Genomic DNA, 72,089 nt, shown 5'->3' with positions numbered 1-72,089 from the left:
TATAATTTTGCCTGATTCCCATATTTTCGTGTGTTATAGCCCACGCCTTCCCAATGGGTAGGGGGCCACGAAGCCGGATTGCCTAAAATTTTTCCGGGCCATCAAATACGACCTAAGGAACCATAGTTACTGCCCCGACATGACCTTTCCTCATTTTTTGCAGTATACGGCCAAAAAACTAGAATTCTGCCCGATTACCATTTTATCGTGTGCTATAGCCCACGCCTTCCAAGTGGTCCCTGGACCCCCAAACCCCAATCTCTTAAAAACATTTATGGCCATAAAATATGACCTAAGGAACCATAGTCACCACCCCGCCATGATCGTTCCTCATATTTTTGCATTTTTCGGCCAAAAAACATGAATTTCGTGTTATTCCCATATTTTCTTGTGCTATAGCCCACGTCTTCCGAGAGGTCACAGGCCCCCGGACCCCGATCGCCTAAAATTTTTCCGAGCCCTCAAATACGACCTAAGAAACCATAGTCACCGCCTCGCCATGATCGTTCCTCAATATTTGCGTTTTTCGGTCAAAAAACTAGAATTCCGTCCCTTTCCCATATTTTTTGTACGCCCACGCCTTCCGAGTGGGCCGGGCCCCCCGCACTGTGATCGCCTAAAATTTTTTTGGGCCATCCAATATGACCTAATTAACCATAGTCACCTCCCCGCCATGATCGTTCCTCATTTTTAACGTTTTTCGGCCAAAAAATTAAAATTCCGCCTCATTCCCATATTTTCGTGTGCTATAGCCCTCGCCTTCTGAGTGGGCCGAGCCCCCTGACTCGGATCGCCTAAAATTTTTCTAGGCCATCAAATATGACCTAAGGAACCATAGTCAATGCCCCGCCATGAACTTTCCTCATTTTTTGCATTTTATGGCTAAAAAACTAGAATTCTGCCCGATTCTCATATTTTGGTGTGTGCCCACGCCTTCCGAGTGGGCCGGGCCCCCCGTACTAGGATCGCCTAAAAATTTTTTGGGCCATAACATACGACCTAAAGAACCATAGTCACCGCCCCTCCATGATCGTTCCTCATTTTTTTGCGTTTTTCGGCCAAAAAATTAGAATTATGCCTGATTCCAATTTTTTCGTGTGCTATAGCCCACGCCTTCCCAGTAGGCAGGGCCCCCCGGAGGCGGATGGCCTAAATTTTTTCCTTGCCATCAAATACGACCTAAGGAACCATAGTCACCGCCCCGTCATGATCGTTCCTCATTTTTTTGCATTTTTCGGCCAAAAAACTAGAATTCCGCCCGATTCCCATATTTTCATGTGCTATAGCCCACGTCTTCCGAGTGGGTCGGGCCCCCCGGACTCGGATAACCTAAAAGTTTTTTGGGCCATCACATATGACCTAAGAAACCATGGTCACTTCCCCGCCGTGATCGCTCCTCATTGTTTGCATTTTTCGGCCAAAAAACTAGAATTCCGCCCGATTCCCCTATTTTCGTGTGCTATAGCCCATGCCTTCCAAGTGGTCCGGGACCCCCGGACTCGGATCGCCTAAAGTTTTTCGGGCCATTAAATACGACCTAAGGAACCATAGTCACCACCCCGCCATGATCGTTCCTCACTTTTTGCATTTTACGGCCAAAAAACTAGAATTTTGCCCGATTCCCATATTTTCATTTGCTATAACCCATGCCTTCCAAGTTGTCCCGGGACACCGGAACCCGATCGCCTAACAAATTTTCGGTCCATAAAATACGACCTAAGGAACCATAGTCACCGCCCCGCCATGATCGTTCCTCATTTTATGCGTTTTTTGGCAAAAATACTAGAATTCCGCCCGATTCCCATATTTTCGCGTGCGCCCACGCCTTCCGAGTGGGCAGGGCCACCCGTACTGGGATCGCCTAAAAAATTTTGGGCCATCAAATACGACTTAAGGAACCATAGTCACCTCCCCGCCATGAACATTCCTAATTTTTTACGATTTTCGGCCGTAAAACTAGAATTCCGCCAGATTTCTATATTTTAGTGTGCAATAGCCCACGCTTTCCGAGTGGACCGGGCCCATTAACTCGGATCGCCTAAAAATTTTTGGGCCATCAAATACGACCTAGGAAACCATAGTCACCGCCCCGCCAGGATCGTTCCTCATTTCTTGCATTTTTCGAAAAAAAAACTAGAATTCCGCCTGATTCCCATATTTTCGTGTGCTACCCACCCTTCCAAGTGGTCCCGGGACCCTCCGACCCCGATCCCCTAATATTTTTCTGGGCCATCGAATACGGGCTAAGGAACCATAGTCACCATCCCGCCATTATCATTCCTCATTTTTTGCATTTTTTGTCAAAACAATAAGAATTCCGCTTAATTCCCATATTTTCGTGTGCTATATAGCCCACGCCTTCCCAATGGTTAGGGCCCCACAGAGCCGGATTGCCTAAAAATTTTTCGGGCAATCAAATACGACTTAAGGAACTATAGTCACCGCCCCAACATGACCTTTCCCCATTTTTTGTATTTTACGGCCAAAAAACTAGAATTCTGCCCGATTCCCATATTTTCGTGTGCTATAGCCCACGCCTTCCAAATGGTCCCGGGACCCCCGAACCCCGATCTCTTAAAAAACTTTCTGGCCATCAAATACAACCTAAGGAACCATAGTCACCGCCCCGCCATGATCGTTCCTCATTTTTTGCGTTTTTCGGCCAAAAACATTATAATTTTGCTTGATTCCCATATTTTCGTGTGCTGTAGCCCACGCCTTCCCAATGGGTAGGGCCCCACGGAGCCGGATTGCCTAAAATTTTTCTGGGCCATCAAATACGACCTAAGGAACCATAGTCACCGCCCCGACATGACCTTTCCTCATTTTTTGCATTCTACAGCCAAAAAACTAGAATTCTGCCCGATTACCATATTATCGTGTGCTATAGCCCACGCCTTCCAAGTGGTCCCTGGACCCCCGAACCCCAATCTCCTAAAAACATTTATGTCCATAAAATATGACCTAAGGAAGCATAGTCACCACCCCGCCATGATCGTTCCTCATATTTTTGCATTTTTCGGCCAAAAAATATGAATTCCGCGCGATTCCCACATTTTCGTGTACTATAGCCCACGTCTTCCGAGTGGTCACAGGCCCCCCGGACCCCGATCGCCTAAAAATTTTCCGGGCCCTCAAATACGACCTAAGAAACCATAGTCACCGCCCTGCCATGATCGTTCCTTAATATTTGCGTTTTTCCACCAAATAACTTGAATTTCGCCTGATTCCCATATTTTCGTGTGTGCCCACGCCTTCGAGGTGGACCGGGCCCCCCCGCACTGTGATCGCCTAAAATTTTTTTGGGCCATCCAATATTACCTAATTAACCATAGTCACCTCCCCGCCATGATCGTTCCTCATTTTTTATGTTTTTGGCCAAAAATTAGAATTGTGCCCGATTCCTATATTTTCGTGTGCTATATAGCCCACGCCTTCCGAGTGGTCCCCGGGCTTCCGGACCCCAATCGCCTAAAAAAAATTCGGTCCATCAAATACGACCTAAGGAACCATAGTCACCGCCCCGCCATGATCGATATTCATTTTTTGCGTTTTTCGGCCAAAAAACTAGAATTTCGCCCGATTCCCATATTTTCGTGTGCGCCCACGCCTTCCGAGTGGGCCAGGCCACCCGGACTAGGATCGCCTAAAAATATTTTGGGCCATCAAATATAACCTAAGGAACTATAGTCACTGCCCCGCCATGATCGTTCCTCATTTTTAACATTTTTCGGCCAAAAAATTAGAATTCCGACTCATTCCCATATTTCCGTGTGCTATAGCCCTCGCCTTCTGAGTGGGCCGGGCCCCCTGACTCGGATCGCCTAAAAATTTTCTAGGCCATCAAATATGACCTAAGGAACCATAGTCACCGCCCCGCCATGATCTTTCCTCATTTTTTGCATTTTCGGCCAAAAAACTATAATTTCGCACGATTCTCCTATTTTCGTGTGCGCCCACGCCATCAAAGTGCTCCCGGGACCCTCGGATCCCGATAGCCTAAAATTTTGCCTGGCTATCAAATACGACCTAAGGGACCATAGTCACTGCCCCGCCATGACCTTTCCTCATTTTTTGCATTTTATGGCCAAAAAACTAGAATTCTGCCTGATTCCCATATTTTCGGGTGCTATAGCCCACGCCTTCCAAGTGGTCCCGGGACCCCTGGACCCTAATAGCCTAAAAATTTTCAAGGCAATCAAATACGACCGAAGGAACCATAGTCACTGCCCCACCATGACCGCTTCTCATTTTTTGTATTTTTCGGCGAAAAAACTAGAATTCCGCACGATTCGCATATTTTCGTGTGCTATATAGCCCACGCCTTCCAAGTGGTCCCGGGACCCCCAGACCCCGATAGCCTAAATTTTTTCTAGGCCATCAAATATGACCTAAGGAACTATAGTCATCGCTCCGCCATGACCTTTTCTCATTTTTTGACTTTTATGGCCAAAAACTAGAATTCCGCCCGATTCTCATATTTTCGTGTGCGCCCACGCCTTCCGAGTGGGCCGGGCCCCCCGGACTGGAATCGCCTAAAATTTATTCGGGCCATGAAATACAACCTAAGGAACCATAGTCACTGCCCCGCCATGATCGTTATTCATTTTTTACGTTTTTCGGCCAAAAAACTAGAATTCTCTGAGATTGCCATATTTTCGTGTGCTACAGCTCATGCCTTACGAGTGATCCCGGACCCCCGGACCCTGATCGCCTAAATTTTTTTGGGCCATCAAATATGAACTAAGGTACCATAGTCACTGCCCCTCCATGATCGTTCCTCATTTTTTGCGTTTTGCGGCCAAAAAACTAGAATTCCGCCCGATTCCCATATTTTCGTGTGCGCCTAAGCCTTCCGAGTGGGCCGGGCCCACCGGACTGGGATCGCCCAAATTTTTTTTGGGCCATCAAATAAGATCTAAGGAACCATAGTCGCCTCCCCGTCATGATCGTTCTTGTTGTTTTCCGTTTTTCGGCCATAAAACTAGAATTTCGCCCGTTTCCCATATTTTCATGTGCTATAGCCCACGTCTTCCGAGTGGGCTAGGGCCCCTAGACTCAGATCGCCTAAAAAAATTTCCAGGCCATCAAATACGACCTATAGAACCATAGTCACCGCCCCTCCATGACCATTTCTCAGTTTTTCTGCGTTTTACGGCCAAAAAACTAGATTTTCGCATGATTCCCATATTTTCGTGTGCTATAGACCACGTCTTCCGAGTGGTCCCTGGCCCCCCGGACCCCGATCGCCTAAAATTTTTCTGGGCCATCAAATACGACCTAAGGAACCATAGTCCCCGACATGATCGTTCCTCATATTTTTTCGTTTTTCGGCCAAAAAACTAGAATTCCGCCCGATTTCCATATTTTCGTGTGCTATAGCCCATGCCTTCCAAGTAGTCCTGGGACCCCTAGACTCGGATCGCATAATATTTTACCGGGCCATTAAATACAACATAAGGAACCATAGTCACTGCCCCGCCATGATCGTTCCTCACTTTTTGCATTTTACGGCCAAAAAACTAGAATTCCGCCTGATTCCCTTATTTTCTTGTGCTATAGCCCACGCCTACCGAGTGGGCCGGGCCCCCTGACTCGGATCGCCTAAATTTTTTTTGGGCCATCAAATACGACCTAGGGAACAATAGTCACCGCCCCGCCATGATCGTTCCTCATTTTTTATATTTTTCAGCCAAAAAACTATAATCCGCTTGATTCCCATATTTACGGACCATTAAATACAACCTAAGGAACCATAGTCACTGCCTCTCCATGATCGTTCCTCACATTTTGCATTTTATGGCCAAAAAACTAGAATTCCGCCTGATTCCCATATTTTCGTGTGCGCCCATGCCTTCCAAGTAGTCCCGGGACCCCTGGACTCGGATCGCATAATATTTTACCGGGCCATTAAATACGACCTAAGGAACCATAGTCACTGCCCCGCCATGATCGTTCCTCACTTTTTGCATTTTACGGCCAAAAAACTAGAATTCCGCCTGATTCCCTTATTTTCGTGTGCTATAGCCCACGCCTACCGAGTAGGCCGGGCCCCCTGACTCGGATCGCCTAAATTTTTTTCGGGCCATCAAATACGACCTAGGGAACAATAGTCACTGCCCCGCCATGATCGTTCCTCATTTTTTATATTTTTCAGCCAAAAAACTATAATCCGCTTGATTCCCATATTTACGGTCCATTAAATACAACCTAAGGAACCATAGTCACCGCCCCTCCATGATCGTTCCTCACATTTTGCATTTTACGGCCAAAAAACTAGAATTCCGCCTGATTCCCATATTTTTGTGTGCGCCCATGCCTTCCAAGTAGTCCCGGGACCCCTGGACTCGGATCGCATAATATTTTACCGGGCCATTAAATACGACCTAAGGAACCATAGTCACTGCCCCGCCAATATCGTTCCTCACTTTTTGCATTTTACGGCCAAAAAACTAGAATTCCGCCTGATTCCCTTATTTTCGTGTGCTATAGCCCACGCCTACCGAGTGTGCCGGGCCCCTGACTCGGATCGCCTAAATTTTTTTTGGGCCATCAAATACGACCTAGGGAACAATAGTCACCGCCCCGCCATGATCGTTCCTCATTTTTTATATTTTTCAGCCAAAAAACTATAATCCGCTTGATTCCCATATTTACGGTCCATTAAATACGACCTAAGGAACTATAGTCACCGCCCCTCCATGATCGTTCCTCACATTTTGCATTTTACGGCCAAAAAACTAGAATTCTGCCTGATTCCCATATTTTCGTGTGCTATAGCCCATGCTTTCCAAGTGTTCCCGGGACCCCCGGAACCTGATCGCCTAAAATTTTTCGGGCCATAAAATATGACCCAAAGAACCTTAGTCACCGCCCCGCCATGATCATTCCTGAATTTTAGCAGTTTTCGGCGAAAAAACTAGAATTCCACCCGATTCCCATATTTTTGAGTGCTAGCACATGCCTTCCAACTGGTCCCGGGACCCCCGGACCCCGATCGCCTATAATTTTTCTAGGCCATCAAATACGACCTAAGGAACTATAGTCAACGCTCCGCCATGACCTTTCCTCATTTTTTGCATTTATAGCCAAAAAACTAGAATTTCGCCCGATTTAAATATTTTTGTGTGCGCCCACGCCTTACGAGTAGGTCGGGCCCCACGGACTGGGATCGCCTAAAATTTATTCGGGCCATTAAATATGACCTAAGGAACCATAGTCACCGCCCCGCCATTATCGTTCCTCACTTTTTGCATTTTACGGCCAAAAAACTAGAATTCCACCTGATTCCCATATTTTCGTGAGCTATAGCCCACGCCTTCCGAGTGGGCCGGGCCCCCTGTCTCAGATCGCCTAAATTTTTTTTGGGCCATCAACTAAGACCTAGGGAACAATAGTCACCGCTCCGCCATGATCGTTCCTTATTTTTTGCATTTTTCGGCCAAAAAACTAGAATTCCGCCTCATTCCAATATTTTCGTGTGCTATAGCCCAAGCCTTCCAAGTGGTCCTGAGACCCCCGGAACCTGATCGCCTAAAATTTTTTCCGGGCCATAAAATATGACCTAAAGAACCATAGTCACCACCCCTCCATGATCGTTCCTCATTTTTTGTGTTTTTCGGCCAAAAAACTAGAATTTCGCCTGATTCCAAAATATTCGTGTGCTATAGCTCACGCCTTCCGAGTGGGTCGGGACCCCGGAGCCGGATCGCCTAAAATTTTCGGGGCCATAAAATATGACCTAAAGAACCATAGTCACCGCCCCGCCATGATCGTTCCTCATTTTTTTATTTTTCGGCCAAAAAACTAGAATTCCACCCGATTCCCATATTTTCGTGTGCTATATCCCACGCCTTCCAAGTGGTCCCCGGACCCCAGACCACGATCGCCTAAAAAATTTTTAGGCCATCAAATACGACCTAAGGAACTATAGTCACCGCCCCGCCATGATCTTTCCTCATTTTTTGCATTTTATGGAAAAAAAACTAGAACGATTTTAATATTTTCGTGTGCGCCCACGCCTTCCGAGTAGGCCGGGCCCCCCGGACTGGGATCACCTAAAATTTATTCGGGCCATCAAATACGACCTAAGCAACAGTAGTCACCGCCCCACCATGATCGTTCCTCACTTTTTGCATTTTACGGCCAAAAAACTAGAATTCCACCTGATTCCCATATTTTCGTGTGCTATATCCCACGCCTACCGAGTGGGCCGGGCCCCCTGACTGGGATCGCCTAAATTTTTTTTGGGCCATCAAATACGACCTAGGGAACAATAGTCACCGCCCCGCCAAGATCATTCCTCATTTTTTTTTTGTTTTTCGGCCAAAACACTAAAATTCCGCTTGATTCCCATATTTTCGTGTGCTATAGCCCATGCCTTCCAAGTGGTCCCGGGATCCCCGGAACCTGATCGCCTAAAATTTTCCGGGCCATAAAATTCAACCTAAAGAACCATAGTCACCGCCCCTCCATGATCGTTCCTCATTGTTTGTGTTTTTCGGCCAAAAAACTAGAATTTCGCCTTATTCCAAAATTTTCGTGTGCTATAGCCCACGCCTTCCGAGTGGGTCGCAACCCCGGAGCCGGATCGCCTAAAATTTTTGGGGCCATAAAATACGATCTAAAGAACCATAGTCACCGCCCCGCCATGATCGTTCCTCATTTTTTGTATTTTTCGGCCAAAAACTAGAATTCCGCCTGATTCCCATATTTTCGTGTGCTATAGCCCACGCCTTCCAACTGGTCCCGGGACGCCCGGACCCCGATCGCCTAATATTTTTCTCGGCAATCAAATACGACTTAAGGACCTATAGTCACCGCCCCCCCATGACCTTTTCTCATTTTTTGCATTTTATGGCCAAAAATCTAGAATTCCGCCCGATTTCAATATTTTCGTGTGCGCCCACGCCTTCCGAGTAGGCCGGTCCCCCCGGACTGGGATCGCCTAAAATTTATTCGGGCCATCAAGTATGACCTAAGGAACCATAGTCACCGCCTCATCGTGATCGTTCCACATTTTGTTTTTTTCGTCCGTAAAACTAGAATTCTGCCCGATTCCTATATATTCCTGTGCTACAGCCCACGCCTTCCGAGTGGTCCCGGGGCCCCCGGACCAAGATCGCCTAAAATTTTTCTAGGCCATCAAATACGACCTAAGGAACTATAGTCACCGCCCCGCCATGACCTTTCTTCATTTTTTGCATTTTATGGCCAAAAAACTAGAATTCCGCCTGATTTAAATATTTTCGTGTGCGCCCACGCCTTCCCAGTAGGCCGGGCCCCACGGACTGGGATCGCCTAAATATTTGGGCCGTCAAATATGACCTAAGGAACCGTAGTCTCCGCCCCGCCATGATCGTTCCTCACTTTTTGAATTTTACGGCCAAAAAACTAGAATTCCACCTAATTCCCATATTTTCATGTGCTATAGCCCACGCCTTTTGAGTGGGCCGGGCCCCCTAACTCGGATCGCCTAAAAATTTTTTGGGCCATCAAATACAACCTAAGGAACAATAGTCACCGCTCCGCCATGATCGTTCCTTTTTGTGCATTTTCCGGCCAAAAAACTAGAATTTCGCCTGATTCCCATATTTGCGTGTGCTATAGCCCACGCCTTCCAAGTGGTCCCGGAACCTGATCGCCTAAAATTTTCCGGGCCATAAAATACGACCTAAATAACCATAGTCACCGCCCCGCCATGATCGTTCCTCATTTTTTCTGTTTTTCGGCCAACAAACTAGAATTTCGCCTGATTCCAATATTTTCGTGTGCTATAGCCAACCCCTTCCGAGTGGGCCAGGACAATGGAGCCGGATCGCCTAAAATTTTTTCCGGGCCATCAAATACGACCTAAGTAACCATACTCACCTCCCTGCCATGACCTTTCCTTATTTTTTCATTGTATGGCCAAAAAACTAAAATTCCGCCTGATTCCCATATTTTCGTGTGCTAAAGCCCACGCCTTCCCTGTGGGTAGGGCCCCCCGGAGCCGGATCGCCTAAAATTTTTCCGGGCCATCAAATACGACCTAAGGAACCATAGTCACCGCCCCGTCATGATCATTCCTCATTTTTTAGGATTTTCGGCCAAAAAACTAGAATTTCGCCTGATTCCCATATTTTCGTGTGCTAGACCATGACTTCCGAGTGGGCCGAGCCCCCCGGACTCGGATTGCCTAAAAGTTTTTCGGGCCATCAAATATGACCTATGGAACTATAGTCACTGCCCCGCCGTGATCAATCCTCATTTTTTGCATTTTTCGGCCAAAAAACTAAAATTTCGCCCGATTCCCATATTTTCGTGTGTGCCCACACCTTCCGAGTGGACCGGGCCCCCCGCACTGTGATCGACTAAAATTTTTTCGGGCCATCAAATTTTACCTAAGGAACCATAGTCACCGCCATGCCATGATCGTTTCTCATATTTATGTTTTTCGGTAAAAAACTAGAATTGCGCTCGATTCCTATATTTTCGGGTGCGTGCGCCCACGCTTTCCGAGTGGGCCGGGCCCCCGTACTGGAATCGCCTAAAAAATTTCGGGCCATCAAATATGACCTAAGGAACCATAGTCACCGCCCCGCCATGATCGTTCCTCATTTTTTACGTTTTTCGGCCAAAAGACTGGAATTCCGCCCGATTCCCATATTTTCGTGTGCTATAGCCCACGCCTTCCGAGTGGGCCGGGCCCCCTGACTCGGATCGCCTAAAATTTTTTTGGGCCATCAAATATGACCTAGGGAACCATAGTCACCGCCCCGCCATGATCGTTCCTCAGTTTTTGCATTTTTCGGCCAAAAAACTAGAATTCCGCCCGATTCCCATATTTTCGTATGCGATAGCCCACGCCTTCAAAGTGGTCCCGGGAGCCCCGGACCCTGATAGCCTAAAATTTTTCCTGGCCATCAAATACGACCTAAGGAACCATAGTTACCACCCCGCCATGACCTTTCTGCTTTTTTTGCATTTTATGGCCAAAAAACTAAAATTCTGCCTGATTCCGATATTTTCTTGTGCTATAGCCCACGCCTTCCAAGTGGTCTCGGGACCCCCGAACCCCGATGAACTAAAATTTTTCGAGCCATAAATTACAACCTAAAGAACCATAGTCACCTCCCCGCCATTATCGTTCCTCATTTTTTGCGTTTTTCGGCTAAAAAAACTAGAATTTCGCTTGATTCCAATATTTTCGTGTGTTATATCCCACGCCTTCCCAGTGGGTAGGGCCTCTCGGAGCCGGATCGCCTAAAATTTTTCCGCGCCATCAAATACGACATAAGTAACCATACTCACCTCCCCGCCATGACCTTTCCTCAGTTTTTGCATTTTATGGCCAAAAACCTAAAATTCCGCCCGATTCCCATATTTTCGTGTGCTATAGCCCACGTCTTCCGAGTGGGCCGGGCCCACTAGACTCGGATCACCTAAAATTCTTCTGATCCATCAAATACGACCTAGAGAACCATATTCACCGCCCTGCCATAATCGTTCCTCATTATTTGCGTTTTTCGGCCAAAAAACTAGAATTCTACTCGATTCCCATATTTTCTTGTGCTATAGCCCACGCCTTCCAAGTGGTTCGGGACCCCGAACTCGGATCGCCTAAATGTTTTCCGGGACATCAAATCCGACCTAGAGAACCATAGTAACCGCCCTGCCATGACCATTCCTCGTTTTTCTGTGTTGTTCGGTCAAAAAACTAGAATTCCGCCCGATTCCCATATTTTTGTGTGCTATAGCCAACGCCTTCCAACTGGTCTCGGGACCGCCTAAAAATTTTCCGGTCCATTAAATACGACCTAAGGAACCATAGTCACCTCCCCGCCATGATCCTTCCTCACTTTTAGCATTTTACAGCCAAAAAAACTAGAATTCCGCCCGATTCCCATATTTTCATGTGCTATAGCCCACGCCTTCCAAGTGGTCCCTGGACACCCGAACCCTGATCTCCTAAAAATATTTCGGGCCACCAAATATGACCTAAGGAACCATAGTCACCACCCCTCCATGATCGTTCCACATTTTTTGCGTTTTTCGGCCAAAAAACTAGAATTCCGCTTGATTCCCATATTTTCGTGTGCTATAGCCCACGCCTTCCGAGTGGGCCTGGCCCCCCGGACTCGGATTGCCTAAAAGTTTTTTGGGCCATCACATATGACCTAAGAAACCATAGTCACCGCCCCGCCATGATCGCTCCTCATTTTTTGCATTTTTCGGCCAAAAAACTAGAATTCTGCCCGATTCCCATATTTTTGTGTGCTATAGCCCACGCCTTCCAAGTGGTCCCGGGACCCCCGAACTCGGATCGCCTAAAATTTTCCGGTCCATTGAATACGACCTAAGGAACCATAGTCACCGCCCCTCCATGATCTTTCCTCATATTTTGCGTTTTTCGGCCAAAAAACTAGGTTTCTGCCCGATTCCCATATTTTCGTGTGCGCCCACGCCTTCCGAGTAGGCCGCCCCCCCGACTGGGATAGCCCAATATTTTTTCGGGCCATCAAATACGACCTAAGGAACCATAATCACCGCCCGGTCACGATCGTTCCTCATTTTTTCCATTTATCGGCCATAGAAGTAGAATTCCACACGATTCCCATATTTTCGTGTGTAACAACCCACGCCTTCCAAGTGGTCCCGGGACCCCCGAACCCCGCTCTCCTAAAAAAATTTCGGGCGATCAAATACAACCTAAGGAACCATAGTCACCACTCCGCTATGATCATTCCTCATTTTTTTATGATTTTCGGCCAAAAAACTAGAATTCCACCCGATTCCCATATTTTCGTGTGCAATAGCCCACGCCTTACGATTGGGTCGGGCCCAAATACAACCTAAGTAACCATACTCACCTCCCTGCCATGACCTTTCCTCATTTTTTCATTGTATGGCCAAAAAACTAAAATTCCGCCTGATTCCCATATTTTCGTGTGCTAAAGCCCACGCCTTCCCAGTGGGTAGGGCTCCCCGGAGCCGGATCGCCTAAAATTTTTCCGAGCCATCAAATACGACCTAAGGAACCATAGTCACCGCCCCGCCATGATCGTTCCTCATTTTTTATGTTTTTCGGCCAAAAGACTTGAATTCCGCCCGATTCCCATATTTTCATGTGCTATAGCCCACTCCTTCCGAGTGGGCCGGGCCCCCTGACTAGGATCGCCTAAAATATTTTTGGGCCATCAAATACGACCTAGGGAACCATAGTCACCGCCCCGCCATGATCGTTCCTCAGTTTTTGCATTTTTCAGCCAAAAAACTAGAATTTCGTCCGATTCCCATATTTTCGTATGCGATAGCCCACGCTTTCAAAGTGGTCCCGGGAGCCCCGGATCCTGATAGCCTAAAATTTTTCCTGGCCATCAAATACGACCTAAGGAACCATAGTTACCGCCCCGCCATGACCTTTCCGCTGTTTTTGCATTTTATGGCCAAAAAACTAAAATTCTGCATGATTCCGATATTTTCTTGTGCTATAGCCCACGCCTTCCAAGTGGTCTCGGGACCCCCGAACCCCGATGACCTAAAATTTTCCGAGCCATAAATTACGACCTAAAGAACCATAGTCACCTCCCCGCCATTATCGTTCCTCATTTTTTGCGTTTTTCGGCTAAAAAACTAGAATTTCGCCGGATTCCAATATTTTTGTGTGTTATAGCCCACGCCTTCCCAGTGGGTAGGGCCTCTCGGAGCTGGATCACCTCAAATTTTTCCGCGCAATCAAATACGACATAAGTAACCATACTCACCTCCCCGCCATGACCTTTCCTCAGTTTTTGCATTTTATGGCCAAAAACCTAAAATTCCGCCCGATTCCCATATTTTCGTGTGCTATAGCCCACGTCTTCCAAGTGGGCCGGACCCACTGGACTCGGATCACCTAAAATTCTTCTGATCCATCAAATACGGCCTAGAGAACCATAGTCACCGCCCTGCCATAATCGTTCCTCATTATTTGCGTTTTTCAGCCAAAAAACTAGAATTCTACCCGATTCCCATATTTTCTTGTGCTATAGCCCACGCCTTCCGAGTGGTTCGGGACCCCGAACTCGGATCGCCTAAATTTTTTTCGGGACATCAAATACGACCTAGAGAACTATAGTCACCGCCCTGCCATGACCATTCCTCGTTTTTCTGTGTTGTTCGGCCAAAAAACTAGAATTCCGCCTAATTCCCATATTTTCGTGTGCTATAGCCCACGCCTTCCAACTGGTCTCAGGACCGCCGGACTCGGATCGCCTAAAATTTTTCCGGTCCATTAAATACGACCTTAGGAACCATAGTCACCTCCCCCCCCATGATCCTTCCTCACTTTTAGCATTTTACAGCCAAAAAAACTAGAATTCCGCCCGATTCCCATATTTTCGTGTGCTATAGCCCACGCCTTCCAAGTGGTCCCTGGACCCCAGAACCCTGATCTCCTAAAAAAATTTCGGGCCACCAAATACGACCTAAGGAACCATAGTCACCGCCCCTCCATGATCGTTCCACATTTTTTGCGTTTTTCGGCCAAAAAACTAGAATTCCGCCCGATTCTCATATTTTTGAGTGCTATAGCCCACGCCTTCCGAGTGGCCCCGTGACCCCCGAACCCCGATCTCCTAAAACGTTTTTGAGCCATCAAATATGACATAAGGAACCATAGTCACCGCCCCGCCATGATCTTTCCACATTTTTTATGTTTTTCGGCCAAAAAACTAGAATTTCCCCCGATTCCCATATTTTTGTGTGCGCCCACGCCTTACGAGTGGGCCGGGGCCCCCGGACTGGGATTGACTAAAAAAAAATTCGGGCCATCAAATACGATCTAAGGAACCATAGTCACCGCCCCACAATGATCGTTCCTCATTTTTTGCGTTTTTTAGCCACAAACCTAGAATTACGCCCGATTCCCATATTTTCGTGTGCACCCGCCCGGCCCCCCGGACTGGGATCGCCTAAAAAATTTTTGGGGCATCAAATACGACCTAAGGAACCATAGTCACCGCCCCGCCATGATCGTTCCTTATTGTTTGAGTTTTTCGGCCAAAAAACTTGAATTCCGCGCGATTCCCATATTTTCGTGTGCTATAGCCCATGCCTTCCGAGTGGTCCCGTGCCCCCTGGACCTCGATCGCCTAAAATTTTTTCGGTCCATCAAATACGACCTAAGGAACCATAGTCACAGCCCCTTCATGATCGTTCCTCATTTTTTTGCATTTTTCGGCCAAGAAACTAGAATTTTGCCCGATTCCCATATTTTCGTGTGCGCCCACGCCTTCCGTGTGGGCCGGGCACCCCGGACTGGGATCACCTAAATAGTTTTTGGGCCATAAAATACGACCTAAGGAACCATAGTCACCGCCCTGCAATGATCGTTCCTCATTGTTTCTGCGTTTTTCGGCCAAAAAATAAGAATTTTGCCAGATTCCCATATTTTCGTGTGCAATAGCCCACGCCTTCCGAGTGGGCCGGGCCCCCTGATGCGGATCGCCTAAAAATATTTTGAGCCATCAAATATGACCTAGGGAACCATAGTTACCGCCCTGCCATGATCGTTGCTCATTTTTTGCAGTTATCGGCCAAAAACTAGAAGTCCGCCCGATTCCCATATTTTCGTGTGCTATAGACCACGCCTTCCCAATGGGTATGGCCCCACGGAGCCGGATTTCCTAAAAATTTTCCAGGACATCAAATACGACCTAAGGAACCATAGTCACCACCTCAACATGACCTTTCCTCTTTTTTTGCATTTTACAGCCAAAAAACTAGAATTCTGCCCGATTCTCATATTTTCGAGTGCTATAGCCCACGCCTTCCAAGTGGTCCCGTGACCCCCGAACCCCAATCTCATAATAAGTTTTCGAGCCATCAAATACGACATAAGGAACCATAGTCACTGCCCCGCCATGATCGTTCTTCATTTGTTATGTTTTTCGGCCAAAAAACTAGAATTCCGCAAGATTCTTATATTTTCGTGTGCGCCCACGCCTTCCGAGTGGGCCGGGGCCCCCGGACTGGGATCACCTAAAAAATTTTCGGGCCATAAAATACGACCTAAGGAACCATAGTCACCGCCCCGCCATGATCGTTCCTCATTTTTTGCGTTTTTCGGCCACAAACCTAGAATTACGCCCGATTCCCATATTTTCGTGTGCGCCCGCCGGGCCTCCCGGACTGGGATCTCCTAAAAGAATTTTGGGCCATCAAATATGACCTAAGGAACAATAGTCACTGCCCCGCCATGATCGTTCCTTATTGTTTGTGTTTTTCGGCCAAAAAACTTGAATTCCGCGCGATTCCCATTTTTTCGTGTGCTATAGCCAGCGCCTTCCGAGTGGTCCCGTGCCCTCCGGACCTCGATCGCCTAAAAATTTTCTGGTCCATAAAATACGACCTAAGGAACCATAGTCACAGCCCCTCCACGATCGTTCCTCATTTTTTTGCATTTTTCGACCAAGAAACTAGAATTCCGCCCGATTCCCATATTTTTGTGTGCGCCCACGCCTTCCGAGTGGGCCGGACCCCCCGGACTGGGATCACCTAAAAAAATTTTGGGCCATCAAATACGACCTAAGGAACCATAGTCACCGCCCCGACATGACCTTTCCTCATTTTTTGCATTTTACGGCCAAAAAACTAGAATTCTGCCTGATTTCCATATTTTCGAGTGGTATAGCCCACGCCTTCCAAGTGGTCCCGTGACCCCCGAACCCCGATCTCCACAACTATTTTCGAGCCATCAAATACGACATAAGGAACCATAGTCACTGCCTCGCCATGATCGTTCCTCATTTTTTATGTTTTTCGGCCAAAATACTAGAATTGCGCCCGATTCCCATATTTTCGTGTGCAATAGCCCACGCCTTCCGAGTGGGCCGGGCCCCCCAGACTCGAATTGCCTAAAGGTTTTTCGGACCATCAAATACGACCTAGAGAACCATAGTCACCGCCCTTCCATGATCGTTCCTCATTCTTTCTACATTTTTTGGCCAAGAAACTAGAATTCCGCTCGATTCCCATATTTTCGTGTGCTATAGACCACGCCTTCCGAGTAGTCCATGGCCATCCGGACCCCGATCGCCTAAAATGTTTTCGGGTCATCAAATAAGACCTAAGGAACCATAGTCACCGCCCTCCATGATCGTTCCTCATGTTTTGCGTGTTTTGGCCAAAAAACTAGAATTCTGCCCGATTCCCATATTTTCGTGTGCTATTGCCCACGCCTTCCGAGTGGGCCGGGCCCCCGGACTTGGATCACCGAAAGGTTTTTCGGGCCATCAAATATGACCTAGAGAACCATAGTCACCGCCCTTCCATGATCGTTCCTCATTGTTTCTGCGTTTTTCGGCCAAAAAATAGAATTCCGCCCGATTCCCATATTTTCGGGTGCAATAGCCCACGCCTTCCGAGTGGGCCGGGCCCCCTGACTCGGATCGCCTAAAAAATTTTCAGGCCATCAAATACGACCTAGGGAACCATAGTCAGCGCCCTGCCAAGATCGTTCCTCATGTTTTGCATTTATCGGCATAAAAACTAGAATTCCGCCCGATTCCCATATTTTCGTGTGCTATAGCCCACGCCTTCCAAGTGGTCTCGGGACCCCCGAACCCCGATCTCCTAAAACTTTTTTGGGCCATCAAATACGACCTAATGAACCATAGTCACCGCCCCGCCAAGATCGTTCCTTATTGTTTGTGTTTTTCGGCCAAACAACTTGAATTTCGCGCGATTCCCATATTTTCGTGTGCTATAGCCCACGCCTTCCTAGTGGTCCCTTGCCCCCGGACCCCGATCGCCTAAAAATTTTCCGGTCCATCAAATACGACCTAAGGAACCATAGTCACCGCCCCTCCATGATCGTTCCTCATTTTTTTGCATTTTTCGGCCAAGAAACTAGAATTCCGCCCGATTCCCATATTTTCGTGTGCGCCCACGCCTTCCGAGTGGGCCGGGCCCCCCTGAATGGGATCACCTAAAAACATTTCGGGCCATCAAATACGACCTAAGGAACCATAGTCACCGCCCTACCATGATATTTCCTCATTGTTTCTTCGTTTTTCAGCCAAAAAATAAGAATTCCGCCCGATTCCCATATTTTCGTGTGCAATAGCACACGCCTTCCGAGTGGGCCGGGCCCTTGACTCGGATCGCCTAAAAAATTTTCGAGCCATCAAATACGACCTAGGGAACAATAGTTACCGCCCTGCCATGATCGTTCCTCATTTTTTGCAGTTATCGGCCAATAAACTAGAATTCCGCCCGTTTCCCATATTTTCATGTGCTATAGCCCACGCCTTCCAAGTGGTCTCGGGACCCCTGAACCCCGATCTCCTAAAATGTTTTCGAGCCATCAAACACGACATAAGGAACCATAGTCACCGCCCCACCATGATCGTTCCTCATTTTTTATGTTTTTCGGTCAAAAAACTAGAATTGCGCCCGATTCCCATATTTTTGTGTGCTATATAGCCCACGCCTTCCGAGTGGTCCCGGGCCCCCAGACCCCGATCGCCTAAAATTTTTCCGGTCCATCAAATACGACCTAAGGAACCATAGTCACCTCCCCGCCATGATCGTTCCCCATTTTTTGCGTTTTTCGGCCACAAACCTAGAATTACGCCCGATTCCCATATTTTCGTGTGCGCCCGCCGGGCCCCCCAGACTGGGATCGCCTAAAAAAATTTTGGGCCATCAAATACGACCTAAGGAACCACATTCACCGCCCCGCCATGATCGTTCCTTATTGTTTGTGTTTTTCGGCCAAAAAACTTGAATTCCGCGCGATTCCCATATTTTCGTGTGCTATAGCCCACGCCTTCCCAGTGGTCCCGTGCCCCCCGGACCTCGACCGCCTAAAATTTTTCCGGTCCATCAAATACGACCTAAGGAACCATAGTCACAGCCCCTCCATGATCGTTCTTCATTTTTTTGCGTTTTTCGGCCAAGAAACTAGAATTCCGCCCGATTACCATATTTTCGTGTGCGCCCACACCTTCCGAGTGGGCCGGACCCCCCGAACTGGGATCACCTAAAAAGTTTTGGGCCATAAAATACGACCTAAGGAACCATAGTCACTGCCCCACCATGATCGTTCCTCATTTTTTCTGCGTTTTTCGGCCAAAAAACAAGAATTCCGCCCGATTCCCATATTTTCATGTGCAATAGCCCATGCCTTCCGAGTGGGCCGGGGCCCCCGGACTCGAATCGCCTAAAGGTTTTTGGGGCCATCAAATACGACCTAGAGAACCATAGTCACCGCCCTTCCATGATCGTTCCTCATTTTTTCTGCATTTTTCTGCCAAAAAACTAGAATTCCGCCCGATTCCCATATTTTCGTGTGCTATAGACCACGCCTTCCGAGTAGTCCATGGCCATCCGGACCCCGATCACCTAAAATGTTTTCGGGTCATCAAATAAGACCTAAGGAACCATAGTCACCGCCCTCCATGATCGTTCCTCATGTTTTGCGTGTTTTGGCCAAAAAACTAGAATTCTGCCCGATTCCCATATTTTCGTGTGCTATTGCCCACGCCTTCCGAGTGGGCCGGGCCCCCGGACTCGGATCGCCTAAAGGTTTTTTGAGCCATCAAATATGACCTAAGGAACCATAGTCACCGCCCCGCCATAATCGTTCCTCAGTTTTTGTGTTTTTCGGCCAAAAAACTAGAATTCCGCCCGATTCCCATATTTCTGTGTGATACTTTCGAGTGGTTCCGGACCCCCCGGACTGGGATCACCTAAAAAGTTTTTGGGCCATAAAATACGACCTAAGGAACCATAGTCACCGCCCCACCATGATCGTTCCTCATTTTTTCTGTGTTTTTCGGCCAAAAAACAAGAATTCCGCCCGATTCCCATATTTTCATGTGCAATAGCCCATGCCTTCCGAGTGGGCCGGGGCCCCCGGACTCGAATCGCCTAAAGGTTTTTGGGGCCATCAAATACGACCTAGAGAACCATAGTCACCGCCCTTCCATGATCGTTCCTCATTTTTTCTGCATTTTTCTGCCAAAAAACTAGAATTCCGCCCGATTCCCATATTTTCGTGTGCTATAGACCACGCCTTCCGAGTAGTCCATGGCCATCCGGACCCCGATCGCCTAAAATGTTTTCAGGTCATCAAATAAGACCTAAGGAACCATAGTCACCGCCCTCTATGATCGTTCCTCATGTTTTGCGTGTTTTGGCCAAAAAACTAGAATTCTGCCCGATTCCTATATTTTCGTGTGCTATTGCCCACGCCTTCCGAGTGGGCCGGGCCCCCGGACTCGGATCGCCTAAAGGTTTTTTGAGCCATCAAATACGACCTAAGGAACCATAGTCACCGCCCCGCCATAATCCTTCCTCAGTTTTTGTGTTTTTCGGCCAAAAAACTAGAATTCCGCCCGATTTCCATATTTCTGTGTGATACTTTCGAGTGGTTCCGGGCCCCCCGGACCCCGATTGCCTAAAATTTCTCCGATCCATGAAATACGACCTAAGGAACCATAGTCACCGTTTTCCATATTTTCACGGCCTTCCGAGAGGGCCGGGGGCCCCCGGACTGGGATCGCCTAAAAAATATTCGGGCCATCAAATACGACATAAGGAACCATAGTCACCGTCCTGCCATGATTGTTCCTTATTTTTTTACGTTTTTCAGCCAAAAAACTAGAATTCTACCCGATTCCCATATTTTCGTGTGCTATAGCCCACGCCTTCCTAATGGGTAGGGCCCTACGGAGCCGGATTGCCTAAAAGTTTTGCAGGCCATCAAATAAGACCTAAGGAACCATAGTCACCGCCCCGACATGACCTTTCCCCAGTTTTTACATTTTACGGCCAAAAAACTAGAATTTTGCCCGATTCCCATATTTTCATATGCTATAGCCCACGCCTTCCGAGTGGTCCAGGTCCCACCGGACCCCCAATCGCCTAAAATTTTTCTGGTCCATCAAATAAGACCTAAGGAACCATAGTCACCGCCCCGCCATGATTGTTCCTCATTTTTTGAGTTTTTCGGTAAAAAAACTAGAATTCCGCCCCATTCCCCTATTTTCGTGTGTGCCCACGCCTTCCGAGTGGGTCGGGCCCCCCGGATTGGGATCGCCTAAATAATTTTCGGGCCATCAAATACAACCTAAGGAACCTTAGTCACCAACCTAGAATTCTGCACGATCCTATATTTTCGTGTTCTATAGCCCGTGCCTTCCGAATGGGCCGGGCCCCTTACTCGGATCGCCTAAAAAATTTTCGGGCCATCAATAACCACCTAGGGAACCATAGTCATAGCACGGCATGATCATTCCTCATTGTTTGCATTTTTCGGGCAAAAAACTAGAATTCCGCCCGATACCAATATTTTCGTGTGCTATAGCCCGCGCCTTCCGAGTGGGCTGGGTCCCCTGACTCGGATCGCCTAAAAAATTTTTGGGCCTTCCAATACGACCTAGGGAACCATAGTCACCGCCCCGCCATGATCATTCTTCAGTTTTTGCATTTTTCGGTCAAAAAACTAGAATTATGACCGATTCCCATATTTTCGTGTGCTATAGCCCACGCCTTCCAAGTGGTCCCGGGATCCCCGGACCCCGATCACCTAAAAGTTTTCTGGGCCATCTAATACGACCTAAGGAACCATAGTCACCGCCCCACCATGATTGTTCCTCATTTTTTACGTTTTTCAGCCAAAAAACTAGAATTCCACCCGATTCCCATATTTTCGTGTGCTATAGCCCACGCCTTCCCAATGGGTAGGGCCCCACGGAGCTAGATTGCCTAAAAGTTTTCCAGGCCATCAAATAAGACCCAAGGAACCATAGTCACCGCCCCGACATGACCTTTCCCCATTTTTTGCATTTTACGGCCAAAAAACTAGAATTGTGCCTGATTCTCATATTTTCGTGTGCTATAGCCCACGCCTTCCAAGTGGTCCCCGGCCCCCCGGACCCCCAATCGCCTAAAATTTTCCGGTCAATCAAATAAGACCTAAGGAACCATAGTCACCGCCATGCCATGATCGTGCCTCATTTTTTGAGTTTTTCAGCCAAAAAACTAGAATTCCGCCCGATTCCCCTATTTTCGTGTGCGCCCACGCCTACCGAGTGGGTCGGGCCCCCCGGACTGGGATCGCCTAAAAAGATTCTGGGCCATCAAATACAACCTAAGGAACCATAGTCACCACCCCGCCATGATAGTTCCTCATTTTTTACGTTTTTCGGATTAAAAACTAGAATTCTACTCGATCCTATATTTTTGTGTTCTATAGCCCACGTCTTCCAAGTGGTCCCGGGACCCCCGGACCCTGATAACCTAAAATTTTTCCGGGCCATCAAATATGACCTAAAGAACCATAGTCACCGCCCCGCCATGACCTTTCCTCATTTTTTGCATTTTTCGGCCAAAATATCTAGAATTCCGCCCGATTCCCATATTTTCGTGTGCTATAGCCCACGCCTTCCGAGTGGGCCGGGGCCCCCCGGACGCGGATCACCTAAAAAACTTTCGGGCCATCATATATGAGCCAAGGAACCATAGTCACAACCCTGCCATGATCGTTCCTCATGTTTTCCATTTTTCGGCCAAAAAACTAGAATTCCGCTCGATTCCCATATTTTCGTGTAATATAGCCCACGCCTTCCGAGTGGTCACTGACCCCCCGGACCCCGATCACCTAAAATTTTTTCGAGCCATCAAATACGACCTAAGGAACCATACTCAGCGCCCCGCCATTATCGTTCCTCATATTTTGCATTTTTCAGCCAAAAAACTAGAATTTCGCCTAATTCCCATATTTTCGTGTGCTATAGCCCACGCCTTCCAAGTGGTCCCAGGACCCCTGGACTCGGATCGCCTAATATTTTTCCGGTCCATTAAATACGACCTAAGGAACCATAGTTACCGCTCCTCCATGATCGTTCCTCACTATTTGCATTTTACGGCCAAAAAACTAGAATTTCGCCCGATTACCATATTTTCGTGTGCTATAGCCCACGCCTTCCGAGTGGTCCCGGGCCCCCGGACCCCCAATCGCCTAAGATTTTTCCGGTCCATCAAATACGACCTAAGAAACCATAGTCACTGCCCCGCCATGATCATTCCTCATTATTTGAGTTTTTCGGCCAAAAAACAAGAATTCCACCCGATTCCCCTATTTTCTTGTGCGCTCATGCCTTCCGAGTAGGACGGTCCCGCCATAATCACTGCCCCGCCATGATAGTTCCTCAAATTGTATGTTTTTGGGATTAAAGACTAGAATTCTGCCCGATCCCATATTTTCGTATTCTATAGCCCGCACCTTCCGAGTGGGTCGGTCCCCCTTACTCGGATCGCCTAAAAAATTTTCGGGCCATCAATAACCACCTAGGGAACCATAGTCATAGCACGACATGATCGTTCCTCATTTTTTGCATTTTTCGGGCAAAAAACTAGAATTCCGCCAGATTCCCATATTTTTGTGTGCTATAGCCTGCGCCTTCCTAGATGGCTGGTCCCCATGACTCGGATCGCCTAAATTATTTTCGGGCCTTCCAATACGACCTAGGGAACCATAGTCACCGCCCCGCCATGATCGTTCCTCATTTTTTACGTTTTTCGGCCAAAAAACTAGAATTACGCCCGATTCCCATATTTTCGGGTGCTACAACCCACGCCTTCCGAGTGGTTCCGGGCTGCCCGGACCCCGATCGCCTAAACTTTTTCCGGTCCATAAAATATAACCTAAGGAACCATAATCACTTCCCCGCCATGATCGTTCCTTATTTTTTGCATTTTTCGGCCAAAAAATCTAGAATTTCGCGTGATTCCATTATTTGCGTGTGTTATATAGCCAATGCCTTTCCAGTGGGTAGGGCCGCCCGGAGCCGGATCGCCTAACAATTTTTCGGGACATCAAATACAACCTAAGTAACCATACTCACCTCCCCGCCATGACCTTTCCTCATGTTTTGCATTTTATGGCCAAAAAACTAAAATTCCGCTCGATTCCCATATTTTCGTGTGCTATAGCCCACGTCTGCCGAGTGGGCCTGGCCCCCTGGAGTCGGATCGCCTAAAAAATATTTTTGCCACCAAATATGACCTAGAGAACCATAGTCACCTCCCCGCCATGACCATTCCTCGTTTTTCTTCGTTTTACGGCCAAAAAACAAGAATTTCGCCTGATTCCCATATTTTCGTGTGCTATAGACCACGCCTACCGAGTGGTCCCTGCCCCCGGACCCCGATCACCTACAAATTTTCTGGGCCATCAAATACTACCTAAAGAACCATACTCAGCGCCCCGCCATGATCGTTCCTCAAATTTTGCATTTTTGGCTAAAAAACTAGAATTCTACCTGATTCCTATATTTTCGTGTGCTATAGCCCACGCCTTCCAAGTGGTCCCGGGACCCCTGGACTCGGATCACCTAAAAAATTTTCGGTACATTAAATACGACCTAATGATCCATAGTCACCGCCCCGCCATGATCGTTCCTCACTTTTTGCATTTTACGACCAAAAAACTAGAATTCCGCCCGATTCCCATATTTTCGTGTGCCCCCGCCTTCCAAGTGGTCCCCGGACCCCCGAACCCCGATCTCCTAAAATTTCTTCGGGCCATAAAATACGACCTAAGGAACCATAGTTACCGCCCGCCATGAGCATTTCTCATTTTTGCATTTTTCGGTCAAAAACCTTGAATTCTGAACGATTCCCATGTTTTCGTATGCTATAGCCCACGCCTTCCAAGTGGTCCCGGGATCCCCGGATCCCGATCGCCTAAAATTTTTCTGGGCCATCAAATACGACCTAAGGAACCATAGTCACCGCCCCGCCATGATCGTTCCTCATTTATTGCTTTTTTTGGCCAAAATATTAGAATTCTGCCCGATTCCCATATTTGTGTATGCTATAGCCCATGCCTTCCGAGTGGGCCGAGCCCCCCGCACTTGGATCGCCTAAAACTTTTTTGGGCCATCCAATACGACCTAAGAAACCATAGTAACTACCCCGCGATGATCGTTCCTCATTTTGTTCATTATTCGGCCAAAAAACTAGAATTCCGCCCGATTCCCATATTTTCGTGTGCTATAGCCCACGCCTTCCAAGTGATCTTGGGACCCCGGACCCCGATCACCTAAAATTTTTCTGGGCCATCAAATACGACCTAAGGAACCATAGTCACCGCCCTGCCATGATAATTCCTCATTTTTTGCGTTTTACGGCCAAAAAATTAGAATTCCGCCCGATTCCCATATTTTCGTGTACTATAGCCCACGCTTTCCAAGTGGTCCCAGTACCCCTGAACCCCGATCTCCAAAAAATATTTTGGGCCATCAAATACGACATAAGGAACCATAGTCACCACCCCGCCATGATCGTTCCTCATTTTTTCCGTTTTTCGGCCAAAAAACTAGAATTCTGAACGATTCCCATATTTTCGTGTGCTACAGCCCGCGCCTTCCCAATGGGTAGGGCCACACGGAGCCGGATTTCCTAAAATTTTTTCGGGCCATCAAATACGACCTAAGGAACCATATTTACCGCCCCGACATGACCTTTCCTCATATTTTGCATTTTACGGCCAAGAAACTAGAATTCTACCCGATTCCCATATTTTCGTGTGCAGCCAACGCCTTCCAAGTGTTCCCGGGACCCCCGAACCCCGAACATTTAAAAATTATTTGGGCCATCAAATATGACATAAGGAACCATAGTCACCACCCCGCCATGATCATTCCTCATTTTTTATGTTTTTCTGCCAAAAAACTAGAATTACGCCCGATTCCCATATTTTCGGGTGCTATATAGCCCACGCCTTCCGAGTGGTCCCGGGCCCCCCGGACCCCGATCGCCTAAAAATTTTCCGTTCCATAAAATACAACCTAAGGAACCATAATCACTACCCCACCATGATCGTTCCTCATTTTTTGCGTTTTTCGGCTAAAAAACTAAAATTTCACCCGATTCCCATATTATCGTGTGCACCCACGCCTTCCGAGTGGGCCGGGCCACCGGACTGGAATCACCTAAAATTTTTGGGCCATCAAATACGACCTAAGGAACCATAGTCACCGCCCCGCCATGATCGTTCCTTATGTTTTACGTCTTTCGGCCAAAAAACTAGAATTCCGCCCGATTCTCATATTTTCGTCTGCTATAGCCCACGCCTTCCGAGTGGGCCGGGCCCCCCGGACTGAGAACGCCTAAAAACTTTTCGGGCTTTCAAATATGACCTATGGAACCATAGTCACTGCCCCACCATGATCGTTCTTCATGTTTTGCATTTTTCGGCCAAAAAATTAAAATTTCGACCGATTCCCATATTTTCGTGTGCTATGGCCCACGCCTTCCGATTGGGCCCAGCCCCCCCCCCCCCCCCCCCCCCGACTCGGATCGCCCAAAAAATTTTTGGGCAATCAAATACAATCTAGGGAACCATACTCACCGCCCCGCCATGATCGTTCGTTATTTTTTTACATTTTTGGGCCAAAAAATAAGAATTTCGCACGATTCCCATATTTTCGTGTGCTATAACCCACGCCTTCCAAGTGGTCCGGGGATCCCCGGATCCCGATCACCTAAAAATTTTCTGGGCCATCAAATACTACCTAAGTAACCATAGTCACCCCCCCTCCACGATCATTCCTCATTTTTTGCGTTTTTCGGCCAAAAAATTATAATTCCGCCTGATTCTCATATATTCGTGTGTTATAGCCCACGCCATCCCAATGGGTAGGGCCCCGCGGACCCCGATCGCTTAAAATTTTTCCGGGCCATCAAATACGACATAAGGAACCATAGTCACCGCCCCGCCATGATCGTTCCTCATTATTTACATTTTTCGGCCATAAAACTAGAAATGCGCCCAATTCCCATATTTTCATGTGCTATAGTCCACGCCTTCCGAGTGGTCCCGGGGCCCCCGAACCCCGATCGTCTAAAATTTTTCTGGTCCATCAAATACGACCTAAGGAACCATAGTCACCGCCCCGCCATGATCGTTCCTCATGTTTTGCCTTTTTCGGCAAAAAACTAGAATTCCGCCCGATTCCCATATTTTCGTATGCTATAGCCCACGCCTTCCGATTGGGCCAGGCCCCCCCCTGACGCGGATCGCCTAAAATTTTTTCGGGCCATCATATACGAGAAAGGGAACCATAGTCACAACCCTGCCATGATCGTTCCTCATTTTTTGCATTTTTCAGCCAAAAAACTAGAATTCCGCCCGATTCCCATATTTTCGTGTGCGCCTACGCCTTCCGAGTGGGCCGGGCCCCCCGGACTGTGATCGCCTAAAATTTTTCCGGGCCATCAAATACGACCTAAGAAACCATAGTCACCACCCCGCCATGATCATTCCTCATTTTTTGCGTTTTTCGGCCAAAAAATTAGAATTCCGCCCGATTCCCATATTTTCGTGTGCTATAGCCCACGCTTTCCAAGTGGTCCCAAGACCCCTGAACCCCGATCTCCTAAATTTTTTTGGGTGATCAAATACGACATAAGGAACCATAGTCACCACCCCGCCATGATCGTTCCTCATTTTTTACGCTTCTCGGCCAAAAAACTAGAATTGCGCCTGATTCCCATATTTCTGTGTGCTACTTTCAAGTGGTTCCGGGACCCCGGACCCCGATCGCCTAAAATTTTTTCGATCCATCAAATACGACCTAAGGAAGCATAGTCAGCGGCCCTCCATGATCGTACCTCATGTTTTGCATTTTTCGGCCAAAAAACTATAATTCCGCCCGTTTTCCATATTTTCGTGTGCGCCCACGCCTTCCTAAAAACTTTTTCGTGCCATCAGAAGCGACCTAAGGAACCATAGTCACCGCCCCGCCATGATTGTTCCTCATTTTTTATGTTTTTCGGCCAAAAAACTAGAATTCCTCCCGATTCCCATATTTTCGTGTGCTATAGCCCACGCCTTCCGATTGGGCCAGGCCCCCCCCGACTCGGATCGCCCAAAATTTTTTCAGGCCACCAAATACAACCTAGGGAACCATACTCACCGCCCCTCCATGATCGTTCCTTGTTTTTTGCAATTTTCGGCCAAAAAATAAGAATTTCGCACGATTCCCATATTTTGGTGTGCTATAACCCACGCCTTCCAAGTGGTCCCGGGATCCCCGGATCCCGATCGCCTAAAATTTTTCTGGGCCATCAAATACTACCTAAGTAACCATAGTCACTGCCCCTCCATGATCATTCCTCATATTTTGCGTTTTTCGGCAAAAAATTTAGAATTCAGCCCGATTCTCATATTTTCGTGTGCTATAGCCCACGCCATCCCAATGGGTAGGGCACCACGGACCCCGATCGCCTAAAATTTTTTCGAGCCATTAAATACGACCTAAAGAACTATAGTCACGTCCCCGCCATGATCGTTCCTCATTATTTACGTTTTTCGGCCAAAAAAATAGAATTGTGCCCAATTACCATATTTTCGTGTGCTATAGCCCACGCCTTCCGAGTGGGCCGGGCCACCCGGACTGTGATCGCTAAAATTTTTCTGGTCCATCAAATACGACCTAAGGAACCATAGTCACCGCCCCACCATGATCGTTCCTCATGTTTTGCATTTTTCGGCAAAAAAACTAGAATTCCGCCCGATTCCCATATTTTCGTGTGCTATAGCCCATGCCTTCCGAGTGGGCCGGGGCCCCCCTGACGCGGATCACCTAAAAAACTTTAGGGCCATCATATACGAGCTAGGGAACCATAGTCACCACCCTGCCATGATTGTTCCTCATTTTTTGCATTTTTCGGCAAAAAAACTAGAATTCCGTTTGATTCCCATATTTTAGTGTGCTATAGCCCACGCCTTCCAAGTGGTCCCGGGATCCCCGGATCCCGTTCGCCTAAAACTTTTCTGGGACATCAAATACTACCTAAGTAACCATAGCCACCGCCCCGCCATGATCGTTCCTCATTATTTATGTTTTTCGGCCAAAAAACTAGAATTGCGCCCAATTCCCATATTTTCGTGTGCTATAGCCCACGCTTTCCGAGTGGTCTCGGGGCCCCCGAACCCCGATCGTCTAACATTTTTTCGGTCCATCAAATACGACCTAAGGAACTATAGTCACTGCCCCGCCATGATCATTCCACATGCTTTGCGTTTTTCGGCGAAAAAACTAGAATTCCGCCTGATTCCTATATTTTCGTCTGCTATAGCCCACGCCTTCCGAGTGGGCCGGGCCCCCCGGACTGAGAACGCCTAAAAACTTTTCGGGCTTTCAAATATGACCTATGGAACCATAGTCACTGCCCCACCATGATCGTTCTTCATGTTTTGCATTTTTCGGCCAAAAAATTAGAATTTCGACTGATTCCCATATTTTCGTGTGCTATGGCCCACGCCTTCCGATTGGGCCCACCCCCCCCCCCCCCCCCCGACTCGGATCGCCCAAAAAATTTTTGGGCAATCAAATACAATCTAGGGAACCATACTCACCGCCCCGCCATGATCGTTCCTTATTTTTTACATTTTTGGGCCAAAAAATAAGAATTTCGCACGATTCCCATATTTTCGTGTGCTATAACCCACGCCTTCCAAGTGGTCCGGGGATCCCCGGATCCCGATCACCTAAAAATTTTCTGGGCCATCAAATACTACCTAAGTAACCATAGTCACCCCCCCTCCACGATCATTCCTCATTTTTTGCGTTTTTCGGCCAAAAAATTATAATTCCGCCTGATTCTCATATATTCGTGTGTTATAGCCCACGCCATCCCAATAGGTAGGGCCCCACGGACCCCGATCACCTAAAATTTTTTCGGGCCATCAAATACGACATAAGAAACCATAGTCACCGCCCCGCCATGATCGTTCCTCATTATTTACGTTTTTCGGCCATAAAACTAGAAATGCGCCCAATTCCCATATTTTCGTGTGCTATAGTCCACGCCTTCCGAGTGGTCCCGGGGCCCCCGAACCCCGATCGTCTAAAATTTTTCCGGTCCATCAAATACGACCTAAGGAACCATAGTCACCGCCCCGCCAGGATCGTTCCTCATGTTTTGCCTTTTTCGGCAAAAAACTAGAATTCCGCCCGATTCCCATATTTTCGTATGCTATAGCCCACGCCTTCCGAGTGGGCCAGGCCCCCCCTGACGCGGATCGCCTAAAATTTTTTCGGGCCATCATATACGAGAAAGGGAACCATAGTCACAACCCTGCCATGATGGTTCCTCATTTTTTGCATTTTTCAGCCAAAAAACTAGAATTCCGCCCGATTCCCATATTTTCGTGTGCGCCTACGCCTTCCGAGTGGGCCGGGCCCCCCGGACTGTGATCGCCTAAAATTTTTCCGGGCCATCAAATACGACCTAAGAAACCATAGTCACCACCCCGCCATGATCATTCCTCATTTTTTGCGTTTTTCGGCCAAAAAATTAGAATTCCGCCCGATTCCCATATTTTCGTGTGCTATAGCCCACGCTTTCCAAGTGGTCCCAGGACCCCTGAACCCCGATCTCCTAAATTTTTTTGGGTCATCAAATACGACATAAGGAACCATAGTCACCACCCCGCCATGATCGTTCCTCATTTTTTACGCTTCTCGGCCAAAAAACTAGAATTGCGCCTGATTCCCATATTTCTGTGTGCTACTTTCAAGTGGTTCCGGGCCCCCGGACCCCGATCGCCTAAAATTTTTCCGATCCATCAAATACGGCCTAAGGAAGCATAGTCAGCGGCCCTTCATGATCATACCTCATGTTTTGCGTTTTTCGGCCAAAAAACTATAATTCCGCCCGTTTTCCATATTTTCGTGTGCGCCCACGCCTTCCTAAAAACTTTTTCGTGCCATCGAAAGCGACCTAAGGAACCATAGTCACCGCCCCGCCATGATTGTTCCTCATTTTTTATGTTTTTCGGCCAAAAAACTAGAATTCCTCCCGATTCCCATATTTTCGTGTGCTATAGCACACGCCTTCCGATTGGGCCAGGCCCCCCCCCGACTCGGATCGCCCAAAATTTTTTCAGGCCACCAAATACAACCTAGGGAACCATACTCACCGCCCCTCCATGATCGTTCCTTATTTTTTGCATTTTTCGGCCAAAAAATAAGAATTTCGCACGATTCCCATATTATGGTATGCTATAACCCACGCCTTCCAAGTGGTCCCGGGATCCCCGGTTCCCGATCGCCTAAAATTTTTCTGGGCCATCAAATACTACCTAAGTAACCATAGTCACTGCCCCTCCATGATCATTCCTCATATTTTGCGTTTTTCGGGAAAAAAATTAGAATTCGGCCCGATTCTCATATTTTCGTGTGCTATAGCCCACGCCATCCCAATGGGTAGGGCCCCACGGACCCCGATCGCCTAAAATTTTTCTGAGCCATTAAATACGACCTAAAGAACTATAGTCACGTCCCCGCCATGATCGTTCCTCATTATTTACGTTTTTCGGCCAACAAAATAGAATTGCGCCCAATTACCATATTTTTGTGTGCTATAGCGCACGCCTTCCGAGTGGGCCGGGCCACCCGGACTGTGATCGCTAAAATTTTTCTGGTCCATCAAATACGACCTAAGGAACCATAGTCACCTCCCCACCATGATCGTTCCTCATGTTTTGCATTTTTCGGCAAAAAAACTAGAATTCCGCCCGATTCCCATATTTTCGTGTGCTATAGCCCACGCCTTCCGAGTGGGCCGGGGCCCCCCTGACGCGGATCGCCTAAAAAACTTTAGGGCCATCATATACAAGCTAGGGAACCATAGTCACCACCCTGCCATGATTGTTCCTCATTTTTTGCATTTTTAGCCAAACAACTAGAATTCCGTTTGATTCCCATATTTTAGTGTGCTATAGCCCACGCCTTCCAAGTGGTCCCGGGATCCCCGGATCCCGTTCGCCTAAAATTTTTCTGGGACATCAAATACTACCTAAGTAACCATAGCCACTGCCCCGCCATGATCATTCCTCATTATTTATGTTTTTCGGCCAAAAAACTAGAATTGCGCCCAATTCCCATATTTTCGTGTGCTATAGCCCACGCTTTCCGAGTGGTCTCCGGGCCCCCGAACCCCGATCGTCTAACATTTTTTCGGTCCATCAAATACGACCTAAGGAACTATAGTCACTGCCCCGCCATGATCATTCCACATGTTTTGCGTTTTTCGGCAAAAAAATTAGAATTCCGCCCGATTCCCATATTTTTGTGTTCAATAGCCTACGCCTTCCGAGTGGGCCAGGCCCCCCCTGACGCGGATCGCTTAAAATTTTTTTGGGCCATCATATATGATCAAGAGAACCATAGTCACCACCCTGCCATGATCGTTCCTAATTTTTTGCATTTTCGGCCAAAAAACTAGAATTTTGCCCGATTCCCATATTTTCGTGTGCGCCCTCGCCTTCCGAGTGGGCCGGGGCCCCCGGACTGTGATCGCCTAAAATTTTTCAAGGCCATCAAATATGACCTAAGGAACCATAGTCACCGCCCCACCATGATCGTTCCTCATTATTTACGTTTTTCGGCCAAAAAACTAGAATTGCGCCCAATTCCCATATTTTCGTGTGCTATAGCCGACGCCTTCCGAGTGGTCCCGGGCCCCCCGAACCCCGATCATCTAGAATTCTTCCGGTCCATCAAATAAGACCTAAGGAACCATAGTCACCGCCCCGCCATGACCGTTCCTCATGTTTTGCATTTTTCGGCAAAAAAACTAGAATTTCGCCCGATTCTCATATTTTTGTGTGCTATAGCCCACGCCTTCCGATTGGGCCGGCCCCCCCTGACGCGGATCGCCCAAAATTTTTTCGGGCCATCATATACGATCAAGGGAACCATAGTCACAACCCTGCCATGATCGTTCCTCATTTTTTGCATTTTTCGGCCAAAAAACTAGAATTCCGCCCGATTCTCATATTTTCGTGTGCTATAGCCCACGCCATCCCAATGGGTAGGGCCCCACGGACCCCGATCGCCTAAAATTTTTTCGGGCCATCAAATACGACCTAAGGAACCATAGTCACCGCCCCGCCATGATCATTCCTCATTATTTACGTTTTTCGGCCAAAAAACTAGAATTGCGCCCAATTCCCATATTTTCGTGTTCTATAGCCCACGCCTTCCGAGTGGTCCCGGGGCCCCCGAACCCCGATCGTCTAAAAATATTTCGGTCCATCAAATACGACCTAAGGAACCATAGTCACGGCCCCGCCATGATCGTTCCACATGTTTTGCATTTTTTGGCAAAAGCACTAGAATTCCGTCCGATTCCCATATTTTTGTGTGCTATAGCCCACGCCTTCCCAGTGGGCCAGGCCCCCCTGACGCGGATCGCTTAAAATTTTTTTGGGCCATCATATATGAGCAAGGGAACCATAGTCACCACCCTGCCATGATCGTTCCTCATTTTTTGTATTTTTCGGCCAAAAAACTAGAATTTCGCCCGATTCCCATATTTTCATGTGCGCCCTCGCCTTTCGAGTGGGCCGGGCCCCCCGGACTGTGATCACCTAAAAATTTTCCGGGCCATAAAATACGACCTAAGGAACCATAGTCACCGCCCCGCCATGATCATTCCTCATTATTTACGTTTTTTGGCGAAATAACTAGAATTGCGCCCAATTCTCATATTTTCGTGTGCTGTAGTCCACGCCTTCCGAGTGGTCCCGGGGCCCCCGAACCCCGATCGTCTAAAATTCTTACGGTCCATCAAATACGACCTAAGGAACCATAGTCACCGCCCCGCCATGATCGTTCCTCATGTTTTGCATTTTTCGGCAAAAAAACTAGAATTCCGCCCGATTCTCATATTTTTGTTTGCTATAGCCCACGCCTTCCGAGTGGGCCGGGCCCCCCCGACGCGGATCGCCTAAATATTTTTCGGGCCATTATATATAAGCCAGGGAACCAAAGTCACAATCCTGCCATGATCGTTCCTCATTTTTTGCATTTTTCGGCCAAAAAACTAGAATTCCGCCCGATTTCCATATTTTCGTGTGCGCCCACGCCTTCAGAGTGGGCCGGGCCCCCCGGACTGTGATAGCTAAAATTTTTCTGGTCCATCAAATACGACCTAAGGAACCATAGTCACCACCTCACCATGATCGTTCCTCATGTTTTGCGTTTTTCGGCAAAAAAACTAGAATTCTGCCCGATTCCCATATTTTCGTGTGCTATAGCCCACGCCTTCCGAGTGGGCCGGGGCCCCCCCGGACGCGGATCGCCTAAAAAACTTTCGGGCCATCATATACGAGCTAGGGAACCATAGTCGCCACCCTGCCATGATCGTTCCTCATTTTTTGTATTTTTCGGCCAAAAAACTAGAATTCCGTCTTATTCCCATATTTTAGTGTGTTATAGCCCACGCCTTCCAAGTGGTCGCGGGATCCCCGGATCCCGATGGCCTAATAATTTTCTGGGCGATCAAATACTACCTAAGTAACCATAGTCACCGCCCCTCCACGATCATTCCTCATTTTTTGCATTTTTCGGCCAAAAAAATTAGAATTCCGCCCGATTCTCATATTTTCGTGTGCTATAGCCCACGCCATCCCAATGGGTAGGGCCCCGCGGACCCCGATCGCCTAAAATTTTTCCGGGTCATCAAATACGACCTAAGGAACCATAGTCACCGCCCCAGCATGATCGTTCCTCATTATTTACGTTTTTCGGCCAAAAAACTAGAATTGTGCCCAATTCCCATATTTTCGTTTGCTATAGCCCACGCCTTCCGAGTAGTCCCGGGGCCCCCGAACCTCGATCGTCTAAATTTTTCTGGTCCATCAAATACAACCTAAGGAACCATAGTCACCGCCCCGCCATAATCGTTCCTCATGTTTTGCGTTTTTCGGCAAAAAAATTAGAATTCCGCCCGATTCCCATATTTTCGTGTGCTATAGCCCACGCCTTCCGAGTGGGCCGGGCCCCCCTGACGCGGATCGCCTAATATTTTTTCGGGCCATCATATACAAGCAAGGGAACCATAGTCACAACCCTGCCATGATCGTTCCCCATCTTTTGCATTTTTCGGCAAAAAAACACTAGAATTCCGCCCGATTCCCATATTTTTATGTGCTATCCACGCCTTCCGAGTGGGCCCGGGCCCCCCGAATTGTGATCGCTAAAAATTTTCCGGTCCATCTAATATAACCTAAGGAACCATAGTCACCGCCCCGCCATGATCATTCCTCATGTTTTGCATTTTTCGGCAAAAAAATTAGAATTCCGCCCGATTCCCATATTTTCGTGTGCTGTAGCCCACGCCTTCCGAGTGGGCCGGGCCCCCCCTGACGCGGATTGCCTAAATAATTTTCGGGCCATCATATATGAGCTAGGGAACCATAGTCACCACCCTGCCATGATCGTTCCTTAGTTTTTGCATTTTTCGGCCAAAAAACTAGAATTCCGCGTGATTCCCATATTTTCGAATGCTATAGCCCACGCCTTCCAAGTGGTCCCGGGATCCCCGGATCCCGATCGCCTAAAATTTTTTTGGGCCATCAAATACTACCTAAGTAACCATAGTCACTTCCCCTCCACGATCATTCCTTATTTTTTGCGTTTTTCGGCCAAAAAATTAGAATTGCGCCCGAATCTCATATTTTCGTGTGCTATAGCCCACGCCATCCCAATGGGTAGGGCCCCACGCACCCCGATCGCCTAAAATTTTTCCGGGTCATCAAATACGACCTAAGGAACCATAGTCACCGCCCCAGCATGATCGTTCCTCATTATTTACGTTGTTCGGCCAAAAAACTAGAATTGTGCCCAATTCCCATATTTTCGTTTGCGATAGCCCGTGCCTTCCGAGTGGTCCCGGGGCCCCCGAACCTCGATCGTCTAAATTTTTCCGGTCCATCAAATACAACCTAAGGAACCATAGTCACTGCCCCGCCATGATCGTTCCTCATGTTTTGCATTTTTCGGCAAAAAAATTAGAATTTCGCCCGATTCCCATATTTTCGTGTGCTATAGCCTACACCTTCCGAGTGGGCCGGGCCCCCCCTGACGCGGATCGCCTAATATTTTTTCGGGCCATCATATACGAGCAAGGGAACCATAGTCACAACCCTGCCATGATCGTTCCCCATCTTTTGCATTTTTCGGCAAAAAAACTAGAATTCCGCCCGATTCCCATATTTTTGTGTGCGCCCACGCCTTCCGAGTGGGCCGGGCCCTCCGGACTGTGATCGCTAAAATTTTTCCGGTCCATATAATATAACCTAAGGAACCATAGTCACCGCCCCGCCATGATCATTCCTCATGTTTTGCGTTTTTCGGCAAAAAAATTAGAATTCCGCCCGATTCCCATATTTTCGTGTGCTGTAGCCCACGCCTTCCGAGTGGGCCGGGCCCCCCCTGACGCGGATTGCCTAAATAATTTTCGGGCCATCATATATGAGCTAGGGAACCATAGTCACCACCCTGCCATGATCGTTCCTTAGTTTTTGCATTTTTCGGCCAAAAAACTAGAATTCCGCGTGATTCCCATATTTTCGAATGCTATAGCCCACGCCTTCCAAGTGGTCCCGGGATCCCCGGATCCCGATCGCCTAAATTTTTTTGGGCCATCAAATACTACCTAAGTAACCATAGTCACTGCCCCTCCACGATCATTCCTTATTTTTTGCGTTTTTCGGCCTAAAAATTAGAATTCCGCCCGAATCTCATATTTTCGTGTGCTATAGCGGCCTAAAAATTAGAATTCCGCCCGAATCTCATATTTTCGTGTGCTATAGCCCACGCCATCCCAATGGGTAGGGCCCCACGGACCCCGATCGCCTAAAATTTTTCCGGGTCATCAAATACGACCTAAGGAACCATAGTCACCGCCCCAGCATGATCGTTCCTCATTATTTACGTTTTTCGGCCAAAAAACTATAATTGTGCCTAATTCCCATATTTTCGTTTGCGATAGCCCACGCCTTCCGAGTGGTCCCGGGGCCCCCGAACCAGGATCGTCTAAATTTTTCCGGTCCATCAAATACAACCTAAGGAACCATAGTCACCGCCCCGCCATGATCGTTCCTCATGTTTTGCGTTTTTCGGCAAAACAATTAGAATTCTGCCCGATTCCCATATTTTCGTGTGCTATAGCCTACGCCTTCCGCGTGGGCCGGCCCCCCCGGACGCGGATCGCCTAATATTTTTTCGGGCCATCATATACGAGCAAGGGAACCATAGTCACAACCCTGCCATTATCGTTCCCCATCTTTTGCATTTTTCGGCAAAAAAACTAGAATTCCGCCCGATTCCCATATTTTTGTGTGCGCCCACGCCTTCCGAGTGGGCCGGGCCCCCCGGACTGTGATCGCTAAAATTTTTCCGGTCCATCTAATATAACCTAAGGAACCATAGTCACCGCCCCGCCATGATCATTCCTCATGTTTTGCGTTTTTCGGCAAAATAATTAGAATTCCGCCCGATTCCCATATTTTCGTTTGTTATAGCCCACGCCTTCCGAGTGGGCCGGGCCCCCCCTGATGCGGATTGCCTAAATAATTTTCGGGCCATCATATATGAGCTAGGGAACCATAGTCACCACCCTGCCATGATCGTTCCTCAGTTTTTGCATTTTTCGGCCAAAAAACTGGAATTCCGCCTGATTCCCATATTTCCGAATGCTATAGCCCACGCCTTCCAAGTGGTCCCGGGATCCCCGGATCCCGATCGCCTAAAATTTTTTTGGGCCATCAAATACTACTTAAGTAACCATAGTCACTGCCCCTCCACGATCATTCCTTATTTTTTGCGTTTTTCGGCCAAAAAATTAGAATTCCGCCCGAATCTCATATTTTCGTGTGCTATAGCCCACGCCATCCCAATGGGTAGGGCCCCACGGACCCCGATCGCCTAAAATTTTTCCGGGTCATCAAATACGACCTAAGGAACCATAGTCACCGCCCCAGCATGATCGTTCCTCATTATTTACGTTTTTCGGCCAAAAAACTATAATTGTGCCTAATTCCCATATTTTCGTTTGCGATAGCCCACGCCTTCCGAGTGGTCCCGGGGCCCCCGAACCAGGATCGTCTAAATTTTTCCGGTCCATCAAATACAACCTAAGGAACCATAGTCACCGCCCCGCCATGATCGTTCCTCATGTTTTGCGTTTTTCGGCAAAACAATTAGAATTCCGCCCGATTCCCATATTTTCGTGTGCTATAGCCTACGCCTTCCGAGTGGGCTGGGACCCCCCTGACGCGGATCGCCTAATATTTTTTCGGGCCATCATATACGAGCAAGGTAACCATAGTCACAACCCTGCCATGATCGTTCCCCATCTTTTGCATTTTCGGCAAAAAAACTAGAATTCCGCCCGATTCCCATATTTTTGTGTGCGCCCACGTCTTCCGAGTGGGCCGGGCCCTCCGGACTGTGATCGCTAAAAATTTTCCGGTCCATCTAATATTACCTAAGGAACCATAGTCACCGTCCCGCCATGATCATTCCTCATGTTTTGCGTTTTTTGGCAAAAAAATTAGAATTCCGCCCGATTCCTATATTTTCGTGTGCTATAGCCCACGCCTTCCGAGTGGGTCGGGCCCCCCCTGACGCGGATTGCCTAAATAATTTTCGGGCCATCATATATGAGCTAGGGAACCATAGTCACCACCCTGCCATGATCGTTCCACAGTTTTTGTATTTTTTGGCCAAAAAACTAGAATTCCGCCTGATTCCCATATTTTCGAATGTTATAGCCCACGCCTTCCAAGTGGTCCCGGGATCCCCGGATCCCGATCGCCTAAAAATTTTTTGGGCCATCAAATACTACCTAAGTAACCATAGTCACTGCCCCTCAACGATCATTCCTTATTTTTTGCGTTTTTGGGCCAAAAAATTAGAATTCCGCCCGAATCTCATATTTTCGTGTGCTATAGCCCACGCCATCCCAATGGGTAGGGCCCCACGGACCCCGATTGCCTAAAATTTTTCCGGGCCATCGAATACGACCTAAGGAACCATAGTCACCGCCCTGCCATGATCGTTCCTCATTATTTACGTTTTTCGGCCAAAAAACTAGAATTGCGCCCAATTCCCATATTTTTGTGTGTTATAGCCCACGCCTTCCGAGTGGTCCCAGGGCCCCCGAACCCCGATCGTCTAAAAAATTTTCGGTCCATCAAATACGACCAAAGGAACCATAGTCACCGCCCCGCCAATGATCGTTCCTCATGTTTTGCGTTTTTCGGAAAAAAATTTATAATTCCGCCCGATTCCCATATTTTCGTGTGCTATAGCCCACGCTTTCCAAGTGGTCCAGGACCCCTGAACCCCGATCTCCTAAATTTTTTTGGGCCATCAAATACGACATACGGAACCATAGTCACCGCCCTGGCATAATCGTTCCACATCTTTTACGCTTCTCGGCCAAAAAACTAGAATTGCGCCCGATTCCCATATTTCTGTGTGCTACTTTCGCGTGGTTCCGGAACCCCCGGACCCCGATCGCCTAAAATTTTTCCGGTCCATCAAATACGACCTAAGGAACCATAGTCACCAGCCCTCCATGATCGTACCTTATTTTTTGCGTTTTTCGGCCAAAAAACTATAATTCCTCCCGTTTTCCATATTTTCATGTGCGCCCACGCCTTTCGAGTGGGCCGGGCCCCCCGGACTGGGATCGCCTTAAAAAGTTTTCGAGCCATCAAATGGGACCTAAGGAACCATAGTCACCGCCCCACCATGATTGTTCCTCATTTTTAACGTTTTTCGCCCAAAAAACTAGAATTCCGCCCGATTCCCATATTTTCGTGTGCCATAGCCCACGCCTTCCGATTGGGCCAGACCCCCCTTACCCGGATCGCCCAAAAATATTTCGGGCCATCAATTACAACCTAGGGAACTATACTCACCGCCCCGCTATAATCATTCCTTATTTTTTGCAGTTTTCGGCAAAAAAACAAGAATTCCGCATGATTCCCATATTTTCCTGTGCTATAACCCACGCCTTCCAAGTGGTCCCGGGATCACCGGATCCCGATCGCCTAAATATTTTCTGGGCCATCAAATACTACCTAAGTAACCATAGTCACGGCCCCTCCATGATCATTCCTCATTATTTGCGTTTTTCGGCCAAAAAATTAGAATTCCGCCCGATTCTCATATTTTCGTGTGCTATAGCCCACGCCATCCCAATGGGTAAGGCCCCACGGACCCCGATCGCCTAAAATTTTTCTGAGCCATCAAATACTACCTAAGGAACCATAGTCACCGCCCCACCATGATCGTTCCTCATTTTTTGCATTTTTTCGGCCAAAAAACTTGAATTTCACGCGATTCCCATATTTTCGTGTGCTATAGCCCACGCCTTCCGAGTGGTGACGGCCCCCCGAACTCCGATCGCCTAAAATTTTTCTGGGCCATCAAATATGACCTATGGAACCATATTCATTGCCCCGCCATGATCGTTCCTTATTTTTTACGTTTTTCAGCCAAAAAACTAGAATTCCGCCCTATTCCCATATTTTCGTATGCTATAGCCCACGCCTTCCAAGTGGTCGGGATCCCCGAACCCCGATCGCCTAAAATTTTTCCGAGCCATCAAATACGACCTAAGGAACCATAGTCATCGCACCGCCATGATCATTCCACATGTTTTGCATTTTTTGGCCAAAAAGTTAGAATTCCGCCCGATTCCCATATTTTCGTGTGCTATAGCCCATGCCTTCCCAATGGGTAGGGCCACACGGAGCCGGATCGCCTAAAGATTTTATGGGCCATCAAATACGACCCAAGGAACCATAGTCACCTCCCCGACATGACCTTTCCTCATTTTTTGCATATTTTACGGCCAAAAACCTAGAATTCTGCCCGATTGCCATATTTTCGTGTGCTATAGCCCACGCCTTCCAAGTGGTCCCGGAACCCCCGAACCCCTATCTCCTAAAAACTTTTCAGGCCATCAAATATGACTTAAGGAACCATAGCCACCGCCTCGCCATGAGCGTTCCTCATTTTTTGTGTTTTTCGCCCAAAAAACTTGAATTCCGCGCGATTCCCATATTTTCGTCTGCTATAGCCCACACCTTCCGAGTAGTCACGGCCCCCCAGACCCCGATCGCCTAAATAATTTTCGGACCATCAAATACAACCTAAGGAACCATAGTCACTGCCACGCCATGAGCATTCCTCATTTTTTGCGTTTTTCGGTGAAAAAACTAGAATTCTGCCCGATTCCCATAATTTTGTGTGCTACAGCCCACGCCTTCCAGGTGGTCCCGGGACCCCCGAACCCCGATCTCCTAAAAAATTATCGGGCCATCAAATACGACCTAAAAAACCATAGTCACCGCCCCACCATGAGCGTTCCTCATTGTTTGCATTTTTTAGCCAAAAAACTTGAATTCCATGCGATTCCCATATTTTCGTGTGCCATAGCCCACGCCTTCCGATTGGGCCAGGCCCCCCTGACTCGGATCGCCCAAAAAATTTTCGGGCCATCAAATACAACCTGGGGAACCATACTCACCGCCCCGCTATGATCGTTCCTTATTTTTTGCAATTTTCGGCCAAAAAACAAGAATTCTGCACGATTCCCATATTTTCGTGTGCTATAACACACGCCTTCCAAGTGGTCCCGGGATCCCCGGATCCCGATCGCCTAAAATTTTTCTGGGCCATCAAATACTGCCTAAGTAACTATAGTCACCGCCCTCCATGATCATTCCTCATTTTTTGCATTTTTCGGCCAACAAACTAGAATTCCGCCCGATTCTCATATTTTCGTGTGCGATAGCCCATGCCATCCCAATGGGTAGGGCCCCACGGAACCCGATCGCCTAAAATTTTTCAGGGCCATCAAATACGACCTAAGGAACCATAGTCACCGTCCCGCCATGATTGTTCCTCATTATTTACGTTTTGCGGCCAAAAAACTATAATTGCGCCCAATTCCCATATTTTCATGTGCTATAGCCGACGCCTTCCGAGTGGTCCCGGGGCCCCCGAACCCCGATCGTCTAAAATTTTTCCGGTCCATCAAAAATGACCTAAGGAACCATAGTCACCGCCCCGCCATGATCGTTCCTCATGTTTTGCGTTTTTCGGCAAAAAAACTAGAATTCCGCCCGATTCCCATATTTTCGTGTGCTATAGCCCACGCCTTCCGAGTGGGTCGGGCCCCCCCCTGACGCGGATCGCCTAAAAAATTTTCAGGCCATCATATATGAGCTAGGGAACCATAGTCACCACCCTTCCATGATCGTTCCTCATTGTTTGCATTTTTCGGCGAAAAAACTAGAATTCCGCCTGATTCCCATATTTTTGTGTGCTATAGCCCACGCCTTCCAAGTGGACCCGGGATCCCCGGACCCCGATCGCCTAAAATTTTTCTGGTACATCAAATACGACCTAAGGTACCATTGTCACCGCTTCGCCATGATCATTCCTCATGTTTTGCATTTTTCGGCCAAAAAGTTATAATTCTGCCCGATTCCCATATTTTCATGTACAATAACCCACGCCTTCCCAATGGGTAGGGCCACACGGAGCCGGATCGCCTAAAATTTTTCCGGGCCATCAAATATGACCTAAGGAACCATAGTCACCGCCCCGACATGACCTTTCATCATTTTTTGCATTTTACAGCCAAAAAACTAGAATTCTGCCCGATTCCCTTATTTTCGTGTGCTATAGCCCATGCCTTTCAGGTGGTCCCAGAACCCCCGAACCCTGATCTCCTAAAAACAATTCGGGCCATCAAATACGACCTAAGGAACCATAGTAACCGTCCCTCCATGACCGTTCCTCATTTTTTTGCGTTTTTCGGCCAAAAAACTTGAATTCCGCACGATTCCCATATGTTCGTGTGCTATAGCCCACGCCTTCCGAGTGTTGACGACCCCCCCGGACTCCGATCGCCTAAAATTTTTCCGGGCCATCAAATATGACCTATGGAACCATAGTCATTGCCCCGCCATGATCGTTCCTTATTTTTTACGTTTTTCGGCCAAAAAACTAGAATTCCGCCCTATTCCCATATTTTCGTGTGCTATAGCCCACGCCTTCCAAGTGGTCCCGGGATCCCCGAACCCCGATCGCCTAAAAATTTTCAGAGCCATCAAATAAGACCTAAGGAACCATAGTCATCGCCCCGCCATGATCATTCCACATGTTTTGCATTTTTCGGCCAAAAAGTTAGAATTCCGCCCGATTCCCATATTTTCGTGTGCTATAGCCCACGCCTTCCCAATGGGTAGGGCCACACGGAGCCAGATCGCCTAAAAATTTTATGGGCCATCAAATACGACCCAAGGAACCATAGTCACCACCCCGACATGACCTTTCCTCATTTTTTGCATTTTTTACGGCCAAAAAACTAGAATTCTGCCCGATTGCCATATTTTCGTGTGCTTCCAAGTGGTCTCGGAACCCCCGAACCCCGATCTAAACACTTTTCAGGCCATCAAATACAACTTAAGGAACTATAGCCACCGCCCCGCCATGAGCGTTCCTAAGTTTTTGTGTTTTTCGGCCAAAAAACTTGAATTCCGCGCGATTCCCATATTTTCGTGTGCTATAGCCAACGCCTTCCGAATAGTCACGGCCCCCTGGACCCCGATCGCCTAAAAAAATTTTGGACCATCAAATACAACCTAAGGAACCATAGTCACTGCCACGCCATGAGCATTCCTCATTTTTTGCATTTTTCGGCCAAAAAACTAGAATTCTGCCCGATTCCCATATTTTCGTGTGCTACAGCCCACGCCTTCCAGGTGGTCCCGGGACCCCCGAACCCCGATCTCCTAAAAAAATTTTGGGCCATCAAATACAACCTAAAAAACCATAGTCACCGCCCTACCATGAGCATTCCTCATTGTTTGCGTTTTTCGGCCAAAAAACTTGAATTCCGCGCGATTCCCATATTTTCGTGTGTTATAGCCCACGCCTTCCGAGTGGTGACGGACCCCGATCGCCTAAAAAAATTTCGGGCCATCAAATATGACCTATGGAACCATAGTCACTTCCCCACCATGATCGTTCCTCATTTTTTGCTTTTTCGGACAACAAACTAAAATTCTGCCCGATTCCCATATTTTCGTGTGTTATAACCCACGCCTTCCAAGTGGGTCGGGCCCCCCGGACTGTGATAGCCTAAAATTTTTTCGGGCCATCAAATATGACCTAAGTAACCATAGTCACCGCCCCGCCATGATCATTCCTCATTTTTTTTACGTTCTTCGGCCAAAAACTAGAATTGCGCCCAATTCCCATATTTTCATGTGCTATAGCCCACGCCTTTCGAGTGGTCCTGGGCACTCGAACCCCGATAGCCTAAAAATTTTCCGGTCTATCACATATGACCTAAGGAACCATAGCCACCGCCCCGCCCTGATCATTCCTAAATTTTAGCATTTTTCGGTAATAAAACTAGAATTTCGCCCGATTCCCATATTTTCGTGTGCTATAGCCCACGCCTTCCGAGTGGTGACGGCCCCCCGGACTCCGATCGCCTAAAATTTTTTCGGGCCATCAAATATGACCTATGGAACCATAGTCATTGCCCCGCCATGATCGTTCCTTATTTTTTACATTTTTCGGCCAAACAACTAGAATTCCGACCGATTCCCATATTTTCGTGTGCTAGCCCACGTCTTCCAAGTGGTCCCGGGATCCCCGAACCCCGATCGCCTAAAATTTTTGTGGTACATCAAATACGACCTAAGAAACCATAGTCACCGCCCCGCCATGATCATTCCACATGTTTTGCGTTTTTCGGCCAAAAAGTTAGAATTTCGCTCGATTCCCTATTTTCGCGTGCTATAGCCCACGCCTTCCTAATGTGATCGCCTAAAAAATTTTCGGGCCATCAAATACAACCTAAGGAACCATAGTCACCGCACCGACCTAACATTTCCTCATTTTTTGCATTTTACACCCAAAAAACTAGAATTCTGCCCGATTCCTATATTTTCGTGTGCTATAGCCCACGCCTTCCAGGTGGTCCCGGGACCCCCGAACCTCGATCTCCTAAAAACTTTTTGTGCCATAAAATACGACCTAAGGAACCATAGTCACTGCCACTCCATGAGCGTTCCTCATTCTTTCCATTTTTCGGCCAAAAAACTTGAATTCCGTGCGATTCCCATATTTTCGTGTGCTATAGCCCACGCCTTCCGAGTGGTCACGGCCCCCCCGGACCCCGATCGCCTAACATTTTTCCGCGCCATCAAATATGGCCTAAGGAACCATAGTCACTGCTCCTCCATGATCGTTCCTCATTTTTTGCTTTTTCGGCCAACAAACTAAAATTCCACCCGATTCTCATATTTTCGTGTGCGCCAACGCCTTCCGAGTGGGCCGGGCACCCCGGACTGTGATAGCCTAAAATTACTTCGGGCCATCAAATATGACCTAAGGAACTATAGTCACCGCCCCGCCATGATCGTTTCTCATGTTTTGCATTTTTTGGCCAAAAAGTTAGAATTCCGCCCGATTCCCATATTTGCGTGTGCTGTAGCCCACGCCTTCCCAATGGGTAAGGCCACACAAAGCCGGATCGCCTAAAATTTTTCTGGGCCATCAAATACGACCTAAGGATCCATAGTCACCGCCCTGCCATGATCTTTCCTCATTTTGTTCGTTTTTTGGCAAAAAACTAAAATTATGCCCGATTCCCATATTTTCGTGTGCTATAGCCCACGCCTTCCGAGTGGTCCCGGGCCCCCCGGACCTCGATCGGGCCAAAAAACTAGAATTCCACCCAATTCCCATATTTCCGTGTGCGCCCACACCTTCCGAGTGGGCCGGGCCCCCCGGACTGGGATCACCTAAAAAAATTTCGGGCCACCAAATACAACCTACGGAACCTTAGTCACCGAACCGCTATGATCGTTTCTCATTTTTTACGTTTTTCGGATAAAAAACTAGTATTCCGCTCGATTCTCATATTTTCATGTGCTATAGCCCACTCCTTCCAAGTAGGCCAGGCCCCTCCTGACGCGGATAGCCTCAAATTTTTTAGGGCCATCAAATACGACCTAGGGAACCATAGTCACCACCCCTTCCATGATCGTTCCTTATTTTTTGCATTTTTCTTCCAAAAGACTTGAATTCCGCGCGATTCCCATATTTTCGTGTGTTATAGCCCACGCCTTCCAAGTGGTCCCGGGATCCCCGGACCCCGATCGCCAAAAATTTTTCTGGACCATCAAATATGACCTACGGAACCATAGTCACCGCCCCACCATGATTATTCCTCATGTTTTGCTGTTTTCGGCATAAAAATTGGAATTCCGTCCGATTCCCATATTTTCGTGTGCTATAGCCCTCGCCATCCCAATGGGTAGGGCCCCACGGAGCTGGATCGCCTAAATATTTTCCGAGCCATCAAATACGACCAAAGGAACCATAGTCAGTTCCCCGACATGACCTTTCCTCATTTTTTGCATTTTACGGCCAAAACACTAGAATTCTACCCGATTCCCATATTTTCGTGTGCCCCATGACTTCCAAGTGGTTCCAGGACCCCCGAACCCCGATCTCCTAAAACTTTTCGGGCCATAAAATACGACTTAAGGAATCATAGTCACCGCCCCGCCATGATTGTTCCTCATTTTTTGCGTTTTTCGGCCAATAAACTAAAATTCCGCCCGATTCCCATATTTTCGTGTGCGCCCACACGTTCCAAGTGGGCCGGGCCCTACCCGGACTATGATCGTCTAAAATTTTTTCGGACCATCAAATACGACCTAAGGAACCATAGTCACCGCCCCGCCATGATCGTTCCTCATTTTTTACATTTTTCGGTCAAAACACTATCATTGTGCCCGATTCTCATATTTTCGTGTTCTATAGCCCACGCCTTCTGAGTGGGCCGGGCCCCCTAGCTCGGATCGCCTAAAAGTTTTTCGAGAAATCAAATACGACCTAAGGAACCATAGTCACTGCACTTCCATGATCGTTCATAAGTTTTTGCATTTTTCGGCCATAAAACTAGAATTTTGCCCGATTCCCATATTTTTGTGTGCTCCCACACCTTCCAAGTGGTCCCGGGAGCCCCGGACCCCGATCGCCTAAAATATTTCTAGGCCATAAAATACGACCTAAGGAACCATAATAACTACTCCGCCATGATCATTCCTCATTTTTTGAGTTTTTCGGCCCAAAAACTAGAATTCCGCCCGATTCCCATATTTTCATGTGCTATAGCCCACGCATTCCGAGTGGGCCGGGCCCCCTTAACTCGAATCGCCTAAAAAAATTTTGGGCCATCAAATACGACCTAAAGAACCATAGTCACCGCCTCGCCATGACCGTTCCTTGTTTGTTTTTCATTTTACGGCCAAAAACCTAGAATTCCGCCCGATTTCCATATGTTCGTGTGCTATAGCTAGGGCTGGCAAGTGGGCCGGTCCTGGGCCTAAACGGGCCAAGTGGCCCAGTCCAAACGGTCTCGGGCCGATCCCAAATTAAACGGGCCAAACGGTCCTGGGCCTAAACGGACTTTTTGTAGGGACTGGCCCAGGACCGGGACCGGGACCGTTTGGTCCCGGGCTAAACGGTCCTAGCCCGCAGGCTAAACGGTCTAAGTGGGCTAGTGGGCCCAACATATTTTTTTAAAAAATAAAATTAAATAGATATTAGAGACAAAAGGATGTTAAAAAAATATCTAAGATGTATAGATATTCGAATATATATAGTATATAAGATGTATATATAGTATATCGATATACATTAAAACAGAAATCACCGTTTGACCGGGAACTGGACTTGTTTCACGCCTCTCATCTAGCTTTTATATGCCTGGAAGGTTTTCCACCAGTTAAAGATTTCTATCTTAATTTATTTGAGAATTCTAAATCTAGCTAATTCAGTACCCTTATATTTAAAGACTGGCGGTAATCCGCACAATCAGTAAGGATATGAATTGAAATATACTTGAATTTTATATATAGTTTAATGACTGTATGGAAGGTTAAAAACCTTTACTCAAGCAAGGGGTCTGTCATAATATAATACATACTTTTATTGAGCACATGCGTCTAGCAGTTCTAACCGTGAAAGAAGATACCCTTTTAACTCCTTTATCGGGCTGAGGTTCACGGCTGGTTAGACGGAGCCACTAAGGCAAAGCCAATAAGAGCAGTGTTATATCAGACTGTACCAACCATCTTGACACCAAGTCAAAACTCTATATATAAAACTCATTTATATTTTAATATATGCCGTCGCTTTCATGGTGTATATAGGAGAGAAGTTAGATACTCAACATAGATATGAAGTCTCTTAGCCGGACATCGTCACGGCCAGAGAGGAGAGACTAGAAGAAAAGCTAACTAAGAAAGACAGAAATATGTACCTTGTGGCCAAGAAGCAAGGCCCTGAAGATGAAGAACTGAAAACTTTTATTTACTTAATCTTCTGTTACAATGAGCAAACTACAAACTAACTCTTTACTTACAACTTAGAGAGAGAGAGAGAGAGAATTCTAGAGAGAGAGAGTCTCGACTTCTGCCTCTGAAGAATGAACGAATGAATTCTATAAATAGAAAAAGAAAAGGAATCTATGAACAGTAAAAAGTGGGTCCCGTGGGTCCCTATTACAGTGTTTCTACTGTTAAAACAGTGTATCTACTGTTGATGAACAGTGTATCTACTATTTGAGTGGGGTCCGGTGGCTTCACTGTTGCTGTGGGTCCGGCAGCTTCACTATTTTTGTGGGGTCCAGCTGTTTCACTGTGCTGGTATGTTTTTCGCTTCTTTCATTTTGCGGATGAATTCTTCTGTATCATTTAAGTCTTCTTCAGATAATATTCTTTCTGTTTCAATGGGCTGAGAATCTTCAGCGATATCACCGTTGCTTGTTTCACTCTGCATTGACGTATCTGATTTTTCATATTGATTAATGGAATGAAGTAAATTTCTTTTGACCTCTTCCAAGTATTTATTAATCATCTCTGCTTTATCTCCTTCTTGAAAGTAGATCTTTCTGGCAATATGCCTTACTGAACTGTCATCAATTACCTCTTTTTGAGGTTTGCTGGAATATTCTTGGATTTTTATCTCGATTGAATCCAAGAGTTCTTGACCATATAAAGTCTTTGTTTTGGGATCCTTCTTCATTAACTTGTCCCAAAAATTATTGTAAAAAGTCTTGTATAAGCATGGGACTTGTTCTTCGGTGAATCCGACTTCTGGATTCCATTTGTGTATCCAGGGAATAGAAAATTTCGGAAAGAAATAAATCTGGTTGATTTTGTTTGGGTAGCAGATATGATCTGCGTGATATAAAATATTTATAAAAGGAGAAATTTTTATCCATTCTTTGTATAACATGAGAAATGGATTAGGTAAAAAAAAAATTGTTGGACCGTGGTATGACCACCAATTTAGAAACCAGTTAGGAATTGGCTCTGCAAATATCTTTGCACATACTTTAATAAACCAAGTATGCTTGTGTCTGTCATTGTTATAGTATAATACTTTATCAAATGCTTGGATATAATCCCAATAAGTAAAATTCATTTTATTTTTGTTAAGGCTTATCTGCCTTTCCTTCATTGTGGATATACCCCAGTCTTCAACAGATATAATCTGTTTAATTATAATCTTCGAGAAGTTATAAACGTTCTCGTTTGTGCTATACCCAGAAAAGTGCTAAAACTCTGCACTGCCAGTACTGGTTAGTATTGTTTCATAGTAGGAACGGGTTTTGTATGACTCACCCGGATAATATAACCCATTTATTAAATACCTTTGGAATATCTTCCACGGTTCTTCTTTTCTCTGAATGTCAGAGTTTTCTAAGAGAAATATCATTTCTCTTTTCGACACTTTCTCGTATGACTTGATATCATCATTGTCATCTTTAGTAATGGAAGCAAAAATATCACTTTGCTTAACAGAAGTATCTTTCTATTTTTGAGCAGTCAAATATGCCTGCAAATGTGCGTATAACGGATTGTCTTCTGGAATATCTTCCAGATGGATGGATGGTCCGATCGATGCTTCTTCTCTGAGAGATATCCTCTCATTGACTAAACTTCTTCTTCCCATTTGTATAATTGGGGAGTTTGATGAGGATCCGTATGACGATCCTGAAGGTGATGACCTTCCTCTAGGTTGTGGGGACGATCTTCCCCAACCTCTACCTTTTTCCCTACCCCAGGGGGGTTCCATCCTGTAAATATTCACGAGATAAGAAATCTGGCAGAGAATTATCAATTCCCTTTTTATATTGTATTTCAAAATCAAAAGGGGCTAATTGAGCCTGCCATCTTGCAAATATCATTTTCGAGGCATCATGTTTAAAATATTTGTTAAATATATATTTAACAGATTGTGCGTCAGTTTTTATCAAAAACTTTTGATTGTATAAGTCGTCTTGAAATTTTAAAACACATTTTACTATGGTTAACATTTCATGTGCCACAGTAGCGTGTTTTCTCTGGGCTTCAGACCATTTACCAGAGTAGAATCTAATCAGATATTCATGTTTATCATTGGGATTTATCTATTTCAAAATTCCTCCATAACCAATATTAGACGCATCAGTCTCTATAATCTTTTGCCATGCATGATTAGCAAGGGTTAAGCAAGGTAAAGATTTAACACGTTGCTTAATATTTTTGACCAAAGTGGTGTGACTATCAGTCCAAGGATTTTTATAATTCTTTTTTAGCCTATCATATAAGGGGGCTAAATCACGTGACAGATCTTTATAAAAAGGCGAAATATAATTTAAACTTCCCAAAAATCTTTGTAACTGAGTTCTATCAGAAATAACATCGGGAAATGTTGAGGCAAAATCAATCGATCTTTGAATAGGACTAATATTTTCTTGACAAATATAATGTCCTAAGAATCGAATGTTAGTTTGGAATAAACTCATTTTTTGTTTTGAGATTACCAAACCATTTTGTATAACAATTCTTTTGAAAATATCTAAATGCTTAATATGCATTTTAATTGTTTTGGAAAATACCAAAATATCATTGATATAGACAATGACGAAGTCTAGATAGGGGTTGAAAATATCATTCATAATTTTTTGGAATTCTGAAGGGGCATTTTTCAAACCAAAAGGCATAACATTCCATTCATATTGCCCAAATGGAACATTAAAAGCAGTTCTATAAGTATGCTCTTTAAATATTTGAATCTGCCAATAACCAGATTTTAAATCAAATATTGAAAATATATTGGCATCATATAATCTAGACAATAAATCTCTTTTTTTAGGAATAGGATACCTAACCCATTTCAAATATTTATTCAAGGGCTTATAATTAATGACCAATCTAGGAACACCACATTCCTTTTCAGCTGCGTTATTAACATAAAAAGCTGTACAAGACGAAGGAGATTTTGAGGGTTTTATCAAACCCTTTGATAGTAAACTACCAATCTCTTTTTTGCAAAATTCTACCAATTCTGCATTCATCTGACAAGGTCGAGATTTAGTAGGAATATCATCCTCAGTGAAATTATCTTCATATGGAAAAGTGACAATATGCTTTTTTCGATTCCAAAAAGCACTAGGATGCTCAGCACAAATATCAATAGCAATCTGTTCGGAAATTAATTTAATTTTTTCTTGTACTTTAGTAGAATTCAAAGTATCAAATATATTCATACTAAACATTTCTAATTGTAAATAATCAACATGTTTTTGCTTCATATCAATTAAAGCATTAATATCTCTAGTTACTGGATCTGTAACAAAAGTATAACTAATTTCTTTATCCTTATAAGTAGCAGTAAAACCTTTCGAGTCTATGCTGGTAAAAGGATAAACGGTGTTCCAAGTATAATTGGAGGGTATAACTGGTTTTTTACCAAGAAAAAGAAGTGAGAAATACAGACTTTATTCTGACAAATACCCGTATTAGGAAGTTTATACTTTATATCTAAAGCATGTCCGGATGCAGATCTAACCATATGAGTAGTTTTATGAAAATATTTCATAGGTACTAAACCTTCTTGAATGCAGCTAACATCTGCTCCACTATCAATCATGGCAATGTTTGTAATTGAAAAACTATTATCATTGAGAATAGTACATTTGATGTACCATTTATGAGCAGTAATAATTTGCATCATCCCTAAAAACATATCATGTTTAGGATTAAAACTAATAGCTTTTTCTTCAATATCATTTTCAAAAATACCTTTGTTTTTATCATTAGATTTCTCAGCTGGAGAATTGATTTTCTCAATCTGAGTAATCCTATGATCACAAATCATTTGATTTTGTTTAAGAGATTTGATCTCTCGTTTCAAGTTTTCAACTTCAATTTTTAAATCATCGAAAGAAGAATCTCTTGCTGGAGTTGCATTTTTGTTTAACAAAGGGTTATTAACCTCTAGTAAAGAATAAGGCGGGGAATGTTCAAATTCTTTTTCAAAAGGTTTTGTGAAACTAGAACTTGAATTAGAACTTGAGCTAGCAGCCAAATTAATAATTTTTTCACGAAGTTTTTCATCAGTAAGTTCTTTTAAAAGTTCTATTACATTATCAGATGTAATAGTTTTCATATTCAAATTTTCAAATTGTGATTGTAATTTATAAAATTCATCATCACAAGCACATGTATCACCTTTGCAAGTTGTACAAGTATTATCAACATTTTTATCACTATCAGATAAATCAAGTAAATCTATTTCAGCTTCGGATTCTGACTCAGAGTAATAATCTGATTCTGATCCAGAAGTGTATAACAAACCATAAACCTTATCACGTAGTTCATCGTCTAGTCCTAAGGTTTTCAGCTTTTGAAGCTTGCAATTCGGGGTTATATGGCCAAATTTACCACACTTATAACACTTAATGTCGGCTAGATCTCTCTTAGACCTATTTTTGGTAAATCTAGTAGCCTCACGATGGGCTTTCTTAGCTTCTCGTTCTTCTTTGGATCTATATCTAGATCTCTTTCTTCTATAAGGACTGTCTTGGTTGGGGTATCTATAATATTTATGTTTCTTCTTCTTATGAGTAGAAGTCTCGGGTAAACCGAACTGGGTGCAAAAGTCCCCTAACTGGTTTCTTTCCTAAAGCTTATCCATCTTAAGCTGTCTGGACAATCTTAATTCATTGCACAAGTTTAATCCTTCCTGTGTGTAAATTTCTATTAACTTACCATAGGTATAGTCTGTGTATGGAATTTCCCCATAACTACCTCTTAAAACCTTTCTAACTCTTTCGGCAAATAAAGAGGGATGGCCATCTATGAACTTAGCTTTCCAATGTTCAAGCTTATTTTCAGGTAGTTCCATCACTCTACTCATAAAGGTGTCTTTATACCACCTAAACTCACTTAAAGTCTTACATCTAAAGCTATTAAGGAGAGTACGAACAGTCTCATTCTGGTTTGTAAATCTACCATTGAAGTGTTCTAATATAGTAAGAATAAGAGTGTAAACAGCATCTTCTCTATTTGCTACTAGAGCCATGCCTAATTTATCAATTCCATCCTCAGTGGCTTTGGCATTAATAACCATTGCCCTTTCATCGATAGTTAAATAATTGTCCCACCAGCCACGAAGTTGGCCAGTAAAACCTGCAACAATCATTCTGCAAATATTTCTATATGTATTTTTCACACTTTTACAGATAGTTGCATACATAAGCATTCTATGCACAAGAATAGTTAATTGTCTATCAGTAAATCCATCAAGATTCCATTCGTAAATTTTGGAACCGCTGTAAGACGTATTAGTCTGATTCCAATCACGTTCCTCTATTAAAACATCTTGAGGAGTAGGACGATTGTAATAATAAGTCTGCATTCTAGGTTTATCAGCATATCTGCTATCTGCAAACTTACTATTCTTTTTGGGGTAACTTCTGAGTTTATTAAACTCTGACAAAATATCCTTTTTATAGTCAAAAGTAGAATCTAATTTATCAGCAAAATCATTTGATAAATCAATGGGTTTGATATTCAAACCGGATAACTTTTTATCAAGAAGTTCTTCTAAGTCACCAAAAGATTTAAATTTAAAATCCTGAATATCAGGGGGTCTTTGAATATGAGTGAGAACAATTTGAGGTTCTGATTTGCTTCCTGAAGAAGAGGCAATATCAGTCAAAGTCTTTTTAGTACTCATATCCTTAATCAAGACTGTTAAATCATCAAGTTTTTTATTAAGAAAACTAATGTTTTCACCCAAAACTTTAACATATAAACTCAAATAATTATTTTGAGAAATTAGTTTATTAATTTCTGTGATGCTGACTGTAGCAACATCTTCATCAATAAATTTTTGAAATGCAGTAAAAGTAATACCTGTATTATTAGGTAAAACAAAAGGCGCTTGAGGAGGGTAAATGGCTTTAGTAATATTGTCATTCCCGTCTTTATAAGATCTTTCCAAAACTTTTATAAAAAGTGGTAAATAGGTGGTTATAAACCAAGGAACAAAATATATAATTTGATTATGTAAAGCACAAGTTTCATAAAACTCTTGAGAAATATTGTTTAAATCCTCCTTACTATAAGTATCAAAAAATCAAGTTTTAAACTGGTTCCATTTATCAGTGAAAAATTCTTTTTGAATATAACCTCTAGCTTGTGACCCTGGACTAAAATCAATTTGGTGTGGAATCATTAAGTATCATTGGGGTCAAAATTCATCTCGGACGCAGAAGGAATATCTTTATCAGAAATATTATCATTACCCTGAACAATATTTGTCTTGGGGTAAATCTTAACCCTTTCAACTGGCTTATCACCTACTTTAGTAGAAATTGTGTGTAAAGATGCAGCACAATTTCTAGCTGGTCCATAGACTGGTTCAACAGGAGAAATGTGTTGAATATCAGGCAACAGTCTACGACTAGTAAAGGAATGTTTATTATAATTAGAACTAATAGTAGGCAACAGTCTATTATTAGAAAATGACTGTCTACTATAAGTGGAACTATTATCGTCAAACTGAATGCAAATCCTACCATCCGGATTTTGAGTAATATGAGAATACTCAGTATTACTGACAGCATCAGTTATCTGACTGGGGGATATAACCGAATCCAAAGTCTATGTGGTTGGAAAATTAATTTCTTTCCACTTAATAGGTCTCTTCGTGGTGACCTTAGACTTTGCAAAATTCGTTTCCACTAAAATAGTCTGATCAGATGTATCATATAATTTACATCTGGGGTTAAACGTAGATAGCAATTTGAAATAAATTCTATTCGATAAACATATAAGTTCAGAACCAGGCGCATAATTATAACCATGCGTTTTCACATTTAATGTTAATGCATCTAGTATATTAACATCAGATAGAGATAATTGCAGATTGGGTTGAGTATTAAAATATACTGGGCCGTAGGCAACAGTAGATTCAATAGAACCCATCAGAGACTGTCTAAAATTCAAATTTCTGGCATCTCTAAGAGCAGCCAAAAATGTCTCTGGTAACCCTTTAAGGGTTAAAGGCTTAAAAGCTTTTTGGAATCGAAAAAAGCATATTGTTACTCTTCCATATGAAGATAATTTCACTGAGGATGATATTCCTACTAAATCTCGACCTTGTCAGATGAATGCAGAATTGGTAGAATTTTGCAAAAAAGAGATTGATAGTCTGCTATCAAAGGGTTTGATAAAACCCTCAAAATCTCCTTGGTCTTGTACAGCTTTTTATGTTAATAATGCAGCTGAAAAGAACTGCTAGACACATGGGCTCAATAAAAGTATGTATTATATTATGACAGACCCCTTGCTTGAGTAAAGGTTTTTAACCTTCCATACAGTCATTAAACTATATATAAAATTCAAGTATATTTCAATTCTTATCCTTACTGATTGTGCGGATTACCGCCAGTCTTTAATTATAAGGGTACTGAATTAGCTAGATTAAGAATTCTCAAATATGTTAAAATAGAAATCTTTAACTGGTGGAAACCTTCCAGGCATATAAAAGCCAGATGTGAGGTGTGAAACAAGTCCAGTTCCCGATCAAACGGTGATTTCTGTTTTAATTTAATTGAGAAGGCATGGCGGATTACCGCCCGCCACTTGATCCTGTTAATGGAACCGTGAAAGAAGATGCCCTTTAAACTCCTTTATCGGGCTGAGGTTCACGGCTGGCTAGACGGAGCCACTAAGGCAAAGCCAATAAGAGCAGTGTTATATCAGACTGTACCAACCATCTTGACACCAAGTCAAAACTCTATATATAAAACTCATTTATATTTTAATAGATGTCGTCGCTTTCATGGTGTATATAGGAGAGAAGTTAGATATTCAACAGGCCACAAGGTACATACTTCTGTCTTTCTTAGTTTAGCTTTTCTTGTAGTCTCTCCTCTCTGGCCGTATAACAAACCATAAACGTTATCACGTAGTTCATCGTCTAGTCCTAAGGTTTTGAGCTTTAAACAACAAGTTGTTTAGAAGAGAGTTTATCAAACCATCCATAATCATACATTGTTCTAATAGGGACTTTAGGAATAGTCCATTTGTTTAACAAATCAAGGTTTTGAGGTATATCTACCTCTTCCAATCTAGTATTTTTCATACTAGTTTCTCCTAAATCCATATTTCAGAAACATATCTATGTCGAATATTTCATATCTATTTTATATATACCATGAAAGTACCTAGGCTCTGATACCATTAACATTAAATGTGAAAACGCATGGTTATAATTATGCGCCTGGTTCTGAACTGATATGTTTATCGTATAGAATTTATTTTAAATTACTATCTACGTTAAACCCCAGATGTAAATTATATGATACATCTGATCAGACTATTCTAGTGGAAACGAATTTTGCAAAGTCTAAGGTCACCACGAGGAGACCTATTAAGTGGGAAGAAATTAATTTTCCAACCACATGGACTTTGGATTCGGTTATATCCCCCAGTCAGATAACTGATGTTGTTAGTAATACTGAGTATTCTCATATTACTCAAAATCCGGATGGTAGGATTTGCATTCAGTTTGACGATAATAGTTCCACTTATAGTAGACAGTCATTTTCTAATAATAGACTGTTGCCTACTATTAGTTCTAGTTATAACAGACATTCCTTTACTAGTCGTAGACTGTTGCCTGATATTCAACACATTTCTCCTGTTGAACCAGTCTATGGACCAGCTAGAAATCGTGCTGCATCTCTACACACAATTTCTACCAAAGTAGGTGATAAACCTGTTGAAAGGGTTAAGATTAACCCCAAGACAAATATTGTTCAGGATAATGATAATATTTCTGATAAGGATATTCCTTCTACGTCTGAGATGGATTTTGACCCCAATGATACTTAATGATTCCACACCAAATTCATTTTAGTCCAGGGTCACAAGCTAGAGGTTATATTCAAAAAGAATTTTTCATTGATAAATGGAACCAGTTTAAAACTTGGTTTTTTGATACTTATAGTAAAGATGATTTAAATAATATTTCCCAAGAGTTTTATGAAACTTGTGCTTTACATAATCAAATTATGTATTTTGTTCCTTGGTTTATAACCACATATTTACCACTTTTTATAAAAGTTTTAGAAAGATCTTATAAAGACGGGAATGGCAATATTACTAAAGCCATTTACCCTCCTCAATCATCTTTTGTTTTACCTAATAATACAGGTATTACTTTTACTGCATTTCAAAAATTTATTGATGAAGATGTTGCCGCAGTCAGCATCACAGAAATTAATAAACTAATTTCTCAAAATAATTATTTGAGTTTATATGTTAAAGTTTTGGGAGAAAATGTTAGTTTTCTTAATAAAAAACTTGATGATTTAACAGTCTTGATTAAGGATATGAGTACTAAAAAGACTTTGACTGATATTGCCTCTTCTTCAGGAAGCAAATCAGAACCTCAAATTGTTCTCACTCATATTCAAAGACCCCCTGATATTCAGGATTTTAAATTTAAATCTTTTGGTGACTTAGAAGAACTTCTTGATAAAAAGTTATCCGGTTTGAATATCAAACCCATTGATTTATCAAATGATTTTGCTGATAAATTAGATTCTACTTTTGACTATAAAAAGGATGTTTTGTCAGAGTTTAATAAACTCAGAAGTTACCCCAAAAAGAATAGTAAGTTTGCAGATAGCAGATATGCTGATAAACCTAGAATGCAGACTTATTATTACAATCGTCCTACTCCTCCTCAAGATGTTTTAATAGAGGAACGTGATTGGAATCAGACTAATACGTCTTACAGTGGTTTCGAAATTTACGAATGGAACCTTGATGGTTTGACTGATAGGCAGTTAACTATTCTAGTATATAGAATGCTTATGTATGCAACTATCTGTAAAAGTGTGAAGAATACAGATAGGAATATTTGCAGAATGATTGTTGCAGGTTTTACTGGCCAACTTCGTGGCTGGTGGGACAATTATTTGAGTGTCGATGAAAGGGCAATGGTTATTAATGCCAAAGCCACTGAGGATGGAATTGATAACTTAGGCATGGCTCTAGTAGCAAATAGAGAAGATGCTGTTTACACTCTTATTCTTACTATATTAGAACACTTCAATGGTAGATTTACCAACCAAAATGAGACTGTCTGTACCCTCCTTAATAGCCTTAGATGTAAGACTTTAAGTGAGTTTAGGTGGTATAAAGACACCCTTATGAGTAGAGTGATGGAACTACCAGAAAATAAGTTTGAACATTGGAAAGCTAAGTTCATAGATGGCCTTCCCTCTTTATTTGCCGAAAGAGTTAGAAAGGTTTTAAGAGGTAGTTATGGAGAAATTCCTTACGCAGACTATACCTATGGTAAATTAATAGGAATATGCACACAGGAAGGGTTAAACCTGTGCAATGAATTAAGATTGTCTAGACAGCTTAAGATGGATAAGCTTAAGGAAAGAAACCAGTTAGGGGACTTTTGCACCCAATTCGGTTTACCCGAGACTTCTACTCATAAGAAGAAGAAACATAAGTATCATAGATACCCCAACCAAGACAGTCCTTATAGGAGAAAGAGATCTAGATATAGATCCAAAGAAGAACGAGAAGCCAAGAAAGCACATCGCAAGTCTACTAGATTTACCAAAAATAGATCTAAGCGAGACCTTGCTGACATTAAGTGTTATAAGTGTGGTAAATTTGGCCATATAGCTCCAAATTGTAAGCTTCAAAAGCTGAAAACCTTAGGACTAGACGATGAACTACGTGATAAGGTTTATGGTTTGTTATACACTTCTGGATCAGAATACGATTATTATTCTGAATCAGAATCCGAAGCTGAAATTGACTTGCTTGATTTATCTGATAGTGATAAAAATATTGATAATACTTGTACAACTTGTAAAGATGATACATGTACTTGTGATGATAAATTTTATAAATTACAATCACAATTTGAAGATCTAAACATGAAAACTATTACATCTGATAATGTGATAGAACTTTTGAAAGAAGTTACTGATGAAAAACTTCGTGAAAAAATTATTAATTTGGCTGCTAGTTCAAGTTCTAATTCAAGTTCTAGTTCTTCAAAACCTTTTGAAAAAGAAATTGAATATTCTCCACCTTATTCTTTACTAGAGGTTAATAACCGTTTGTTGAACAAAAATGCAACTCCAGCAAGAGATTCTTCTTTCGATGATTTAAAAATTGAAGTTGAAAACTTGAAACGAGAGATTAAATCTCTTAAACAAAATCAAATGATTTGTGATCATAGGATTACTCAGATTGAGAAAACCAATTCTCCAGCTGAAGAATCTAATGATAAAAACAAAGGTATTTTTAAAAATGATATTGAAGAAAAACCTATTAGTTTTAATCCTAAACATGATATGTTTCTAGGAATGATGCAAATTATTACTGCTCATAAATGGTATATTAAATGTACTATTCTCATTGATAATAGTTTTTCAATTACAAACATTGCCATGATTGATAGTGGAGCAGATGTTAGCTGCATTCAAGAAGGTTTAGTACCTACGAAATATTTTCAAAAAACTACTCATATGGTTAGATCTGCATCCGGACATGCTTTAGATATAAAGTATAAACTTCCTAATACGGGTATTTGTCAGAATAAAGTCTGTATTCCTCACTTCTTTTTCTTTGTAAAAAATCAGTTATACCCTCAATTATACTTGGAACACCGTTTATTAACGTTGTTTATCCTTTTACTAGCATAGACTCAAAAGGTTTTACTGCTACTTATAAGGATAAAGAAATTAGTTATACTTTTATTACAGATCCGGTAACTAGAGATATTAATGCTTTAATTGATATGAAGCAAAAACATGTTGATTCTTTGCAATTGGAATTATTTAGTATGAATATATTTGATACTTTAAATTCTACTAAAGTACAGGAAAAAATCAAATTGATTTCCGAGCAGATTGCTATTGATATTTGTGCTGAGCATCCTAGTGCTTTTTGGAATCGAAAAAAGCATATTGTCACTCTTCCTTATGAAGATAATTTCACTGAGGATGATATTCCTACTAAATCTCGACCTTGTCAAATGAATGCAGAATTGGTAGAATTTTGCAAAAAAGAGATAGATAGTTTGCTATCAAAGGGTTTGATAAAACCCTCAAAATCTCCTTGGTCTTGTACAGCTTTCTATGTTAATAACGCAGCTGAAAAGGAACGTGGTGTTCCTAGATTAGTCATAATTATAAGCCCTTGAATAAATATTTAAAATGGGTTAGGTATCCTATTCCTAACAAAAGAGATTTATTATCTAGATTATATGATGCCAATATATTTTCAAAATTTGATTTAAAATCTGGTTATTGGCAAATTCAAATATTTAAAGAGCATACTTATAGAACTGCTTTTAATGTTCCATTTGGGCAATATGAATGGAATGTTATGCCTTTTGGTTTGAAAAATGCCCCTTCAGAATTTCAAAAAATTATGAATGATATTTTCAACCCCTATCTAGATTTCGTCATTGTATATATCGATGACATTTTGGTATTTTCCAAAACACTTGAAATGCATATTAAGCATTTAGATATTTTTAAAAGAATTGTTATACAAAATGGTTTGGTAATCTCAAAACAAAAAATGAGTTTATTTCAAACTAATATTCGATTCCTAGGACATTATATTAGTCAAGGAAAGATTACTCCTATTCAACGATCGATTGATTTTGCCTCTAAATTTCCCGATATTATTACTGATAGAACTCAGTTACAAAGATTTTTGGGAAGTTTGAATTATATTTCACCTTTTTATAAAGATCTGTCACGTGATTTAGCCCCCTTATATGATAGGCTAAAAAGGAATTATAAAAACCCTTGGACTGATAGTCACACTACTTTAGTAAAAAATATTAAGCAACGTGTTAAATCTTTACCTTGCTTAACCCTTGCTAATCCTGCATGGCAAAACATTATAGAGACTGATGCGTCTAACATTGGTTATGGAGGGATTTTAAAACAAATTAATCCCAACGATAAACATGAATATCTGATTAGATTTTACTCTGGTAAATGGTCTGAAGCCCAGAGAAAATACGCTACTGTGGCACATGAAATGTTAACCATAGTAAAATGTGTTTTAAAATTTCAGGACGATTTATACAATCAAAAGTTTTTGATAAAAACTGACGCACAATCTGTTAAATATATGTTTAACAAAGATTTTAAACATGATGCCTCGAAAATGATATTTGCAAGATGGCAGGCTCAATTAGCCCCTTTTGATTTTGAAATACAATATAAAAAGGGAATTGATAATTCTCTGCCAGATTTCTTATCTCGTGAATATTTACAGGATGGAACCCCCCTGGGGTAGGGGAAGAGGTAGAGGTTGGGGAAGATCATCCCCACAGTCCAAAGGAAGGTTATCGCCTTCGGGATCGTCATACGGATCCTCATCAAACTCCCCAGTTATACAAATGGGAAGAAGAAATTTAGTCAATGAGAGGATATCTCTCAGAGAAGAATCATCGATTGGACCATCCGTCCATCTGGAAGATATTCCAGAAGATAGTCCGTTATACGCACATTTGCAGGCATATTTGACTGCTCAAAAACAGAAAGATACTTCTGTTAAGCAAAGTGATACTTTTGCTTCCATTACTAAAGATGACAATGATGATATCAAGTCATACGAGAAAGTGCCAAAAAGAGAAATGATATTTCTCTTAGAAAACTCTGACATTCAGAGAAAAGAAGAACCGTGGAAGATATTCCAAAGGTATTTGATAAATGGGTTATATTATCCGGGTGAGTAATACAAAACCCGTTCCTACTATGAAACGATACTAACCAGTACTGGAAGTGCAGATTTTCAGCACTTTTCTGGGTATAGTACAGACGAGAATGTTTATAACTTCTCGAAAATTATAATTAAACAGATAATATCTGTTGAAGACTGGGGTATATCCACAATGAAAGAAAGACAGATAAGCCTTAACAAAGTGAAAATGAATTTTACTTATTGGGATTATATCCAAGCTTTTGATAAAGTATTATACTACAATAATGATAGACATAAACATACTTGGTTTATAAAAGTATGTGCAAAGATATTTGCAACAACTGTTCCTAATTGGTTTCTAAACTGGTGGTCATACCACGGTCCAACAATAAAGATTTTACCAGATCCATTTCTCATGTTATACAAAGAATGGGTAAAAATTTCTCCTTTTATTAACGATCTATATCACGCAGATCATATCTGCTACCCAGAAAAAATTAATCAAATATATTTCTTTCTGGAATTTTCTATCCCTTGGATACACAAATGGAATCCGGAAGTCGGATTCACTAAAGAACAAGTCCCCTGCTTATATAGGACTTTTTACAACAATTTTTGGGACAAGTTAATGAAGAAGGATCCCAAAACAAAAACCTTATATGGTCAAGAGCTCTTGGATTCAATCGAGATGAAGATCCAAGAATATTCCAGTAAACCTCAGAAAGAGGTAATTGATGACAGTTCAGTGAGGCATATTGCCAGAAGGATCTCCTTTCAAGAAGGAGATAAAACAGAAATGATTAACAGTTACTTGGAAGAGGTTAAAAGAAATTTACTGTCTTCCATTAATCAATATGAAAAGTCAGATACGTCAATGCAAAGTGAAACGAGCAACGATGATATTGCTGAATATTCTCAGCCCATTGAAGCAGAAAGGATACTATCTGAAGAAGACTTACAAGATGCAGAAGAACTCATCCGCAAATTGAAAAAGGCAGAAAAGAAACCAGCACAGTGAAACAGCTGGACCCCACTCAAACAGTGAAGCCGCCGGACCCACTCGAACAGTAGATACACTGTTCATCAACAGTAAATACACTGTTTCAACAGTAGAAACACTGTTACAGGGACCCACGGGGACCCACTCTTACTGTTTATAGATTCCTTTTCTTTTTCTATTTATAGAAGTCATTCGTTCATTTTTTAGAGGAAGACGTGAAGACTCCCTCTCTCTAGAACTCTCTCTCTCTCTCTAAGTGTAAGTAAAGAGTTAGTTTGAAGTTTGTAGATTGTAATAGAAGAACAAGTAAATAAAAGTTTTCAGTTCTTCATCTTCAGGGCCTTGCTTCTTTGCCACAAGGTACATACTTCTGTCTTTCTTACTTTAGCTTTTCTTCTAATCTCTCCTCTCTGGTCATGACGATGTCCGGCTAAGAGACATCATATCTATGTTGAATATCTAACTTCTCTCCTATATACACCATGAAAGCGACGACATCTATTAAAATATAAATGAGTTTTATATATAGAGTTTTGACTTGGTGTCAAGATGGTTGGTACAGTCTGATATAACACTGCTCTTATTGGCTTTGCCTTAGTGGCTCCGTCTAGCCAGCCGTGAACCTCAGCCCGATAAAAGAGTTAAAAGGGCATCTTCTTTCACGGTTAGAACTGCTAGACACATGGGCTCAATAAAAGTATGTATTATATTATGACAGACCCCTTGCTTGAGTAAAGGTTTTTAACCTTCCATACAGTCATTAAACTATATATAAAATTCAAGTATATTTCAATTCTTATCCTTACTGATTGTGCGGATTACCGCCAGTCTTTAATTATAAGGGTACTGAATTAGCTAGATTAAGAATTCTCAAATATGTTAAAATAGAAATCTTTAATTGGTGGAAACCTTCCAGGCATATAAAAGCCAGATGTGAGGTGTGAAACAAGTCCAGTTCCCGGTCAAACGGTGATTTCTGTTTTAATTTAATTGAGAAGGCATGGCGGATTACCGCCCGCCACTTGATCCTGTTAATGGTATAATAATAATAACAATAATAATAATTCTGCAAATATTCCTATCTGTATTCTTCACACTTTTACAAATAGTTGCATACATAAGCATTCTATGTACTAGAATAGTTAACTGCCTATCAGTCAAACCATCAAGGTTCCATTCGTAAATTTCGGAACCACTGTAAGACGTATTAATCTGATTCCAATCACGTTCATCTATTAAAACATCTTGAGGAGTAGGACGATTGTATTAATAAGTCTGCATTCTAGGTTTATCAGCATAACTGCTATCTGCAAACTTACTATTCTTTTTGGAGTAAGTTCTGAGTTTATTAAATTCTGACAAAACATCCTTTTTATATTCAAAAGTAGAATCTAATTTATCAGCAAAATCATTTGATAAATCAATGGGTTTGATATTCAAACCGGATAACTTTTTATCAAGAAGTTCTTCTAAGTCACCAAAAGATTAAAATTTAAAATCCTGAATATCAGGGGGTCTTTGAATATGAGTAAGAATAATTTGAGGTTTTGATTTGCTTCCTGAAGAAGAGGCAATATCAGTCAAAGTCTTTTTAGTATTCATATCCTTAATCAAGACTGTTAAATCATCAAGTTTTTTATTAAGAAAACTAACGTTTTCTCCCAAAACTTTAACATATAAACTCAAATAATTATTTTGAGAAATTAGTTTATTAATTTCTGTGATGCTGACTGCGGCAACATCTTCATCAATAAATTTTTGAAATGCAGTAAAAGTAATACCTGTATTATTAGGTAAAACAAAAGATGATTGAGGAGGGTAAATGGCTTTAGTAATATTGTCATTCCCGTCTTTATAAGATCTTTCTAAAACTTTTATAAAAAGTGGTAAATATGTGGTTATAAACCAAGGAACAAAATACATAATTTGATTATGTAAAGCACAAGTTTCATAAAACTCTTGGGAAATATTATTTAAATCATCTTTACTATAAGTATCAAAAAACCAAGTTTTAAACTGGTTCCATTTATCAGTGAAAAATTCTTTTTGAATATAACATCTAACTGATACTGTTAGTAATACTGAGTATTCTCATATTACTCAAAATCCGGATGGTAGAATTTGCATTCAGTTTGACGATAATAGTTCCACTTATAGTAGACAGTCATTTTCTAATAATAGACTGTTGCCTACTATTAGTTCTAGTTATAACAGACATTCCTTTACTAGTCGTAGACTGTTGCCTGATATTCAACACATTTTTCCTGTTGAACCAGTCTATGGACCAGCTAGAAATCGTGCTGCATCTCTACACACAATTTCTACCAAAGTAGGTGATAAACCTGTTGAAAGGGTTAAGATTAACCCCAAGACAAATATTGTTCAGGATAATGATAATATTTCTGATAAGGATATTCTTTCTGCGTCCGAGATGGATTTTGACCCCAATGATACTTAATGATTCCGGACCAAATTGATTTTAGTCCAGGGTCACAAGCTAGAGGTTATATTCAAAAAGAATTTTTCACTGATAAATGGAGCCAGTTTAAAACTTGGTTTTTTGATACTTATAGTAAAGATAATTTAAATAATATTTCCCAAGAGTTTTATAAAACTTGTGCTTTACATAATCAAATTATGTATTTTGTTCCTTGGTTTATAACCACATATTTACCACTTTTTATAAAAATTTTAGAAAGATCTTATAAAGACGGGAATGGCAATATTACTAAAGCCATTTACCCTCCTCAATCATCTTTTGTTTTACCTAATAATACAGGTATTACTTTTACTGCATTTCAAAAATTTATTGATGAAGATGTTGCCGCAGTCAGCATCACAGAAATTAATAAACTAATTTCTCAAAATAATTATTTGAGTTTATATGTTAAAGTTTTGGGAGAAAACGTTAGTTTTCTTAATAAAAAACTTGATGATTTAACAGTCTTGATTAAGGATATGAATACTAAAAAGACTTTGACTGATATTGCCTCTTCTTCAGGAAGCAAATCAGAACCTCAAATTGTTCTTACTCATATTCAAAGACCCCCTGATATTCAGGATTTTAAATTTAAATCTTTTGGTGACTTAGAAGAACTTCTTGATAAAAAGTTATCCGGTTTGAATATCAAACCCATTGATTTATCAAATGATTTTGCTGATAAATTAGATTCTACTTTTGACTATAAAAAGGATGTTTTGTCAGAATTTAATAAACTCAGAACTTACCCCAAAAAGAATAGTAAGTTTGCAGATAGCAGTTATGCTGATAAACCTAGAATACAGACTTATTATTACAATCGTCCTACTCCTCAAGATGTTTTAATAGAGGAACGTGATTGGAATCAGACTAATACGTCTTACAATGGTTCCGAAATTTACGAATGGAACCTTGATGGTTTGACTGATAGGCAGTTAACTATTCTAGTACATAGAATGCTTATGTATGCAACTATCTGTAAAAGTGTGAAGAATACAGATAGGAATATTTGCAGAATGATTGTTGCAGGTTTTACTGGCCAACTTCGTGGCTGGTGGGACAATTATTTGAGTGTCGATGAAAGGGCAATGGTTATTAATGCCAAAGCCACTGAGGATGGAATTGATAACTTAGGCATGGCTCTAGTACCAAATAGAGAAGATGTTGTTTACACTCTTATTCTTACTATATTAGAACACTTCAATGGTAGATTTACCAACCAAAATGAGACTGTCCGTACCCTCCTTAATAGCCTTAGATGTAAGACTTTAAGTGAGTTTAGGTGGTATAAAGACACCTTTATGAGTAGAGTGATGGAACTACCAGAAAATAAGTTTGAACATTGGAAAGCTAAGTTCATAGATGGCCTTCCCTCTTTATTTGCCGAAAGAGTTAGAAAGGTTTTAAGAGGTAGTTATGGAGAAATTCCTTACGCAGACTATACCTATGGTAAATTAATAGGAATTTGCACACAGGAAGGGTTAAACCTGTGCAATGAATTAAGATTGTCTAGACAGCTTAAGATGGATAAGCTTAAGGAAAGAAACCAGTTAGGGGACTTTTGCACCCAATTCGGTTTACCCGAGACTTCTACTCATAAGAAGAAGAAACATAAGTATCATAGATACCCCAACCAAGATAGTCCTTATAGGAGAAAGAGATCTAGATATAGATCCAAAGAAGAACGAGAAGCCAAGAAAGCACATCGCAAGTCTACTAGATTTACCAAAAATAGATCTAAGCGAGACCTTGCTGACATTAAGTGTTATAAGTGTGGTAAATTTGGCCATTTAGCTCCAAATTGTAAGCTTCAAAAGCTGAAAACCTTAGGACTAGACCATTTATTAGTGAAAAATTCTTTTTGAATATAACCTCTAGCTTGTGACCCTGGACTAAAATCAATTTGGTGTGGAATCATTAAGTATCATTGGGGTCAAAATCCATCTCGGACGCAGAAGGAATATCCTTATCAGAAATATTATCATTATCCTGAACAATATTTGTCTTGGGGTTAATCTTAACCCTTTCAACAGGTTTATCACCTACTTTGGTAGAAATTGTGTGTAGAGATGCAGCACGATTTCTAACTGGTTGGACTGGTTCAACAGGAGAAATGTGTTGAATATCAGGCAACAGTCTACGACTAGTAAAGGAATGTCTGTTATAACTAGAACTAATAGTAGGCAACAGTCTATTATTAGAAAATGACTGTCTACTATAAGTGGAACTATTATCGTCAAACTGAATGCAAATCCTACCATCCGGATTTTGAGTAATATGAGAATACTCAGTATTACTAACAGCATCAGTTATCTGACTGGGGGATATAACCGAATCCAAAGTCCATGTGGTTGGAAAATTAATTTCTTCCCACTTAATAGGTCTCCTCGTGGTGACCTTAGACTTTGCAAAATTCGTTTCCACTAGAATAGTCTGATCAGATGTATCATATAATTTACATCTGGGGTTTAACGTAGATAGTAATTTAAAATAAATTCTATACGATAAACATATCAGTTCAGAACCAGGTGCACAATTATAACCATGCGTTTTCACATTTAATGTTAATGCATCAAGTATATTAACATCAGATAAAGATAATTGCAAATTGGGTTGAGTATTAAAATATACTGGGCCATAGGCGAGAGTAGATTCAATAGAACCCATCAGAGACTGTCTAAAATTCAAATTTCTGGCATCTCTGAGAGCAGCCAAAAATGTTTCTGGTAACCCTTTAAGGGTTAAAGGCTTAAAAGCAATTTGAACCATACCAATATGTAAATAATTATACTGGTATTTATAAACATCTACATCATGCTTGTTTAACAAACGAATAGTCTGTTCAGACGAATTTAAAGCTAAAGATTGCTCAGTTGTTTTAACAAGTTGTTTAGAAGAGAGTTTATCAAACCATCCATAATCATAGATTGTTCTAATAGGGACTTTAGGAATAGTCCATTTGTTTAACAAATCAAGGTTTTGAGGTATATCTACCTCTTCCAATCTAGTATTTTTCATACTAGTTTCTCCTAAATCCATATTTCAGAAACATATCTATGTCGAATATTTCATATCTATTTTATATATACCATGAAAGTACCTAGGCTCTGATACCATTAACAGGATCAAGTGGCGGGCGGTAATCCGCCATGCCTTCTCAATTAAATTAAAACAGAAATCACCGTTTGACCGGGAACTGGACTTGTTTCACACCTCACATCTGGCTTTTATATGCCTGGAAGGTTTCCACCAGTTAAAGATTTCTATTTTAACATATTTGAGAATTCTTAATCTAGCTAATTCAGTACCCTTATAATTAAAGACTGGCGGTAATCCGCACAATCAGTAAGGATAAGAATTGAAATATACTTGAATTTTATATATAGTTTAATGACTGTATGGAAGGTTAAAAACCTTTACTCAAGCAAGGGGTCTGTCATAATATAATACATACTTTTATTGAGCCCATGTGTCTAGCAGTTCTAACCGTGAAAGAAGATGCCCTTTTAACTCCTTTATCGGGCTGAGGTTCACGGCTGGCTAGACGGAGCCACTAAGGCAAAGCCAATAAGAGCAGTGTTATATCAGACTGTACCAACCATCTTGACACCAAGTCAAAACTCTATATATAAAACTCATTTATATTTTAATAGATGTCGTCGCTTTCATGGTGTATATAGGAGAGAAGTTAGATATTCAACATAGATATGATGTCTCTTAGCCGGACATCGTCACGGCCAGAGAGGAGAGACTAGAAGAAAAGCTAAACTAAGAAAGACAGAAGTATGTACCTTGTGGCCAAGAAGCAAGGCCCTGAAGATGAAGAACTGAAAACTTTTATTTACTTGTTCTTCTATTACAATCTACAAACTTCAAACTAACTCTTTACTTACACTTAGAGAGAGAGAGAGAGTTCTAGAGAGAGGGAGTCTTCACGTCTTCCTCTAAAAAATGAACGAATGACTTCTATAAATAGAAAAAGAAAAGGAATCTATAAACAGTAAGAGTGGGTCCCCGTGGGTCCCTGTAACAGTGTTTCTACTGTTGAAACAGTGTATTTACTGTTGATGAACAGTGTATCTACTGTTCGAGTGGGTCCGGCGGCTTCACTGTGCTGTGGGTCCGGCGGCTTAACTGTTTGAGTGGGGTCCAGCTGTTTCACTGTGCTGGTTTCTTTTTCGCCTTTTTCAATTTTCGGATGAGTTCTTCTGCATCTTGTAAGTCTTCTTCAGATAGTATCCTTTCTGCTTCAATGGGCTGAGAATCTTCAGCAATATCATCGTTGCTCGTTTCACTTTGCATTGACGTATCTGACTTTTCATATTGATTAAAGGAAGACAGTAAATTTCTTTTAACCTCTTCCAAGTAACTGTTAATCATTTCTGTTTTATCTCCTTCTTGAAAGGAGATCCTTCTGGTAATATGCCTCACTGAACTGTCATCAATTACCTCTTTCTGAGGTTTACTGGAATATTCTTGGATCTTCATCTCGATTGAATCCAAGAGCTCATGACCATATAAGGTTTTTGTTTTGGGATCCTTCTTCATTAACTTGTCCCAAAAATTGTTGTAAAAAGTCCTATATAAGCAGGGGACTTGTTCTTCAGTGAATCCGACTTCCGGATTCCATTTGTGTATCCAAGGGATAGAAAATTCCAGAAAGAAATATATTTGATTAATTTTTTCTGGGTAGCAGATATGATCTGCGTGATATAGATCGTTAATAAAAGGAGAAATTTTTACCCATTCTTCGTATAACATGAGAAATGGATCTGGTAAAATCTTTATTGTTGGACCGTGGTATGACCACCAGTTTAGAAACCAATTAGGAACAGTTGTTGCAAATATCTTTGCACATACTTTTATAAACCAAGTATGTTTATGTCTATCATTATTGTAGTATAATACTTTATCAAAAGCTTGGATATAATCCCAATAAGTAAAATTCATTTTCACTTTGTTAAGGCTTATCTGCCTTTCTTTCATTGTGGATATACCCCAGTCTTCAACAGATATTATCTGTTTAATTATAATTTTCGAGAAGTTATAAACATTCTCGTCTGTACTATACCCAGAAAAGTGCTGAAAATCTGCACTTCCAGTACTGGTTAGTATCGTTTCATAGTAGGAACGGGTTTTGTATGACTCACCCGGATAATATAACCCATTTATCAAATACCTTTGGAATATCTTCCACGGTTCTTCTTTTCTCTGAATGTCAGAGTTTTCTAAGAGAAATATCATTTCTCTTTTTGGCACTTTCTCGTATGACTTGATATCATCATTGTCATCTTTAGTAATGGAAGCAAAAGTATCACTTTGCTTAACAGAAGTATCTTTCTGTTTTTGAGCAGTCAAATATGCCTGCAAATGTGCGTATAACGGACTATATTCTGGAATATCTTCCAGATGGACGGATGGTCCAATCGATGATTCTTCTCTGAGAGATATCCTCTCATTGACTAAACTTCTTCTTCCCATTTGTATAACTGGGGAGTTTGATGAGGATCCGTATGACGATCCCGAAGGCGATAACCTTCCTTTGGACTGTGGGGATGATCTTCCCCAACCTCTACCTCTTCCCCTACCCCAGGGGGGTTCCATCCTGTAAATATTCACGAGATAAGAAATCTGGCAGAGAATTATCAATTCCCTTTTTATATTGTATTTCAAAATCAAAAGGGGCTAATTGAGCCTGCCATCTTGCAAATATCATTTTCGAGGCATCATGTTTAAAATCTTTGTTAAACATATATTTAACAGATTGTGCGTTAGTTTTTATCAAAAACTTTTGATTGTATAAATCGTCCTGAAATTTTAAAACACATTTTACTATGGTTAACATTTCATGTGCCACAGTAGCATATTTTCTCTGGGCTTCAGACCATTTACCAGAGTAAAATCTAATCATATATTCATGTTTATAGTTGGGATTAATTTGTTTTAAAATCCCTCCATAACCAATGTTAGACGCATCAGTCTCTATAATTTTTTGCCATGCAGGATTAGCAAGGGTTAAGCAAGGTAAAGATTTAACACGTTGCTTAATATTTTTTACTAAAGTAGTGTGACTATCAGTCCAAGGGTTTTTATAATTCTTTTTTAGCCTATCATATAAGGGGGCTAAATCACGTGACAGATCTTTATAAAAAGGTGAAATATAATTTAAACTTCCCAAAAATCTTTGTAACTGAGTTCTATCAGTAATAATATCGGGAAATTTAGAGGCAGAATCAATCGATCGTTGAATAGGAGTAATCTTTCCTTGACTAATATAATGTCCTAGGAATCGAATATTAGTTTGAAATAAACTCATTTTTTGTTTTGAGATTACCAAACCATTTTGTATAACAATTCTTTTAAAAATATCTAAATGCTTAATATGCATTTCAAGTGTTTTGGAAAATACCAAAATGTCATCGATATATACAATGACGAAATCTAGATAGGGGTTGAAAATATCATTCATAATTTTTTTGAAATTCTGAAGGGGAATTTTTCAAACCAAAAGGCATAACATTCCATTCATATTGTCCAAATGGAACATTAAAAGCAGTTCTATAAGTATGCTCTTTAAATATTTGAATTTGCCAATAACCAGATTTTAAATC

This window comes from Nicotiana tabacum, chromosome 17 (assembly GCF_000715075.1).
Source record: "Nicotiana tabacum cultivar K326 chromosome 17, ASM71507v2, whole genome shotgun sequence".
Taxonomy (NCBI): domain Eukaryota; kingdom Viridiplantae; phylum Streptophyta; class Magnoliopsida; order Solanales; family Solanaceae; genus Nicotiana; species Nicotiana tabacum.
Note: the sequence above shows the minus strand (reverse complement) of the source record.